This window comes from Tachyglossus aculeatus, chromosome 21 (genome assembly GCF_015852505.1).
Source record: "Tachyglossus aculeatus isolate mTacAcu1 chromosome 21, mTacAcu1.pri, whole genome shotgun sequence".
In the NCBI taxonomy this organism is placed as follows: domain Eukaryota; kingdom Metazoa; phylum Chordata; class Mammalia; order Monotremata; family Tachyglossidae; genus Tachyglossus; species Tachyglossus aculeatus.
In genome coordinates, this window is record NC_052086.1 from 10,697,623 (window position 1) to 10,766,936 (window position 69,314).

At 54.0% G+C, this 69,314-nt stretch overlaps 3 protein-coding genes across 9 annotated transcripts; 1 reads left to right on the plus strand and 2 right to left on the minus strand.

Moving 5' to 3' along the window:
* Positions 1-344: 344 nt before the first annotated feature.
* Positions 345-28,850, minus strand: LUC7L (LUC7 like). 6 transcript variants are annotated; one of them, XM_038762963.1, is made up of 11 exons: positions 28,733-28,850; positions 25,720-25,790; positions 24,506-24,600; positions 10,874-10,972; positions 8,770-8,880; positions 6,350-6,493; positions 4,665-4,841; positions 4,294-4,382; positions 3,070-3,099; positions 2,328-2,492; positions 345-1,536 (listed from the first exon to the last, which is right to left on the minus strand). In XM_038762963.1, the coding sequence occupies exons 4-11, from the start codon at positions 10,967-10,969 to the stop codon at positions 1,398-1,400; spliced, it is 951 nt and encodes a 316-aa protein (XP_038618891.1). In that variant the 5' UTR covers positions 10,970-10,972; positions 24,506-24,600; positions 25,720-25,790; positions 28,733-28,850; the 3' UTR covers positions 345-1,397. The 6 variants fall into 6 exon arrangements, with proteins under 6 accessions (XP_038618891.1, XP_038618888.1, XP_038618889.1 ...); XM_038762960.1 differs by having other exon boundaries at positions 25,332-25,790; positions 28,733-28,759; XM_038762961.1 differs by lacking the exon at positions 28,733-28,850 and adding an exon at positions 25,332-25,415 and having other exon boundaries at positions 25,720-26,320.
* A 2,973-nt stretch (positions 28,851-31,823) lies between these two features.
* Positions 31,824-60,722, plus strand: FAM234A (family with sequence similarity 234 member A). Of its 2 annotated transcripts, none has more exons than XM_038762916.1 (13): positions 31,824-31,908; positions 45,240-45,330; positions 50,124-50,421; positions 51,728-51,847; positions 52,430-52,618; positions 54,166-54,296; positions 55,169-55,301; positions 57,171-57,300; positions 58,092-58,232; positions 58,641-58,716; positions 59,042-59,197; positions 59,452-59,554; positions 60,057-60,722. In XM_038762916.1, exons 3-13 carry the CDS (start codon positions 50,154-50,156, stop codon positions 60,266-60,268), a joined length of 1,659 nt encoding a protein of 552 aa, XP_038618844.1. In that variant the 5' UTR covers positions 31,824-31,908; positions 45,240-45,330; positions 50,124-50,153; the 3' UTR covers positions 60,269-60,722. The 2 variants fall into 2 exon arrangements, with proteins under 2 accessions (XP_038618844.1, XP_038618845.1); XM_038762917.1 differs by having other exon boundaries at positions 31,849-31,908; positions 45,237-45,330.
* A 2,076-nt stretch (positions 60,723-62,798) lies between these two features.
* Positions 62,799-67,262, minus strand: RGS11 (regulator of G protein signaling 11). The gene is given in 9 exon segments (XM_038762702.1): positions 62,799-62,925; positions 63,306-63,388; positions 63,704-63,842; positions 65,612-65,699; positions 65,951-66,066; positions 66,170-66,283; positions 66,475-66,489; positions 67,162-67,171; positions 67,214-67,262. Coding segments are annotated over 9 exon segments (741 nt in total).
* Positions 67,263-69,314: the final 2,052 nt, after the last annotated feature.

The window sequence follows — 69,314 nt, forward strand, 5'->3', positions numbered from 1 at the left end:
GAGGACCCGGACCCAGACCTTCTCTGGGAAATCCTGAGGGCCGTGACTGATCGGGGTGTCACCCTCACCGATACCAATGTTCTAAAGACACTGCTGATGGATGGTCTGCTGTTATGGGGGCCTGAGGAGAATACTGTTCCTGCCGGACACAGTGAAAGGCCTCCCTCTGGCCTGAGCAACCCCTGACCCCGAGGAGCCCCACCCTCGGTCCGCTGTCTGTGCAGAGGAGGGCACGGACAGCTCTGCGCCCTGGCACTTGGGCTCTGGGAAAAAAATCAAACGACCCCTCCACCTTGCTCCATGCCCGCCCCCACCAGATCCCCTACCAGAACCAAACAGCAATGTTCCGCTCCAGGCCACGGAAACATAAAACTTTAATGCGAGTTAGACTGGCAGGAGCACAAGGTATTTTACGGACATGTTTATACTTAGACCAAAACTCCTTAGAAGCAGAGGAGTCACACAACAAATCCACTTTCAGCCACCAGGACTCTCGCGCGGGGTGTGTGTGTGTGTGTATGCACGGATGTTGGAACAGCGTGTCGGGGCGGGCCGGGGGGATGACGTTCCAATGGCCTCCGCCTTGGGGACAGCTCGTAAAAGCACCGGACACGGGGCCGAGGGGAGGAAGGTTTGCCCTTCGGGTCTCTGAAGGGCAGGGGAGAGGAGAGGAGGGGAGGGGAGAGGGCCGCGGCAGAAAACGAATCATCGGAAGGCGGTCTCTGAGGTACGGCCATGAAGAACGAGGTGGCTGACATCGGGAAATCAGGGAGAGCCAACGGGCTGGACTAGAAAGGGTGATGCCCCCTCCCCTGGCCCCTCTATAGGGGGTCGCCCACCTTCAGCCTGCCCCCCCATGGGGCCACGGGGCCACGATGACCGGCGGGGGGAGAATGGGGCCGACATCCAGCGTGGCAAGGACCTCCAACTGCAGCCCCCTCCCCAGAGCGCTCCAACCCGGAGTGGGATGCCCTGCGGGGGATGGCTGAATGCTCCCCGAGGCACCTGCCGGGGACCTGTTCCCAAGGATGTGGAGAAATCTAACGCAACTGGGAATGAGTGGAATGAGCACCCGGGCCAGTCTTGTTGGTGACTTCTGCTCGGGGAACCCATGTGAGTGAAAGGTCAGGGGTCAAGGGAGGCCAGAGGACAAGCTGGAGGCGACATCGTGACCCCGGGGGTGGTGCCGCCAACCTGTCCCGGGCCGGCCCGGGCATTCCAGGGAGCTAGAAAACCGGTGACGATCGTTGGAGACGATAAGCCACCCCCCCACCCCCAAGTTACAAAAGATGAGTTGTGCTCGGCAGGAAGGAACAGCCGAACGGGGTCCGGGAGAGAACGTGTCTCGGGGGTGTTTGTGCGGGTCGCTCCCCTGCCCCCCGCCTCCCGCCCCGAGGTCAGATCTCGCCTGCTTCCCCTTCCTCCGACCGCCTGGGCCGTGGTTTGTCATTGGTGCCCTCGTGCCGCTTCTCCAAACTCCTCTCCTTCCTCTCTCCGTCCCGGGACTTTTCTCTTGTAGACCGATCTCTGGGTGACCTGGGAGAAGGGTGGGCCCATGAAAACTTTTCTTTTTTACGGTATTTTCTTAGGCGCTTACTATGTGTCAAACACTGTTCTAAGGGCTGGAATAACACAAGTTAATTAGGTTGGACACAGTACCTGTCCTGCCTAGGGCTCACAGTCTTAGTAGGAGGGAGAACAGGTACTTAATCTCCATTTTACAGTTGAGGAAACTGAGGCACAGAAGCAAAGTGACTGGCCCAAATTAACTCATCAGGTAATTGGCGGAGTGGGGATCAGAACCCAGGTCCGGGCTCTTTCTACTAGGCTCCGTTGTTTCTCCTTCAGCGAGGGACAGTGACTCTAACCCTCCGCCCCCGCGGGAGCCAACCCACCCGGGATGAGAGGTACCCTACAAACCCTGAGCCCGGACTCTCCCCACTATCGGCTCCCAAGCCCCCTAAAGCCCCACCACTGGGACGTCTCCACCGGTCCAGGGGAGACTCCCCTTCCTGGAGGGGGTGGTGGGAGGTTCGCAGTCCTCTGCACCCAGTGGGCCCTCAACAAAGACCTCAACTCTACAGATCAGTAGAGTGGCAGAGCCAAACCCTTGCCGTCTGGCCCACAGCCCCGGCCTGCCAACCTCCGTGCGGGCTACAGGCCCGCAAGAGAGCCCGGGAAGAGCCCCCCTGCTGCCAAGCAGCCCAGGCCCCTGCCCTCCACGCCACCCTCGGGGCCCCCCTCCCGCCGCCCACCCCGGCTCCGTGAGACAAAGAGAAGGAGGCTCACTCCTGCTTGCCGCGGCGCCCAGGAGTCGGGGTAGTTACTTGTGTTTCGAACTGCGGTCTCTGGAGCCCCGGCGGTGGCCCCGGCTGGGACTGCGGGAGCGGGTCCGGTGGCGCCTGTGGCGCTCGCGGGAGCGGGAGCGGGACTTCCGCCGCTCGCGGGAGGCCGACCTCGACCGCCTCCGCCGCCTGTCCCGAGATCGCGACCTGGGGGCCGAAACAGACCATCGCCCGCTGGGTGCCGAGCCCCGGGCGGTTCGCCCGGACCCCGGACCCGCCGGCCGGGCGTGCTTCCTTCTCCAGGCAGACTGGGGCACCGCTATGCCCTGGACGGTTTGGTTTTTTTCAAAATGGTATTTGTTAAGCACTGTGTGCCCCGCACTGAACTAAGTATTTGGTTTGGACACAGTCCCCGTCCCACTTGGGGCTCACAGCTTTAATCCCCCCTTTACAGATGAGGAAACTCAGGCCCGGCAAAGGGAAGTGCCTTGCCCATGGTCCCACAGCGGACACGTGACCGAGCCGGGATCAGAACCCAGGTCCTCTAACCCCCAGGCCCGGGCTCTTTCCGTTAGGCAAAACTGCTTCTCATTAAGCGCTTACTATGGGTCAGGCACTGTACTAAGTGCTGGGGCAGATGCAAGGGAAGCTGGCTCCCCCGCCTAACCTCCCTGCGCGTCAGGCTGGTCACCCCACCCGGTGAGGGTGAGCAGGCTGGCCTTTTCCCGCTGGCACTTCCCTCCAGCCTAATGGTGGGCGGGGTCCACCGGGGCCCGGAACCCACCTTCTGCGGTCCCTGGTTCTGGATCCGGACCTGGAAGATAAGAGTCTGGATGAGGGGGAGGCCAGGGAGTTCCAGGGAGTCCCTGACAGAGCCACCCCATGCCGACAGGACGGATGACCTGCAGGGGAGGTCACCGTTGTGCCTGTGGACTGGGACCCTCAGAGGCCACTTTAGCTCATCTCCCATTCCCTTTGGCGTCCCCCTGACTTGCTCCTTTTGCTCTTCCGACCTCTCCGAGCCCCAAGGCACTGATGTATTTATTTGGATTGATATCCGTCTCCCCTTCTCTAGACTCTGAGCTCATTGTGGGCAGGGAATGTCATTGTTTACGGCTGTATTGTACTTTCCCAAGTGTTTAGTACAGTGCTCTGCACATAGTAAACCCTTAATAAATACGACTGAATGAATGAAGTGAATGAGAGGCCCGGTTTTGGGGTTTAGCCAGCCGAGCTTCCCCTAAAGAAAACAGCCCCAATTCCTTCACCACAGCACAGGTGTCTCGTGCTCTTTCGGCAAGTGCAGTGGGGGGGAAGTGTTTTTTTGTTGTTGTTTTTTTAAATCCCCGATCTTTCCCGTCACCGGTGGATCAACCGCTTCTCGGGAATAGGTTCTCCGGACAGACAGGCTCTCGAACACGAGGGTCCCGGGAGCTACCTCTCCATGGTCACTTGGCCAGACCCTGGCCTCCAAAAACCCAACGCACGATGCCTTTCCCAGACCCCAAAACTCTCCGCGGGGGCCTGAGGGCCGCCAGAGGCCTGGCGGGGAGATTCCGGGGCTGGGAGTCTCAAGGCCCGGGTTCTAGTCCCAGCTCTGCCCCTGGCCGGCTGTGTGACCTTGGGCAAGACACTTGATCTCTGTGGGCCTTCGTTTCCTTTTCTGATAAACGGGAAACAGACAGACAACCCACTCTCCTTCTACTATGTCAGCCCTGGGTGGGGCAGGGCCCAGGTCCTGCATCTACCCCAGCGCTTGGCACAGAATTCCCGCTTCAATAATCCCGAAACCATCGAGGGCCGTGAGGAAACTTTAATCCATCCTCTGAGCCGGTTCGTCCCGCCCCTGCCATTTCCGGGCCCCACCCAGGAGCAACAATCCCAGTCAGCCCCGTCGAGGGGCCAGTCTCCACCTGCCCCCAACCACGGCTTCAGAACCACTTCACAAACGTTCCTCCCGGGACCGCCCAGACCTCCTGCCTCCCCCTAGGATCACACCCCCACTCACCTCCTGCCCAGCCTTTCCTCGCGCTCGCGCTCTTCTCGCCGTCTCAGGCGATCCTGGTTTCTTTTCTCCTGTTTCTCCGCCACGGTTTTCTAAAAGGCGGAGAGAATCGGTGAGTGTGAACTGCACCCCGTGGACATCCGTCGGCCGGAGGGGTCCGGGCAGTGGCCGCCCTTCCCGATTTGGGGAAAAGACACAACCCCGCTTTTCCAGAGAAGTGAAGTGACTTGCCCAAAGTCACACAGCTGACGAGTAGAGGAGACGGGATTAGAACCCACAACCTCTGACTCCCAAGCCCGTGCTCTTTCCAGTAGGCCATGTTAGAACTAAACAGCGGGCGGGTGGGGCGGGGAAGGACACGGCCACGAACTCACCCGCAACTGGTCCAGCTTCTCCCGGATCTGGATGAAGCCCAAGTGTAATTTGCCTCCGAAGTGGTCGGCCAGTCGGCGATCGTTGTCATGGAGACCCAGGTACGCCGAACACACTTCACAGACCCGCAATTTCTGCTGCTGGAAGCTGGAGGCGGGCATGGAATTTCGATATTCTTCCTAGGGAGGAAAACACCGGGCAAGACACTTAGCTGGGGTCGGTGCCCAAAACACAGCCCCCGCTCTGTGCCCGGGGGCCTAGTGACCAATGACTAAGGGAGAACCCAGGGCCCGACTGGTCCAAGTTCTGCGTGAACTTGGCCGGGACCCAGGCAGCACTAGGAACCGGGAACTCCGGGGAATGGGGGGCCAGGCTTTGGGGGAGGGGCCCTGGAGTCTGAGTCGCTTGGACAGATTCACTCTGACGAGGGGAAACCGAGGCAACAAGACAGGCCTCTGCAGGGGCCGAATGGGCCCCTAATTTCTCTCCTTGGGCAACGGAATCCCTAGCTCCGCTTCCCACGCTTGGAACCAGGGGTGGGCTTGACACATGGAACATGACAGCCGAGGCGGAGCCGGGCCGGGGGCCCTTCACGGCCTGGGCCAAGAGCTGGCCGGCTGGTCGGTGCCTCCTGCAGGGGTCCAGAGGCCTGGGAGTGGACCCTCCGCACCTGATTCCGCCGCGGCTTCCCTCGTCCTGGCAGTTGGGGAGAGCCCCCTGCCCTTGGGAGGCCGGGGAAACGGTTATCGCAATTTACAAGTCCACCCCCTGCGAAGCCGGCAAACTCCGCCAGTCCTCCTCCAGTGTGAGGGAGGGCTCGGCCTGCCTCAGGCGTGCAGGGTGAGCACGAGGCTGTGGTTCACCATGTCCCAGGCTCCTGCCCACTGCAGCTACAGGGGGGATGGACAGGAGCCAGACGGGCACCTTCCCCCAGCAGGCGGTGAGCGTGTGGGAGCAGATTCCCATGGGATTGGATGGGCCGGCTACGGGCGCTAGACTTCCCGCCCTGAACCTCGCTGGGAGGGTGGGCCGGGCAGGGAGACGACCTGGATGGGCCCCTGAGGGGGTCCTCATTTGAGGCTACCACGTAATAATACTAATAATTATGGTATTTGGTAAGCACTGTGTGCCAGACACTGTACTAAGCGCTGAAGTTGATGCAAGCAAATCGGGTTGGACATAGTCCCTGTCCCACACGGGACATCCCCATTTTACAGACGAGGTAACTGAGGCCCAGAGAAGTGAAGTGGCTCACCCAAGGTTACATCTCCCACCAAATGTCTGAGGAAGGAGGGCCCTGGGGCAGCACCCCTGCCCAGCCCCCCATGCCGCCTGCAGCAGCAAGGTGATACCTAAGGCTGCCCGGGATGGCCACTTGGCTCCTCACCAGTTTCATTCTTCACCATTTTGGGGCTCCAGAAATGCAGGGTGGGCCCGCTCACCTTCCCAACTCCCCCGGCATCTGGAAGCTACCCCACCTGGGCCCTCGACTTGTCCATCTACCAGGGCCCCACCCTGTCCTCAACTCCCAGTCCGGCTCCCTCTCCGGACCACATCCGGCCTGGAGGAGGCCGCGAGGGGCTGCCGTCCGCTCCGGCTCCCCGCCGTCCCCGCACCGGACCACGCTCGGCCCCCTGAGCGGCTGTCCTGGGCTCCGGGGGAGGGAGAAGCTGCCAACTCGACCCACCTCGGCCTCTTTTTTCTTGGCCCGGACCTTCTCCACCTCCATGAGGACCTTCTGGGACTCGTCCACGTTGCCCTCGGCGCCCAGCTGCTCAGCCTTGGCCAGCAGCTTCCCGATTTCCTCGTTCAGCTCGTGCACTTTCTCCGCCTGCGAGGGGGAAGAGAGCTGTGAGGGCCCACCCGCCCCGCTAGGCCACGGGCGTCCTCCTCTCTGGGTCCGGGGGCCGGCAAGGACCCGGCACGTGTTTGGGCGCCTCACCGTAACCCCGACCCCCTGGACCCGTGGCAGTTGGGGCAGTGAGCCGGGGAGGGAAAGGGACCTTGCCCTCCAGGTCCCCGCCACCTAACTGGTTCATCCTCTTTGATGGCTGTGATTGAGCACTTACTATGTGCAGAGCGCTGTGCTAAGCACTTGAGAGAGTACGACACAGAGTTGGTAGAGATGTCCCATGCCCACAATAATAATAATGGCATTTGTTAAGTGCTTACTATGTGCTACGCACTGTTCAAAGCGCTGGGGAGGCTACAAGGTGATCGGGTAGTCTCATGGGGGGCTCACAGTCAATTCCCATTTTACAGATAAGGTAACGGAGGCACAGAGAAGTTAAGTGACTTGCCCAAAGTCACACAGCTGACAATTGGCGGAGCTGGGATTTGAACCCATGACCACTGACTCCCAGGAAAGAGCTCAGGGCTGAGAATCAGGGGACCTGGATTCTGATCCTGGCTCCGCCACTTACCTGCTGTGTGCTCTTGAGCAAGTCACTTCACTGCTCCGTGCCTCGGTTTCCACATCTGCAAAAAGCAGATTTGATACCTGTTCTCCCCCCTACTTATTCTGTGAGCCCCGTGTGGGGCCTGATGGCCCTGTATCTACCTTAGTACTTAGTACAGTGCTTGGCAGAGAGTAAGCACTTAGCAAGTACCACAGTTAGGACTTTCACTAGGGCACGCTGCTTCTCAACCTACTCCGGGCCTGGCAACATAAGCTGCAATACTGTGTTGGGGTGAGAAAAATGCCGTTTAGGAAGAATTCAACTATCTGAGAAATCTGAGTTTAACCGTTCACAACACAGAAGCCCCTGCAAAGAGCAGAAGGGGTATCTGAGATTCCCCTCTGAATGATGGGAGGAAAACATTCCCAGCAAAAACAACAGAGCTGGAAGGGGAAAATATACTTATGGAGATTAATCTTTCAATCCGCTTATCCACAATGAGGTCACAGGCAGCTCGTTTGGTGAGTCAACCAAGAACCTTGAAAGGAGACGGGTTTCAAAGAGACAGCGGCCGCCTCCCCCCGATCCTTGGGAGACGGAGCAGGCGCCAGTGGGGATTTGGGGATTTGGGAATCGTTGGGTTTCAGGTGGGGCTCGGGGCTGTCCGGAGGGGAATCGGCTCTGCCCCTGGGCCTCCGCCCGGAAACCAGCATCCATCTGCTTCTTTGAGCTGCAGTTTAGGGGCAGGGAGAATCCGGGGCATAAAAACAAAGCAAGCAAAGCATAAATAACGTTGGCTTTAGAAACGAGAGTTGGCTGCCCAGACCTAGAGAAAAGGGTAGTGGTATTTCTTAAGCACTTACTGTGTACCAGGCAGTGTACAGTGTACAGCCAAATCGGGCTGACCACCGTCCCTGTCCCAGATGGGACTCATAGCCTTAATCCCCATTTTACCAATGAGGCAACTGAGGTAAAGACAAGTGAAGCAACATGCCCAAGGTCACCCAGCAGACAAGAGGTGGAGCCGGGATTAGAATCATGACCTTCTGACTTCCAGGCTTGTGCTCTATCCAATCAATCAACCGTATTTATTGAGCGCTTACTGTGTGCAGAGCACTGTACACTAAGCGCTTGGGAAGTCCAAGTTGGCAACATATAGAGACAGTCCCTACCCAACAGTGGGCTCACAGTCTAAAAGGGGGAGACAGAAAACAAAACCAAACATACTAACAAAATAAAATAAATAGAAGATATGTACAAGTAAAATAAATAGAGTAATAAATACGTACAAACATATATACATATATATCCACTACGTCAAGCTGCTTCCCACTCCCTGTCCGACACCCTTTTAAGCCTGTCTCCCCGTTAAAGACTGTTAAGCTCTTTGTGGGCAGGGAGTATGTCTCGAGGGTCCGCTGACGGCGCTTATGTGCTCGGCCCAGGGGCTAGCCCCCGTTTAACAGAGTCACCTCCTTGTGGGTGTTGAACTTGTCTCCTTTCCCAAGTACTTAGCTCAGCGTATCGCACCGAGTTGGTGCTCAATCGTTACGACTCGAAACGAATAGGCTGCAGGCCAGGCCCAATGGGAGACAGACAGACAGACAGACAGACAGACAGACAGACAGTCAGACACACAGACACACAGACAGACACACTCTCTCTCTCTCTCTCTCACGCGCACGTGCGCACACTCAGGTTCTACTACCTTGGCAGACACTTCAGCGCTGATCTCCTCCTGGGTCTCAGCCAGCCTTTTCTTGGCCAGCTCCGTCCTCCGGTCGCACTCGGCAATGAAAGACTCCAGATGATCCATCGCCTGCGTGGGTTCGGAGAGAAACAGGTGGAATCACGGGATGGTTTGGTCTGCCTCCCCCTCTGAGACCGCCGGCTCCTTGCACGTAGGGATCGTGCTTGCTGACCCTACTGGACTCTCCCAGGGACCTAAAAACAGTGCTCAGCACCCAATAAGTGCTCACTGAAGTCTTCTGATTGAGAAAATATCTGCAGGTCATTTAAGCCTGCCTGACTCCCTCATCATAACTTGGGCTAGAGCCCAGGCGCGGGAGTCAGAAGGATCAGGGTTCTAATCCCAGCTCTGCCATGTGCCTGGTGTGTGACTTTGGACAAGTCACTTCACTTCTCTGTGCCTCAGCTACCTCATCTGTAAAATGGGGATTAAGATTGTGAGTCCCATGTAGGACAAGGGACTGTATCCAGTTTCATTTGCTTGTATCTACCCCAGCTCTTAGAACAGGGCCTGCACACGGTAAGCACTTAACAAGCATTGCAGTTCTTCTTATTATTACTACTACCATCATCATCATTATTATTATTATTGCTACCATGGAGGCAGTCAACAAGACTGTTGCCCCTAAGAAGTTTAAAGTTATAATGAGGGAAGTCAGGCAGACTTAAATTAGACTAGACTACGAGTTTGCTGTGGGCTGGGGACTTGTCTACCAACTGTGTTATATTGTACTCTCCCAAGCACTTAGTCGAGAGTTTTGCATGAACGAGGCGCTCAATAAATACACTCGACTAGTGACCCACTGACTGATCTGCAACCCCCACAGGGATAAGCCAGTTGAACCTGGAAATCACTTCCTGCTAGAGAACAAGTACCCTGAAGACTTGGATGGTGTCTCTCTTTAAAATGGTAATAAATAAGTGCTCGATTGATTGATTGACTGAATGATTTCCTAGCAGGCTCCACTGTTATTTCCTGCCCGCCGGCTAGGCCGACCTGGCTTTGGATCACCAGGCTTCGGGTAGTCTGTCTAGCCGTCAGTCACTGGCCGCCTGCGGCTGGGGAAAAGAGGGGGATTCCCCCACTGGGTACCCCCCATACTTCCCCTCCAGAACTGGGCCACAAGGCAATGAGCGGCGGCGGGATGTTCGGATGGGACTTTTCCTCTGGACACCTCATTCTGGCCCTGGGAGTCTAAGGGGGAAGAAGAACAACCCCCCTGAACCCATCCGCACCCTTTATTCATCCCCCCTTCCCAGCCCCACAACGCTTATGTCCGTATCTCTAATTTATTTATATTAATAAATATAAATATCTTTTAGACTGTGAGCCCACTGTTGGGTAGGGACTGTCTCTATGTGTTGCCAATTTGTACTCCCCAAGTGCTTAGTACAGTGCTCTGCACACAGTAAGCGTTCAATAAATACGATTGATGATGATGATGATAAGCAGCGGCATGGCTCAGTGGAAAGAGCACGGGCTTGGGAGTCAAAGTCCATGGGTTCTAATCCCGGCCCCGCCACTTGTCAGCTGTGTGACTTTGGTTAAGTCACTTCACTTCTCTGGGCATCACTTCCCTCATCTGTAAAATGGGGATTAAGACTGTGAGCCCCATGTGGGACAACCTGATTACCTGATGACCCCACGGTGCTTAGAACAGTGCTTGGCACATAGTAAGCGCTTAACAAATGCCATTATTATTACCTCACTTCTCTGGGCCTCAGTTCCCTCATCTGGAAAATGAGGATTTGAGACTGTGAGCCCCACATGAAACCGGGACTGCATGCAACCCCATCTGCTTGTACCCAGCCCAGTGCTTAGTACAGGGCCCGGCATATAGTAAGCGCTTAACAAATGCCCTAATAATTGTTATTATTATTACTGCTAACCCGGAGGGTTATGGCACCTCGCGCATTGGCACCAACTGCTTGTCCCCATCACACTCGGTGCCCAAGGGATTCACTAGAGGGCTCGGATGTTGAGTCAAGCTTGCGGTGGAAGCCAACCCTGGGATGCGTAGAAGGGACGCGGGGTCCGGGGCCGCCGCTGCCAGCCAACTTACATCCAGCTCGAAGAAGAGGTCTCTCTCTTTACTCGCGATCTCATAATCCGCCCGGAGAGCCAAGTCATGGATTTTGGTGCACTCTCCCAGGTCCATGCGCTGCAGAGAAGAAGGCAACAGGTCAACACTCTTAGCCAGAATCCCTGCTCCCGCCGCTGGCAGGGACACACAAGGGGGCAAGCGAACACGGGATGACTGTGAACAGGGGTGTTGATTAGCAGCCGGTAGGGTCAGGCAGGGACGCCCTCCGACGCTCAGTGGGTGGCCGGGCCGAGGATCGTGGTCAGCCAGCGGCTGGACCGACGGCGGTCGTCCCCTGGGACCCGACCCCCGGCGTCCAACCGGATGGGAAGGGTGCTGCCCACTCCCCTAGCCGCCGGGGAAAGGCTTTGCAGGAGGAAGGCGATCGTCTCGACTTTCAGCACGCCGGGGCGGGAACCGCCGTAGCCGCTGCCGATTCTGTGGCTCTGGTCCGAGCTGGGAGGGGCCCAAGATCCTTTCGTGTTTATCATCCTCCTCCTCTTTTGCATCTTTGCCTTTCCTTACGTGTCAGTCACCCCCCTCCCCAACACCAGCAACCCCCACGCCAAACATTCACAGACTGAGAACACCTTGGGGCCGGATCCAAATCCCATCTGTGTACTTCTTCCCCAGCGCTTAATATAGTGCTTTGCACATGGTAAATGCCACTATGGCTACAGTAGAATGCTACTGTCCATCTGACTTTGGCCCATGTCTTGGACATATGGTTACTAAATTACATTATTATTATTAGACATTGTGAAGAACCCCATTCCGTTTCCATTCCCCCCACCACCCAGCACTTAGTACAGTGCCTGGCATATAGTTAGCGCTTAACAAATACAATTACTATTATTATTATTACTTTCCCAAGCGGTTAGTACAGTGCTCTGCACACTGTAAACAAGCGCTCAACAAACACCACTGATTTTCTGATTGAGCCAAAGAGCATTTTAGATGACCCAGAGCCGTGTGAGCAGCAGTATAGCCTAGTGGAAAGAGCCCGGGCGTCAAGAGACCTGGGTTCTCATTCTGGTCTTACCACTTGCCTACTGGGCAAGTCACTTCACTTCTCTGTGCCTCAGGTACTTCATCTGTAAAATGGGGATTAAGACTGTGGGCCCCATGTGGGACAGGGACTGTTGATCTGATTAGCGTCTACTTACCCCAGTGCTTAGCACAGTGCCTGGCACATAGTAAGTGCTTAACGAATACCATCACAAAACAAGCAAAAAAAAAAAAAAAAGACTCAATTTTTCTGGGCCTCAGTTTCCTCACCTGAAAGTAAGTGTGACAGACCTGTTGCCCGTTTAGACTGTGACCCCCATGTGGGTAAGGGACTACTTCCGATCTGCTTCTGTTGTACCTGCCCCAGCGCTTAGTACAGTGCTTGGCACACAGTCGCTTCACTTCTCTGGGCCTCAGTTACCTCTTCTGTAAAATGGGGATTAAGACTACAAGTCCTACGTGGGACAGGGACTGTGTCCAACCTGTCATCTACCCCAGCAATTAGAACAGTGCTTGACAAATAGCATTCATTCACAGTCAGCTTGGCCCAAGAATAAATGCCAGCTGCTATCAGACTGAGGGCCAGGAGGTCTGGCTGCTGGAGCGGGGAGCGAGCCGGAGTCTCCCAGCCCCTGGGAAGTGTTGGGAATCCCTACCTGTAAAATGAGAACCCGCCTTCCCAGGGAGCTACGGGCCATCGCGGGTGAGGACTGGAGATTGATGGGATGTTGGGGGCTTGACGCCAGGCGGAGATGAGGTGGCGGGGGCCACTGAGGCAGCAGCCTGGAGGCTGCCAGCGCCCCGCTTGTGGGGAGAAGGCAGCGGGGGCCCCCATGGCCTCACCTCCCCGACCCGCCAACTGGCCACCACTCGCCCACCACCCCTCGTGCTCCCAGGTCCAGCAGGCGAGTGGTGGTCTGGAGAGGATCCCTGGCCCGGGCCATTTCCCCCACTGGAGCCTCTGCGAAGGAGAGAACCTAGTTTGCATCGTCTTACCTGGGCTGTAGGGGAAGGTGACATGGGGAATTAGAGGGGATTCCGGGTAGCAAAGAAGGCTTGCACCCCACCCACCCTGGCCACCTTCTGACGGCGAGGCGGACAGTCAAGGTCCCCTTGGAGGGGAAGGAGAATGAGGAAATGGGGGGAAAGTCCAATCAACCCATCAATCAGAAGCACTTAGTACGCTCTTAGTGTGTGAAGAGCACGGGACTAAGTACTTGAGAGAGTTTCATACAATAGGGTAATAACAATAATAATAATAATGATGATAACTGGTATTTAAGCACTAACTATGTACCAGGCACTGTACTAAGAGAAGCAGCGTGGCTGAGTGGAAAGAGCCCGGGCTTTGGAGTCCGAGGTCATGGGTTCAAAGCCCGGCTCCGCCAATTGTCAGCTGTGTGACTCTGGGCAAGTCACTTCACTTCTCTGGGCCTCAGTGACCTCATCTGGAAAATGGGGATTAAGACTGTGAGCCCCCTGTGGGACAACGTGATCACTCTGTAACCTCCCCAGTGCTTAGAACAGTGCTTTGAACGCAGTAAGCGCTTAATAAATGCCATCGTTATTATTATTACTAAGCACTGAGGTGCTTACAAGTAAACCGGGTTGAACACAGTGCCCGTCCCAAATGGGGCTCATGGTCTCAATCCCCGATGAGGTAACCGAAGCCCAGAAGTGAAGTGACTTGTCCAAGGTCACCCAGCAGACAAACTGTGGAGCGGGCGTTAGAACCCATGACCTTCTGACTCCTGGGCCCGGGCTCTATCCGCTATGCCACACTGCTCCTCTAAACCCTAGAATAGGTCTAGGTGATCCATGCCCACAAGACGCTTCCAATCTAGAGGGAAACTAGTCACGTAAACATAAAATAAGGTACAGAAAAGACCAGGAATGTGGCAGAGTATAAGGATGTGGACAAAAGTGTTGTGGGGCTGGGTTAGGGGACTGACTCAGTCTAGATTCAGAGGGTTAGCAGGGTGAGCACTGGCCAAGGAGCCACAGCTTTTTTAAAAAAAAAAAAAGGAAAAAAAGAAGGGTGTGACCGAGCGAAGTCCATCAGGCACACCCGTTCCCACCCTTGAACCCCAAGGAGGCTCCTCTGTCCAAAGGGAATGAAAGCAAACCAGCACCTCCCACGCTAGCCAACATCCTCAATGAACAAGCCATTTTCCTTCCTCCTTTCTCACAACTTGAGCCAAGTCTCTGCCAACGTTCTTGTGCACCCACTGGGTGCGTGTGAATACGGGTTCGGCCACAGGCCGGCTCTGGCAGTAATAATATACCTAATAAAAATGGTATTTGTTAAGCGCTTACTATGTGCCAGGCATCCTTCTAAGCGCTGGGGTAGATACGAGATAATCGGGTTGGACGTAGTCCCTGTCCCACCCGGGGTAACAGTCTTAATCCCCATTTTATAGATGAGGGAAATGAGGCCCAGAGAAGTGAAGGGGCTTGACTCAGGTTATACGGCAGACAAGTGGCGGAGCCGGGATGGGAACCCAGGGCCTTCTGACTCCCAAGCCTGGCATCTATTGAGCACCACTTGAATGCAAGGTGCAGGATTCACGGCCTTGGCAAGGAGTACAAGTTCCCTAATGGGATTAAGTGTTTACTATGCATCAAGGCTGTGCTAAATGCTGGGGGTACACCCAATCCCCGTCCCACGTGGGGCTCCCGGTTAAATCCCTTTTTACAGCTGAGCGACCCGAGGTCTGGAGAGGTCAAATGACTTGACCAAAATCCCCCAGCTGGCAAGTGGCAGGGTCGGAGGGACGGACATTAATGTACACAATTTATAATATATAATTTGAAACTATGTACATTGAGTGCCGGGCCCCCCGAATAATAATAATGGTACTAGTTAAGCGCTTACTATGTGCCACGCACCGTTCTAAGAACTGGGATAGACACAACCCCTGTCCCCCATGCGGCTCATACTCTTAATCCCTATTTTACAGATGAGGGAACTGAGGCCCAGAGAAGGGAAGTGACTTGCCCAAAGTCACACAGAGACATACGGTGGAGCCGGGATTAGAACCCAGGTCCTTCTGACTCCCGGGCCCGGGCTCTAGCCACTAGGCCCCACTGCTTCCCAGGCCCTGCAAAGCTGGTCCCTAGTGCCCAGTGAATTTGTTCTACCGACTCCTTTGAACCGTCCTCTCCCAAGCGCTTAGTACCCAGTTAAGTGCTCCCCAAATACCACTGATCGCCTGGCAATTCGGCCACAGCTCCAACCCAGAAGCGGGCCCCGTGTTTCTTAAAGCCCGCTGGCCCGAGTGATATAAACTGCGGAAGCGGGGGCTGAACAGAGGAATGCGGAGGGCCAAGGGGAAGCCCAAAAGGTTCAAAAAGGAACCGAAGCTGCGGCCTGGGGTTCGAGGGTGGCCAAACCCACAAGTTGGCCAAACTTCCTGCTCTTCAGGGTTGGCTTCCCCCGAGGCGGAGGGAGGTCGGACGTGAGCCTGAGGCCAGAAAAAGCACCTACGGGAAAACAGGAAATTGGGTGGAAACCCAACTAGGAGATCACCAGAGCTGGAGGGAGGGAAGGTACGAGCAGAGGGCAGGAGCCCTGGCCTGAGATGGAGACAATCATAATAATGATGGCATTTGTTATGCGCTCACTACGTGCCAAGCACTGTTCTAAGCACTGGGGGAGATACAAGGTATACAGGTTGTCCCAAGTGGGGCTCAGTCTTAGTCCCCACTTTGCAGATGAGGGAACTGAAGCACAGAGAAGTGAAATGATGACTTGCCCAATGTCACACAGCTGACAAGTGGCAGAGCCAGGATTAGAACCCACGTCCTCCGACTCTGAAGGCCGGGCTCTTGCCACTAGGCCGTGCCAGGCAGCAGATTTGAGGAGGGTGGGGAAGGAGCAAGTTTACTCCGTTTCTTTCGGCTCAGACCCTCTGCCTGACGTCTGTCAGTCCCGGGACAAACGCCAATGAGCACATATGCACACCCCCCAGCTCATGCTGAAGTACTGGGCCTCAGGCTTTGGCCAAATGGGCCATCTCATCAGCCAATGATATTTATTGAGCGCTTACTATGCGCGGAGAACTGGATTAAGTACTTGGGAGAGTTCAATACAACGGAGTTAGCAGACCTGTTCCCTGCCCATAACGAGCTTAGTCTAGAGGGGCAAACTAGAACTCTGAAATAAACCCGGGCCAGCCCTGGGAAGTGAAGGACCATTCCTGTCAAAGTTGCCTTCGCTGCCAGAGAAATACCAGTAAAATCAGCTTCACAGAAATACTACTACTACTAATAATGATGATGGCATTAGTTAAGCGCTTCCCATGTGCCAAGCCCTTTTCTGAGCACTGGGGTAGATACTGAGCCACATGCGGCTCAGTCTTCATTCCCATTTTACAGATGAGGTCACTGAGGGACTGAGAAGTTAAAGGACTTGCCCAAGGTCACATGGCTAAGCAGAGGAGCCGGGGTTAGAACTCATGACCTCTGACTCCCAAGCCCGGGGTCTTGCCACTAAGTCACGATGCTTCTTGAGGGACACCCACTAGACTGGCAGCTCTTTGAGGGTAAGGATGGAGGCTAACTCTGCTCAACTCCTCCAGATGAATACAGTGCTCCGCCCCAAATAGGTGCTCAAAAAATAGTACTGATTGGCTGATTTTTTACCAACCCAGTCTGCTTATGAAATAGAATTGTTCCTTTTCCCTCAGACATGAGTTATACTCATCCCTCTACAATGTAAGCTCTTTCAATTAAATAATATTTACCACGCACTTCCCACTTGCAGAGCACTGTACTAAGCACTTGGGAGAGTACAGTATCAGAGTTGGTAGACACCTTCCCTGCCCACATGGAGCAGTCCAGAGGGAGAGACAGACACCAGTATAAATAAATTACAGATGTGCACACAGTTGTGTGGGGTTGAATAAAGGATGCAAATCCCTTGATGAGCAGAGATAGTCTCTGCCAACTCTGGTGTATGCTACTCTCCCAAGCGCTTAGTACAGCGCTCTGTATACAGTAAACACTTAATACCACTGATGGATTGATTTGACAAGCAGTGTGGTTTAGTGGAAAGACCGCAGGCTTGGGAGTCAGAAGGCACGGGTTCTAATACCGGCTCTGCCACTCGTCATCTGTGTGACACTTCACAAGTCACTTCACTTCTCTGGGCCTCAGTTACCTCATCTGTAAAATGGGGATTACGACTGTGAGCCCCACGTGGGCCACCTGATGACCTTGTATCTATCCCAGTACCTAGAACAGTGCTCGGTACATAGGAAGCATGTAACAAATACCATCATTATTATTATTGTTACCAGGACGATAGTCAGAAGTTGGGACTTCTGGAGAGACTGTTTGGGGGGTGGAGGTAAAGAGGCCCAGACTGGGGCCGGAGAGGGTGCGGGGAGCTCAGGACATAATGCGCTTAGTTTCTGGATCCTCCAAGCCCAATCCCTTTCCAGTTGGTTTTTCTGTTTCCAAGAAAATGAACTGAAGGAACAGCTTTTGGGGAAACAAGAAGTGGTTTAGGAGACAGTGGGAAAAACCAGAATTGCTAACAACCAGCTGGCCGGGCTTCTCCCCTAGGTCAAGCCAGGGAAACTAGAGACGCTAGGGAAAATCGGGACAAGGACCCTAGGGCGAGAACCCACCGGAGAAAGGTTCGAGTTCCCTCTGAATGAACCTCAGCAGGCCCAAACTCTCTCTGCTCCCAAGGCCGTCCCACAAGCGGGGAGGGGAATAACTTTTCACTTCCGAGCTTTTCTCCAACCACACAGGCGAACCCCACAGGTTGACCGGGTTACGCTCCTTGAAAGGGAAGTTCTATTTTGAACAGCTGAATTGAGGGGTGCCGCTTCCCCACGAGGCCATGTTTTACATAGGCTCCATCTCAAAGCCTCAAGAAAATATGGCAGTCCTTAATCTGTCTTCAGGTCACCTAAGGGAAGAGTTCTTAAAAGATGAGGAGGCTCTGCAAGTGCAAGCTTGTTCTGCTGACTATAGCTGCCATTTCTCAATGTTAGGGAAGGTTTTTTGTCTTTTTTTTTTTTTTTACAGTATTTGTTAAGCGCTTACTTTTTTCCTAGGGATTGTTTTGAGCACTGGTGTAGATACAAGATAATCAGGTTGGATACAGTCCCTCGAGGGCTCACAGTCTCAGTACAAGGGAGGAGGATTTAATCCCCAGTACACAGATGAGGTGAGTGAAACACGGGGAAGTGAAATGACTTGCCCACGGTCACACAGTAGAGCCGGGATGAGAACCCAGGTCCTCTAACTCCCAAGCCCGGGCTCTTTCCACTAGGCCACACTGCCTCCTCACTAGAGGTTGAGCAGTAGCTTTTTTCTTGGCTTCTTCAGACCCCTGGAGCAGACGGGCATACCCTCTTCTACTACCACTTGTCAATCTTTCCTCTTTCCTGAGGATTCATGCCACTTTTCCTCATCTCCAGATTTTAGCCGGGCTGGGGGTGGAGGTGCCAGACCTACTCCTAACCTCTGCCCTGATGTCCAAGCTGTGGTAAGGGAGGGGAGGTGATCGTGGGCAGACGGTACCGATCCCTCTGAGCGAGGCCTCCTGGTGACCCACCCATCTTGGCATCGCCCGGCCCAAAATAAAGCTACCTCCTCAGATTGGTGGCTTCTTGGGTTCTCTGCTCAGGGGTGGTGGATGGGATTTGGGAGGAGAGGGGTCTTTTCTATGTCTTTGAAACTCAACAGCTGGCAGCGCGCCTTCAGAGAATGCTGATTTTGTTATCTCAGCGGGTCAGGGGAGGGCTGGGATTCACTCACCTGCGGCACCCGGCTTCAAGACTGTAAGCTCGTCTGGGCGCGGAATGGGTTTGTTTATTGTTTTATTGTCCTTTCCCAAGCATCCAGTACAGTGCTCTGCACAGTCAGGGCTCAATAAATATGACTGACTGCCTGACTGCAGAGGCCAGGCAGGTGCAGATGTGGGACTGGGTGTCAGACGATCGGGCCCAGATCCCGGCGAGATGCCCTGATCCTAAATTTGCATCAGGGCCAAGGGGGTGGAGGGGAGAGAAGGCATCTCCCAGGGCAGCCCTCATCTCATCACGGCTTCTCACCCTTGGCTCCCGGCGGGGCTCCTGCTCTTTCCTGTTCTGACAAGGCCAGCCCTGGGGCCACCGGCTGGGGCCTTCCACTCGGCTGACCTTTCTTTCCCCCGTTAGCCTCCTCCCTGACGCTCCCTCTCCATGCCAGCGAACTGCCCTTCCAGACTTCACGAACCCCTGGATCCCAAGAGAAGTTAGGTACTCCCTCTGCCCACACTAGGAGTCAGCCCACTGTGGGCAGCGGGAAACAACACGGGACCAGGGGATGGGAAATCCGGGTTCTAGTCCCGGCTCTGCCACTTGTCTGCTGGGTGACCTTGGGCACGTCACTTAACTTCTCTAGGCCTCCACTTTCTTACCTGTAAAATGGGAATTAAAACACCCGACCTTCCTCTCCCCCTTAGATCGTGTGCCTCGTGACAGTGGGACCGGATCCACCCTAATATCTGATAACTACCCCAGCACTTCCCCTCTGAGGATGGCACCTCCAGTACTCTATCAGTCTTGGCTATGGGAGGGACAGTCAAGCAGAGGCCTCTTCCATTCCTAGCTTGGCCAGTGGCTAGCGAGTGGAAGGCAATCTGCTACAAGTCAAAACTCACCTGTGCTAGAAAGCAGGGGCACGGGAGACAGTCGAGGACAGAGACTCAAACTGACTGCACGGAAGGAGATGGTAAACCACTTCCAGATTTTGACCTAGAAACCTCTACCGCTACCAGAACGACTGCAGATGGAAATGGGGCGTTCTGAGAGAGATGTGTCCATGGCGTTGCTGTGGGTTGGAGATGACTCAAAAGCATAACACCCCAGCACTTTGCTCGGTGTTTGGCACACAGCAAGCTTTGAATCCACAACACTGTTATTATTATTGACCCCTGCCCCAGAGGGTCTGACCCCGGAGAGAAGTGGGGATGAAAAGAGACTGCCAACCCACCCAACTCCTCCTTTGGCTTGTCACAGCCGGTGAAATAGGTGGCCCTTTCCTCTTCCTCATTCTCTCTGCTCCCCCGGCCCCAACTGTCATCAGTGAAAAACTGCCAGAGGGTAGGTCCGTATCTTGTTAGGCCACAGACCGGCCGTTACGTAGCGGCCTATATACTAAGTAACTAAATATTCACCAAAGTGTCCAGACTCCCGCCAGCCTCACGCCTAGGCTGTCCCTCGAGCCGGCAAGGTCCTCGACGGTATGGATCACGTCTCCGACCCCCACAGGACTCTCCCAAGTGCTCGGGACAGTGCTCCAAGCATGGGAGGGACTCGATTCGCCCGACTGTCGGGGCACTAGGAGACCGAGAAGGGAGCCCGTGAGGGAACAGGCCCGGAGGCCGGCTGACCTTGTCGGGCGACAAAGGGCCACGGTGAGCTTCCGCTCTGGTCCCGGGAGAGGCTTCACCCCCCACGAGATGATGCCCAGCTGTTTCGAGCCAAGGCATTTTCATCTGCAAATGGTCAAACTGCGGATGTTACGCGGCACGAGAGCTTTGGCTACTGAGGCAGCCAGAGGTCCCGGGCTGCCCTTGAGCCCCCGCGCCCCGATCTTAGCCCGTTCCACCTTCCTCCAGAGCCCTGGGAAAAAAACCACCCCTCTTCCTGACTCATATCAACATTCATCATTCACTCATTAATCATATTTATTAACTGCTTTCTGTGTGCAGAGTAACACCCCAAGTCAAAGGAACCTAAGAACCCAAGAGCCACCAGACTGTGAGGTCATTGTGGGCAGGGAGTGTGTGTGTTTGCTGTTGTACTGTACTCTCCCAAGCGCTTAATGTGGTGCTTTGAACACAGTGAGTGCTCAACAAATACAACTGAATGAATGTACCTAATTATACCTATCCTCAGCACTTGTTTTTATATGAATATCTGAGGGTCCCAATTTTTATTGATTCCACTGTCTGAAGCAGTGTGGGCTAGTGGGAAGGGCCTGGGCCTGAGAGTCACAGGACCTGGGTTCTAATCCCGGCTCCACCATTTGTCTGCAGTGTGACCTTGGTTAAGTCGTTTCATTTTTCTGGGCCTCAGTTTCCTCATATGTAGAATGGGGATTAAAATTGTGAGCCCATGGGGTACAGGGAACTTACCCACCCTGATTATCTTCTATCCACCCCAGTGCTTAGTGCAGTGCCTACCACAGTTACCGCTTAATACCAAAAACAAACAAAAAAACCTGTCTCCCCATAAGGATGGACGCTCCTTGTAGGCAAGGAATACGCCAAATGCTTCTATCACACTTTCCCAAGTTCCTAGTAAATGCAAAGCCCATGGGTTGGGGGGGTGTCTCAGTAAATATAAATATGCTCCCTACTGAAATCTTACAGAGGGAAAAAATTTCAGGTGCAAAATCAAATCAATCAATGGTATTTACTACCATTGATACGTATTTACTATTCTATTTATTTTGTTAATGATGTGCATCTAGCTTTGCTTCTATTTATTCTAACGACTTGACACCTGTCCACAGGTTTTGTTTTGTTCTCTGTCCCCCCCTTCTAGACTGTGAGCCCGTTGTTGGGTAGGGACCATCTCTATATGTTGCCAACTTGTACTTCCCAAGCGCTTAGTACACTGCTCTGCACACAGTAAGTGCTCAATAAATACGGCTGACTGAATGAATGAATGAACTAAACACTTACTATGGTCGTACCTGCAGAGTTTCCAGTCCTCTACCAGTCTCGACTACGGGAGGGAGAGTCAAGCAGAGGCATGCCCATTCCGTTCCTAGCCTGGGCAGTGGTTAGCGAGTGGAAGGCAATCTGCTTTGAGTCAAGACTCCCCTGTGCTGGGCAGCAGCGGCACAGGAGAAAGTCGAGGGGAGAGACTCAAGTTTACTGCATGGAAGGAGGCAATGGTAAACCGCTTCCGGATTTTTATCGAGAAAATTCTATGGATACGGTACCGGAACGATTGCAGATGGAGGTGGGGCGTTCTGGGACAGATGTGTCCGTGGCGTCGCTATTGGTCGGAGACGACCCGACGGCTTCAGACAAGACGCGCAGAGCGCTGTACTAAGCACTTGGGAGAGGATAATATAGCAAGATACATTCCCCGAGCTTGTCTGGGCTACGCCCCATTCCGCCCTGCTCCGCAGGAAAGCAATGATTCACCCCAAGAGAAAATTCAGGGGTGTAGGACCAGAGTGCTTAGTCCAGTGAACTGCACAGAGTAAGCACTTAATAAAGGCACTCTTGAAGGCCCATCTCCTCCAAGAAGCCTTCCCTAACTAATCCCTCCTCTCCTCTTCTCCCACTCCCTTCTGCGCCGCTCTTACTTGCCCCTTCATTCATCCTCCCTCCCATCCCCACAGAATAGAATACATCTGTAAATGTATTTATTTATATTAATGACTGTCACCCCCTCTAGACTGTGAGCTCACTGTGGGCAAGAATGCGTCTGTTCTTCTATGGTACTCTCCCAAGTGCTTAGTACAGTGCTTTGCACACAATAAGTGCTCAGTAAATGAATGAACGAATAAACGATAGACTGAATCTCCCCACTAGGAACAGGCACAAAGGACCATTGGGTAGAGGCCTCTTCTAAACCACACCTGCATTTGTTGAAAAATAGAGACATTTGGCAACCTTGGCAGAAATCTGTTTCCATAATAATAATGGTATTTCTTAAGCGCTTACTATGTGCCAGGCTCTGTTTTAAGCGCTGGGGTAGATACGAGATAATCAGGTTGGACATAGTCCCTGACCCACGTTGGGCTCACAGTCTTGATCCCCATTTTACAGATGAGGGAACTGAGGCCCAGAGAAATATTTGTAACACGTTTCCCTCTCCCAAAGCCCCTTTCAACCTAATGCTATTCCAGGGGCTTATTTCAAGCAGTTCCCAGTTTTCCTTTTATTTTAACTTCAGAAGGGAGGTTAGAACGCAGCTTAAATGGCTCTTGGGGAGGATAAGGAGGAGTTACTGGAAGGATTATTCTATGGAGAAATCTAAAGCATAGGTTGCCAACAACTGATCAAGTCACCTACCTTTCTGGGACTCAGTTACCACCTCTCTAAAATGGGGATTTCATGTGGGACATGGACTGTGTCCAACCTGATCCACTTGTACATATCCCAGCGCATAATAAAGTGCCTCAAACCCAGTAAGCGATTAACAAATACAATTAAAAAAAAATAAAATAAAGAGAGACCTGGATTCTAATCACCGGTCCCCAACTTGCTTGCTATGTGGCTTTGTGCAAGCCACTTCACTGCTCTATGCCTCGGTTCCTTCATCTGTAAAATGGGGATTAAGACTTTGAGCTCCAAGTGGGACACGGACTGCATGCAACCTGCTGGTCTTTCATCTACTCCAGCGCCTAGTAAAGTGCCTGGCACAGAGTAAGCGCTTAAATACCCCCAAAAAAAAATCAAAAAAAAAAAAATCACCCATTTGGGTTAGGAAGAGAAAGAAAAGAAAACGCTTTTTTCCAGATAGACAATCAGGGGTGCAATTTTCAGTAGAAAATTGGGAGCTGAGAATTCAGCTGGATCCCCCCAGCTTACCTAGAAGACCCCAAAATCCAATCTAGAGGAAGGAGGGCAAGAAGGCAGCACTCGAGCTGGCAAAACCCCAGGCCGCCTCACACATTAAGGTTTTGGAAGGGAAGGATAATTGAGTCTGTGAGCTCGTTTGTGGGCAGCGAATGCATCTGCTTATTGTTGCGCTGTACTCTCGCCAGTGTTTAGTAATGTGCTCTGTACCCAGGAGGGGTTAATAAATACGACTGAAAGAATGATGGCATATTTTCAACCCGGATGACCCCGCCTCATCTCCCCCCGAACATTTTCAAATGGATTCGAGGGCCAAACTGTGCCATCACAAAACCGGTTGTGCGTTCCAAGTGGAAACTCGTTGTGGGCGGCGGATGGTATTTTGGAGCCAGCTGACCTCCTCCCCCGACATTTTCTGGTTGCTCCAGGGGCCAAACTATGCAATAATAAAAATTATTAATAATAATAATAATAATAAATAATGTGCATTCGAGGGGAAGGGCCTCATGGGGAAGGAGCAAGTCTCATGCTTCTGCTGTGCTCCTCCAAACGCTCAGCACAGTGTAGCGGATGGCCTTCTGGATACAGCAGGGGTCTGAGAGCCAGAAGGTCATGGGTTCTAATCCCGGCTCTGCCACTTGTCTGGGGTGAGAGCTTGGGCAAGTCACTTCACTCCTCTGAGTCTCAGTTCCCTCATCTGGAAAATGCGGATTAAGAGTGTGAGCCCTATGTGGGACAGGGGCTGTGTCCAATCAGTTATCTTGTTGCTACCCCAGCTCTTAGCACGGTGCCTGGCACATAGTAAGGGCTTAACAAATACCATAATTACTATTACTAATGATTATTCCTACTCTTAGTTCTACTATCACTATTGCCGCCACCTCCATCAGCCAAATAAACCACCCATTCGCCTTCTTCTGGGAACCCCTCGAACTAGGGGAGCATAAAGGGAGAGGCTCCAGCTGGTTGGTGCTGCCAACCTCGCCGCCGTGCCCGCCCCGGACGGTCGCAGCGGGGTCGTTCCCCTTACCGCCCACCCCGGGAAAGAATCCACCTACCGTTCCGGCCAGGATGTCGTGAGGACAGCAGTCCAGGAGGTGACTCTTGCACACTCGATCGTCGGTGAACTTGACCCGCTGCCTGGTTTCGTCTCCTGAAATTCACGGGGGGAGTGTGAGCGGGGTGGCGGGAGGCCCCCCCCGCCCCACTGGCCACGCTTGAGCAGCGGGTGCACATCGGACCAGGCGCTGCCCCGTCCAAACAATCGAAAAACCAACCGAAAGAACCAAACCAAAACCAAACCAAAAAAAAAAAAAGAAAAAAAAGGGGGGGGAGGTCTAAGACAGCTCAACGCTCGGGCTTAGGTGGGAGGCACGTGACGCTACGGGGCTCGGGGACGCCCGTTGGGACCCGACCGGCTGCTTGTGGGATAGGAAACAGAAAAAAATATATATATAAGGCAGACGGGCGGCTCGAATAAAGAGGCCGCCAGCCACGTGACGTTCGTTTTGGCCCCGCGGGCGGCGGCGGAGATGAGGAAACGCACGCTGACCAGGGTGAAACAAAAGGCCCCAATGGCCGGGCCTCGGACGCTTATCCCTCTTTAGCTCTCAGCACGGATCCCGAAAGAGGCGGTGCTGGGGCCCAAGTTATCCGGGGAGTGAGGTTTCTTAAACCTCGGACTGTAACTGGTTGGGGCGGGGAGGTGGTTCCCTCTTTTTTCCCCCGGCTCTGCAACCACCCCACCCGTATGAAAAAAAGAAAAAGTCTCAATCCGGAAGTCACTTTTAACGAGACAATATGAGGGAGGGGGAGGAAAAAAAAAAAAGGCAGAAAGAAACTAGGTTAGTCAATACACACTGCGAACTCCAACACATACTGTACCCATCTGCATTCTTCAAGACCTCAGCTGCAGAATTTTATGCCCGCGGTTGAAAAGTTTTAAAGGGAAAGTTTTCTTGCCCACACCTGCAGTAAGGAAGTCAGGGGAATGATACATAGAAGTAAAGGCAAAGTGGCAATGGTATGTGACAATTTTAATGCTACTCCGTGTACACGACACCGATCCGTGAAATAACTACCGAAGGTCTATATTTTTAGGGTTTGCAAGCATCCGGGACTCATGGAGTGTCTTTTGTTTTTTCCTTTCTTTCTGGCTTGTATTGAAAATGTTTTCTGCTTTCTAAGCTACGCTTTTAAAAGTTACTTGTGAAAAAAGGCAAACACTTTTTTTTTTTTGTTATAACAGCTTGAAAAATTGGTTGTGACTCACGGCTCGATGAACATGAGGATTTTCTGCAACTCCCTTGCAGATTGATGTAGGCAGGCAAAGATACACTGAACCTTTATGAATAAAATAGAGGGGCCACAATTGTTCAGTTTGTAGGAAATAAAAATATGGGAAGCAATTCAAAAGCAACTCTAAACACAAAGAAAGCTCAAAGGCACTTATTCCTCTACGAAAGTACGTGCAAGGCATCGCTACAGCCCTTCAAACTGCCCTTCGTGACTTCGCGGGGGGGGAAGGGAAGAAAGAAACCACCGCGGGAATCGAGTTTGGACCAGGAGGCGACCTGTTCATCCCCCGGGACCACGGGCGCGGTTTTCCACACGCCGGACAAACCTTTTGCTTCTGGCGGACTCTCCCGAGCGCTTAGGACAGTGCTGGGCACTCTGTAGGCGCTCAGTAAATACCACTGATGGGTGGACCTAGGTCTGTCTGTAAACACAGAGGTTCTCCAGTGAGGCTGGGGGTTGGGGTGAGGGGGAGGAAGGGAAGGGGGGGAAAGGGTCCAAGAGTCACTTTGCATTAAACCCTAACAAACCCGCGTTCCTGGGCTGGCACCCGGGTCTCCTAGCTACTAGACTCTCCCGAGCACTTAGTACAGTGCCACTCAACCAAGCCTCTTGATGGATTTAAGAGAAGCAGCACGGTCTGGTGGAAAGAGCACAGGGCCGGGGGGCCGGGAGACCTGGGTTCTAATCCCGGTCCCGCCGCTTGCCTGTTGAGTGGACCCTGGGCAAGACACTGAACTTCTCTGGGCCTCAGTTTCCTCATCTGTAAAATGAGGATTTAATTCTCCCTTCCCGCTAAGACTGTGGGCCCCATGTGGGTCAGGGGTTGTACCTGATCTGATTACACTGCAGCTACCCTGGCGCTGGGCACCACGCTTGGCACGGGATAGGGACTATGTCAATACCACCGTGTCTGTTATTATTGACAGACGGTGTGGCAACTCCTTTGCTAGATGGAAGGATAGGACTGGACTACGATAGGCCTAGGCTTTGAGCTCCTTGTGGGCAGGGAACCCATCTACCGGCTCTGTTGTACTGGGAGAGGCCAAGCGCATAATACAGTGCTCTGCACATAGTAAACGCTCAAAAAACGCCATCGATCAGTCGGGGCTGGGCCTTTCCCTCCCTTCCCCCTGAAGCCCAGGGATGACTTTGCTTCACGGGTGGCCAGCCCCTGGCTTCTATAATCTTATTTATTTGTACTGACGTCTGTCTCCCCCACTCCAGCCTATACGCCCACAGTGGGCAGGGATTGTGCCCGTTTATAGTTGTATCATACTCTCCCAGACGCTTAGTTCAGTGCTCTGCACACGGCAAGCGCTCAACAAATACTACTGAAGTGAACGAATGAATTTCCCAGAGGGACAGGCAATCCGTGGCAGGGAGAAGTCGGTGTCGGTAGACACTGCTAGCCGTCTGAAGGCCCACCTCCTTCAGGAAGCCTTCCCCAATTAGGCCATTTCCTCTTGTCCCGCTCCCTTCTGCGTCGCCTTCGTGTCCCTCCCTCGGCCTCCCAGAGCTTACATCCACACGGGTCACTTATTTCTGTTAACGTCCGTCCCGCCATCTAGACTGTCAGCTCGTGGGCCGGGATCGTGTCTACCCCACTCCGCTGTACTGGACCCTCCCAAGCGATTAATACAGTGCTGGGCACCCGGGAAGCGCTCAAGGGATACGGCTGCCTGCCGGATTGGAACCAGAGAGGCAGCATAGCCTAGTGGCTGGCGCTCGGGCCTGGGAGTCGGAAGCAGAGTGGCTCGGTGCTAAGAGCCCGGGCTTGGGAGTCGGAGGTGGTGGGTTCTGATCCCGGCTCCGCCACGTATCAGCTGCGTGACTTTGGGCAAGTCACTTCACTGCTTTGGGCCTCGGTTGCCTCATCTGTAAAATGGGGGTTAAGACTGTGCACCCCAAGTGGGACCCACTGTTGGGTAGGGACTGTCTCTATATGTTGCCAACGTGTACTTCCCAAGCGCTTAGTACAGAGCTCTGCACACAGTAAGCGCTCAATAAATACGATTGATGATGATGACTACCCCAGTGCTTAGAACAGTGCTTGGCACGTAGTAAGCGCTTAACAAATACCACCGTTATTATTATTATTATAACCCCGGTTCAGCCCCTTGTCTGCTGTGTGACCTTGGGCGAGTCGCTTCACTTCTCTGGGCCTCCGTTCCCTCCCCTGCAAACTAGGGATTGAGCCTGTGAACCTTGCGACCGAATCCGGCCCGATTTGCTTGGATCCACCCCGGCGCTTAGCACATAGTTAGCGCCCCGTAAACACCCTCTTTATTCTTATTGAGCAGCGTGGCTTGGTGGAAAGAGTCCGGGCCCGGGCGTCGGAAGGTCATAGGTTCTAATCCAAATCCCCCAAAAGCCTGCTGTGTGACCTTGGGCGAGTCCCTTCCCTTCTCTAGGCCTCAGTTCCCTCCTCTGCAAAATGGGGATGAAGCCTGGGGGCCCCTCGCGGGGCAGCCTGATTCGTTCATTCAATCGTATGCATTGACTGCTGTGTGCAGAACACTGTGCTAAGCGCTTGGCAACATACAGAGACTATCCCTACCCAACAGCGGGTTCATGACTTTGGATCTCCCCAGCGCTTAGGACAGTGCTCTGCACACAGGAGGCGCTCAATAGATACAATTAAATGAATGAACAGTGCGTGGCACGTGGTAAGCGCTTAAATCCAGTTATTATTATTATTTTTATTAAGAGGCTGGGGGAGGGGAAGAGCCTTGCCTGGAGACAAAGGGGACCCCGGTGGGGGATGGGGGGAGGGGAGACGGCGGCACAAAGCCCCCCCCCCCCACCATTTCCCGCGCCCGGGGCGCATGCGCAGACCGGGCGGGGGCGCCTGCGCGGAGCGGGCAGCGGCGCATGCGCAGACCGGGCGAGGGCGCCGTTGCCCGGGCCACGCAGCACCCCCTCCCGCCCGCGCGCGCGCGCGCGCCCTCCCCTCAGCGGGGCCGAGGCGGCGGCCGCGCCGCACTCACCGTCCCGGGCCGTGCCCATGAGCTGGTCCAGCAGGGCCCGCATCTGCGCCTGGGCCGACATGGCGGGGACGCGTGGGGGGAAAAGACGGGGCTCCTCTCACGACGGCGGCGAGGTCGGCTGGCGACGGCCGCGAGCTGCCGAGCGCCTGCCCTGGCGCGGGGGATGCCGGGAGGAAGTGCGTCTGCGCGGGGCGCGCGCGCGCGCGCGCGATTCTGGGGCTTGTAGTCCGGGCATTACCCCACACACACTCCCTCCCCGCGCGCGCGCGGGGGATTCTGGGGCTTGTAGTCCGGGCATCACCACACACACTCCCTCCCCGCACGCGCGGGGGATTCTGGGGCTTGTAGTCCGGGCACTACCACACACACTCCCCCCTCGGGGGCCGGGGCCCAACTTTATTTATCTCATTCATTCAGCCACATTTAATAATAATGATGGCATTGAGTAAGCGCCTGCTATGTGCCAAGCACCGTTCTAAGCGCTGGGGAGGTTACAAGGTGATCAGGTTGTCTCACCTGGGGCTCACAGTCTTCATGTCCGTTTTACAGATCAAGTAGCTGAGGCCCAGTGGAGTGAAGTGACTTGCCCAAAGTCACACAGCTGACAAGTGGCGGGGCCGGGATTAGAACCCACGACCTCCGACTCCTAAACCCGTGCTCTTTCCACTGAGCCACGCTGCATCTCTAGGTAATGATACGCTTTACCATGGGCTCTAAAGCACTTAAATACCTTGACCCATCCTATCTTAGGTGATTTCCTATTACAACTCAGCTTCTAAAGCTTCACTCCTCCAACTCCAGTGTACTCACTGGACTTTGATCTCACTGCCGATCCCTTTCCCACACCTTCCCTTTGGCACGGAACGCCCTCCCACCTCATCTGTGACAGGCCACGACGCTCTCCTCCTTCAAGGTCTTAATAAAAGCACATCTTCCAAAAGGCCTTCCTTGACTAAAACTTAAAGTTTATCTTTCTTCTTCTTCATCTCTCTTCAGTTTCTCTTTCTTCTTCATCACCTGTGCACTTTGCTTTGCACATAGTAAGCGCTTAATAAATGCCATCATTATTATTATCTGAACCCTTTAGGGACTTTATGTCCTTAAAAGAGAAGCAGTGTGGCTTAGCGAAAGAGCCCGGGCTTGGGAGTCAGAGGACATGGGTTCTAATCCCAGATCTGCCACTTGTCTGCTGTGTGACCTTGGGCAAGTCACTTCACTGGGCCTCAGTTCCCTCATCTGTAAAATGGGGATGAAGACTGTGAGCCCCGCGTGGGACAATCTTGATTACCTTGTATCCCCCCCAGCACTTAGAACAGTGCTTGGCACATAGTAAGCACTTAACAAATACCAACATTAGTATTATTTACGTTCACCCCACTCTCAGCCACATAGCACTTATGCTCATATCAGCGTGACTGAGTGGAAAGAGTATGTCCTTGGGAGTCAGAGGTCGTGGGTTCTAATCTCCGCTCTGCCACTGGTCAGCTGTGTGACTTTTTGGGCAAGTCACTTAACTTCTCTGTGCCTGTTACCTCATCTGTAAAATGGGGATCAAGACTGTGAGCCCCAAATGGGACAACCTAATAACCTGGATCTCCCCCAGCGCTTAGAAGAGTGCCTGGCACAAAGTAAGGGCTTAACAAATACCAAGCAGCGTGGCTCAGTGGAAAGAGCCCGGGCTTTGGAGTCAGAGGTAATGGGTTCAAATCCCCGCTCCACCCATTGTCAGCTGTGCGACTTTGGGCAAGTCACTTCGCTTCTCTGTGCCTCAGTCCCCTCATCTGTAGAAGGGGGATGAAGACCGTGAGTCCCCTGTGGGACAACCTGATCACCTTGTAACCTCCCCAGAGTTTAGAACAGTGCTTTGCACATAGTAGGCATTTAATAAATTCCATCATTCACTTAACTTCTCTGTGCCTCAGTCACCTCATCTGGAAAATGGAGATGAAGACCGTGAGCCCCATGTGGGCCAACCTGATTACCTTGTACCTTCCCCAGCGCTGAGAACAGTGCTTGACACATAGTAAGCGCTTGACAAACGTGAGCCCCATGTGGGACAACCTGATTACCTTGTATCTCCCCCGGCGCTTAGAACAAGGGACCGTCTCTATATGTTGCCAACTTGTACTTCCCAAGCGCTTAGTACAGTGCTCTGCACACAGTAAGCACTCAATAAATACGACTGAATGAATGAACAGTGAACACATAGTAAGCGCTTAACAAACGTGAGCCCCATGTGGGACAACTTGATTACCCTGTATCCCCCCCAGCGCTTAGAACAGTGCTTGGCACATAGTAAGCGCTTAACAAACACGAAAATTATTAAATTATTATCCCCCTTTTGGACTGTGAGTCCAATGTTGGATAGGGACTGTCTCTATATGTTGCCAATTTGTACTTCCCAAGCGCTTAGTACAGTGCTCTGCACACAGTAAGCGCTCAAGAAATATGATTGATTGATTGATTGATTAATATTATAGCAGGGCGAGGGGCGGGTACCTGAAGGGACGTCAAGACTGTGAGCCCACTGTTGGGTAGGGACCGTCTCTACATGTTGCCAACTTGTACTTCCCAGGCGCTTAGTACAGTGCCCTGCACACAGTAAGCGCTCAATAAATATGATTGATTGATTGATTGAATGAATGATTGATTGATTGTGGGGCCTGACGGACGGCCTCCCCGTTAGTGACGTCATCGAGGGGCGGGGACAGTCGCCCGGGTGATTGATTGGGGGCCTGACGGACGGCCTCCCCGTTAGTGACGTCATTGAGGGGCGGGGACAGTCGCCCGGGGGACGGTGGCCCCAGAGGTGACGTCATTGAGGGGCTTGACGGACAGCCGCCCGAGGGGAGGGGGCGCGGCAGCCCCGGAAGTGACGTCATTGAGAGGCGGGGGCAGCGCCCCTGACGGACAGTTGCCAGGGGGGACGGCAGCCCCGGGCGTGACGTCATTGAGGGGGGCGGTCGGTCGGTTTGACGGACAGTCGCCCGAGGGACGGCGCTCCCCGAAAGTGACGTCATTCTGAGGGCGGGACGGTCCGGCTGACGGACAGTCGCCGGGGGAGTCCCGGAAGTGACGTCATTGAGGGGCGGGATGGTTCGCCTGACGGACAGCCGCCTGAGGGCCGGCGGCCACGGGCCCCGGCCAGTCCTGTGGCGGAGCGGAGGCGGTGGCAGGTGAGCGGATCCCGGCCCTTCAGGACGACGACGACGACCACCACCCTTCCTCCTTTCATCCTCCTCCTCCGAGGAATCCTGGGCCCCCGCTCCCTTGCCCACACCTGAGGGGACAGGGGGAGGAACCTCACCTGCCTCCCGGCTGGGGTCATAATAATCATGGTGTTAAGCGCTTACAATGTGCCAAGCACTGTTCTAAGCGCTGGGAGGGAGGCAAGGTCATCGGGTGGTCCCACGTGGGGCTCACAGTCTTCATCCCCGTTTGACAGATGAGGGAACTGAGGCCCAGAAACGTTGATAATAATAGTAATGATGGTACTTCTTAAGCGCTTACTATGTGCCAAGCTCTGTTATAAGCGCTGGGAGGGATACAGGGTCATCGGGTGGCCCCACGTGGGGCTGACAGTCTTCATCCCCGTTTGACAGATGAGGAAATGAGACCCAGAAACGTTAATAATAATAGTAATGATGGTACTTCTTAAGCGTTTACTATGTGCCAAGTACTGTTTTAAGCGCTGGGGGGGAGGCAAGGTCATCGGGTGGTCCCACGTGGGGCTCACAGTCTTCATCCCCGTTTGACAGATGAGGGAACTGAGGCCCAGAAACGTTGATAATAATAGTAATGATGGTACTTGTTAAGCGCTTACTATGTGCCAAGCTCTGTTATAAGTGCTGGGAGGGATATAAGGTCATCGGGTGGTCCCACGTGGGGCTGACAGTCTTCATCCCCGTTTGACAGATGAGGAAATGAGACCCAGAAACGTTAATAATAATAGTAATGATGGTACTTCTTAAGCGCTTACTATGTGCCAAGCTCTGTTATAAGCGCTGGGAGGGATTCAGGGTCATCGGGTGCCCCCACGTGGGGCTGACAGTCTTCATCCCCGTTTGACAGATGAGGAAATGAGACCCAGAAACGTTAATAATAATAGTAATGATGGTACTTCTTAAGCGCTTACTATGTGCCAAGCACCGTTTTAAGCGCTGGGAGGGATACAAGGTCATCGGGTGGTCCCACGTGGGGTTGACAGTCTTCATCCCCGTTTGACAGATGGGGGAACTGAGGCCCAGAAACGTTGATAATAATAGTAATGATGGTACTTGTTAAGCGCTTACTATGTGCCAAGCTCTGTTATAAGCTCTGGGAGGGATACAGGGTCATCGGGTGGTCCCACGTGGGGCTCACAGTCTTCATCCCCGTTTGACAGATGAGGGAACTGAAATCCGGAAACGTTAATAATAATTGTAATGATGGTACTTCTTAGGTGCTTACTATGTACCAAGCACCATTCTAAGTGCTGGGAGGGATACAAGGTCATTGGGTGGTCCCACGTGGGGCTCGCAGTCTTCATCCCCGTTTGACAGATGAGAGAACTCAGGCCCAGAGAAATGAAGTGACTTGCCTAAAGTCACACAGCTGACAAGTGGTGGGGCCGGGATTAGGACCCACAACCTCTGACTCCCAAGCCCGGGCTCCTTCCCGGGGGAGGGTCCTCAGTGCCCAGATGCCCCCTCCGAGGACCCTCGAGACTCAGCTCCATACCTGAAGGTGGGGGGGGGGGGGGGGCGTCACATGTCCCAGGAACCTTCTTCCCACTGGGACCCCCAAGCCTGGGAATCTGCCCTCCTCCCTGCCCTGCAGCGTCCAGCCCCGGGGGAGCCTTTCAGGGAGGGTCCTCAGGGCCCAGATGCCCCCCTCTGAGGACCCTCGGGATCCAGCCCCACACTGAAGGGGGGTGTTACGTGTCTCAGGAACCTTCTCCCCCAGGTTTGGGGATCTGGCCCTCCTCTTCTGCTCCGGGGGACCCCTCAGGTCCCACACTGAGGGGAGGTGGGGGGTGAGGGCACATCACATTGTTCCAGGAAAACTGTATCTTCTGGAACCCCTATTCCCACTTTTTTTTTTACCCAATCTCACCCCCAGCCATCGCCGCCGGCCCCGGGTTAGTCACAGGCCAGGTTCGCAGTGGGGAGAGGAGGGTCTCTGAGCCACCAGGGTATAAGGGGTACAGCATTCACGTTCACTGGACAGCAGAGGGTTTCCCGAATCCGGGCCTTTCTCATGATGATGATGATGCTTGTTAAGCGTTCACTATGTGCCAAGCGCTGGGGGAAGTGCAGGGTTATCAGGTTGTCCCAGGTGGGGCTCACAGTCTTAATCCCCATTTACAGATGAGGTAACTGAGGCACAGAGAAGTTAAGTGACCTGCCCAAAGTCACACAGCTGAGATTTTAGGAACTCCACCAGATTCTGTCCTTCTATCGAGCCGGGGCTTGCGCAGATCGGTTGGGGACCCGTAAGGTCCAAAAAGTCAAGTTGTTGGAGAGTAAAGGGAGCAAACGGGAGGCTCTTAGTGGCATTTGCTTTGTTTGCTGAAGTTCCAAAGCTTAGGGGATACTGAATGTTACTCGATTCCTTTGCGGTTGAAGACCCAAAGTGTGACTCATATTAAAAAACAAACAAAAACCAACTCAAGGCATAATAATAATAATAATGGTATTTGTTAAGCGCTTACTATGTGCAAAGCACTGTTCTAAGCGCTGGGGTGGGTTACAAGGTAATTAGGTTGTCCCACGGGGGGCTCACAGTTTTAATTCACCATTTTACAAATGAGGTAACTGAGGCACAGAGAAGTTAAGTGACTTGCCCAAAGTTGGCGGATTTGAACCCATGACCACTGACTCCAAAGCCCGGGCTGTTTCCACTGAGCCACGCTGCTTCTCATAATACACAGTCTATTTGTCCTGATCTCTGTCTCCCCTCTTCTACAAAGACCATGAGCTCGTTGTGGGCAGGGATTGTCACTCTGTATTGTTGTATTGTACTTTACCAAGCACTTAGTACAGTACAGTAAACCTTCAATAAATACAACTGAATGATTGAAAGCTAGGGATTCTCTACAGGTTAGAGAGAGGTTGTGAAGTGTATCCATTCCACTTGAAATAGTAAGGGGGAGTGGGGTGGTTAGGGAGCACAGTTAAATTGAAAATGTCTCCAGAGCAGGGATTGTCGATTAATTCTACTGTCAGTCGGTTGTTATTTATTGACTGCTTATTGTGTGCAGAGCACTGTACTAAGCACTTGGAAGAATATAATATAATAATAAGCAGACACATTCCCTGCCCACAGTGAGCTTACAGTCTAGAGGGGGAGAGAGACATTAATAGAAATAAATAAATTACAGATATCTACATAAGTGATGTCGGGCAGGGAGGGAGGATGTTTGAAGGGAGCAAGTCAGGGTGATACAGAAGGGAGTGAGAGAAGAGGAAAGGAGGGCTTAGTCAGGGAATGCTTCTTGGAGGAGATGGGCCTTCAATATGACTTTGAAGGTGGGGAGAGTAATGAGGAAGGAGAGCATTCTAGGCCTGGGGCAGGATTTGGGCCAGAGGTCCGTGTCGAGATAGACGAGATTGAGGTCTAGTGAGAAGATTAGCATTAGAGGAGGGACATGTGAGGGCTGGGTTGTAATAGGAGAGTAGCCAATCAGTCAATCGTATTAACTGAGCGCTTACTGTGTACAGAGGACTGTACTAAGTACAATACAACAATAAACAGACACATTCCCTGCTCATGATGAGTTTACAGTCAAGAGGGGTGAGGTAGGAGGGGGCAAAGTGATGGAGTGCTTTAAAGCCAATGGTGAGTAGTTTCTGTCTGATATAAAGGAGAATGGGCAACCGCTGGAGTTTCTTGAGGAGTGGGGAAACATGACTTGAACGTTTTTGTAGAAAAATGATCCGGGCAGCAGAGTGAATTATGGACTGGCGTGGGGAGAGACAGGAGGCTGGGAGGTCAGCATAGAGGCTCAATATAGTAATCGAGGCAGGATAGGATAAGTGATTGGATTAACGTGGTAGCAGTTTGGATAAGGAATGGGTGTTAGCGATGTTGTAAATGTGGACCCAACAGGATTTAGTGATGGACTAAATATGTGGTCGAATGAGAGAGAGGGGTCAAGAATAACGCCAAGGTTATAGGCTTGTGAGGCAGGAAGGATGGGGGTTCCATCTGCAGTGATGGGAAAGTCAGGGGGAGGACAGGGTTTGGGTGGGAAGATAAGGAGCTCTGTTTTAGGCATGTTAAGTTTGAGGTGACGGCAGGATATCCAGCATAGAGATGTCTTGAAGACAGGAGGAAAAGCGAGACTGCAGAGAGGGAGAGCGATCAGGGCTGGCATTGTAGATTTGGGTATCATTTGCATAGAGGTGGTAGTTGAAACCATGGGAGTGAATGAGTTCTCCGAGGGAGTGGGTGTTTATGGAGAATAAAAGGGGACCCAGAACTGAACCTTGAGGGATCCCCACAGTTAGCGGGTAGGAGGCAAATGAGGAGCCTGCAAAAGAGATTGAGAATGAGCGGCCAGAGAGATAGGAGGAGAACCAGGAGAGGACAGGGTCAGTGAAGCCACGGTTGGATGATGTTTCCAGGAACAGGGGGTGTCGGTGTCTTCCACGGTGTCGAAGGCAGCCGAGAGGTCGAGGAGGATTAGGATGGAGTAGAGGCCGTTGGATTTGGCAAGAAGGAGGTCATCGGTGACCTTTGAGAGGGCGGTTTCTGTGGAGTGAAGGGGACGGAAGCCAGATTGGAGGGGGTCCAGGAGAGAATTGGAGGAGAAGAACTTGAGACGGCAGATGTAGACATCTTGCTCAGAGGAGTTTGGAGAGGAATGGTTTGGAGGGAGATGAGGCGATAACTGGAGGGAGCCTTGGGGTTGATGTTTCTAAGTGTTTCGGGCAGTGTTCTGCACACAGAGGGCACCCAGTGCAGTGCTCTGCACTCCGGATGTATCAGGCTCTGTACACAGACAGCACTCAGGGCAGTGCCTTGCCACAAAGTGTTGTGTGCAGTGCTCTGCACACAGAAAGCATGATGATGAGGAGGACCGTTTTTGAACGAATCCAGGTTCCGCTCTAGAACAATCCTGTCTCCTGCTTTGGCCATAACTATTTCATTGGAAACACGGAAAAGGCAATCCTCCAACATCCAGAAAAGTCTTGTGATTTCTTTCACCAACGCTCATAGGGAGCTTTGAAATCATCCCCACGGAAGGCCCAGAGGAAGAATTAGGGGTTGGTATCACCACTGCGGCTTTAGCTCCTGGGGCCCTGGGACCGCTGATGTCAGAGGGGGTAAGGCCACAGGATTGTGGTCATCTGGAAGGGAACTCGCCGTGTCCCCAATTGGTCATTTGTTTGGTGGTGGGAGGAAGGCAGCGTTGTGCTGGTTATGGCCGAGTGCTCCATTTAACACCGCAGAGTTTCGTTCGTGGCCTGCTAAACCTGGCTCACGAGTGTGGTTCGAGCACTATCATTTCGTGGTTCAGGCTGTAATAATAATAAAAACAACTGTGGCATTTAATTGCTTACTGTGTGTTAAGCACCATTCTGAGTGCAGGGGATGATACAGAATGATTTTGTGAGAAACAGTTCCTATCCCACACAGGGCACACAGTCTAAGTTGAAGAACGGGTATTGAATCCCCATTTTACAGATGAGGGAAGTGAAGTGAAGTGACTTACCCAAGGTCACAGAGCAGGCAAGTGGCAGTGTCAGAATTAGAACCCAGGGCCTCTGACTGCCCAGCCTGGGCTATTTCCACCAGCCCACGCTGCTCAGCAGCTTCTCCAATCACTGGTATATATTTAGCACTCATTGCGGGCAGAGCATTGGACAGAGCACTTGGGAAAGAACAGTATACTACAGTTGGTAGATGCAATCCCTGCTTATAATAATAATAATCATTATGGTATTTGTTAAGCGCTTACTATGTGCCAAGCACTGTTAGGAGTTTCAGTCTCCACTGCACAAATCAGCAGGTTTTAAGAACCAAGTGTTGCAAGGGATTTGCTTTCTGGCCAGATAGGAGCCCTAAAGCCAGTGGCCCGGAAAAGTTGATCCTTGATAGTTTTTCCAAGAAGGCCCGAAAGCCAGGACAGAAAACTGGGAGGGGACTAGCAGAGTTTTTGGGGATCTTTTTTATTTTTAATGGTATTTAAAGTGCTTATTATTTGTCAAGCACTGTTCTAAACTCTGGGATAAATACAAGTTAATCAGGCCAGATACAGTCCCTGTCCCACGTGGGGCTCACCGTCTAAGTTAGGAGGGAGAAGAGGTACTGAATCCCCATTTTGCAGTTGAGGAAACTGAGGCACAGAGAATTGAAGTGATTTGGAAACGTGTCTATCAACTGTTTACTCTCCCAAGAGTTCAGCAGTGCTGTGCACACAGTAAGCACACAATAGCCCATTGTTGCGTAGGGACCATCTCTATATGTTGCCAACTTGTACTTCCCAAGCGCTTAGTACAGTGCTCTGCACACAGTAAGCACTCAATAAATACGATTGAATGAATGAATACTGTTGATGATTTGCCCAAGGTCACACAGAAGGCAAGTGGCAGATCGGGGATTAGAACCCAGGTCTTCTGCCTCACTAGCCCATGCTTTATCCGCAAGGCCATACTGCTTCATCTGTCAGTCTATTCTGAATTCCCCCCCACCTCTTTTCTTCTCCTAATTCTTTAGGGATTACTCTCCCGCTGCCAGGAAGCAAGGGGATACTGATATGTTCTCTCACTACTAGTAGAACTTACCTTACCAGGGCCGAGTAAAACTGAACCTTCTGTTATTGGTTTTTATTTTAAATATTTAAGTGCTTAGTATAATAGTAGTGGTATTTATTAAGCACTTACTGTGTGCTTAGCACTGTTCTAAGCTCTGGAGTAGATACATGGTGATCAGGTTGTCCCACGTGGGACACTTACTATGCACTAAGCTCTGGGGTAGATACAAGAAAATTGAGTTGGACACAGTCCCTGTCCCACATAGAGCTCATAGTCTTAATCCCCATTTTACAGATGAGGGAACTGAGGCCCAGAGAAATGAAGGGGCTTGCCCGAGGTCACACAGCAGGAAGTGGCAGAGCCGGAACTGGAGACTGTGAGTCCTTTCTGGGCAGGGATGGTCTCTATTTGTTGCTGAATTGTACTTTCCAAGTGCTTAGTACAGTGCTCTGCACACAGTAAGTGTTCAATAAACACGATTGAATGAATGATTTAATGAACCTAGAGTCCTCCAACTCCCAGGCCACGCTGCTTTTCCATCTTTTTCCATCCCCCTTTTCCAGCTGGGTGAGTACCCTCCCTGCTTCATTGCCCTCCACCCCCCACCCACATCCACATTTCATCTCCTCATAAAGCAATTTTATCCCATTTTTTGATTCGTTTGGGTGGGACTAGGAGAACCCCGTTGACCTTTTTAGCCACTAACAAGGTTCCAGTTCCCTCTGAGAGCAGATGAAAGGGGATATTAAAGGAAGTTAATGTATAACACAAGACTCTTCCAAAGACTTTCTCTAGGAAAAAAAAAACACTCAGGGCCATTTTGACACCCCAACTCTGCCCTTTGATATACTTATATCCTTTACTAGTTTTCAGGGAGAAAAGTTGGTTTTCCCTGAAAGTTCCTTCCATTTTCCACTTGAAACCTGTTTGAGTTATCCTTTATAAATCAGGACTTCCTATGTGAAAACTTTGGGTTTTTTGGAGCTTCACTGAATCCCTTCTAAAATGTAAGTCCCTATACTTTTCCAAGTGCTTAGAACAGTGCACTGGATCAACTGGAGTAGATGCTTTTTGCTTATAAAGTTGACCCAATAGCTCTTAATTTGCAGTGGTGCATGTAGGATAATAACAGTAATAATAGTTACGGTACTTATTAATTGCTTACAGTGTGCCAAGAACTGGTGTAGATAAGTTTTTATTAGGTTGGACACAGTCTGAGTCCTGCATGGGGCTCTCGCTCTTAATCCCTGTTTTACAGATGAAGTAATTGAGGCCCAGAGAAGTGAAGTGACTTGCCCAAGGTCACACAGCAGACGTGGTGGAGCCAGGATTAGAACCCATGACCTTCTGACTTCCAGGCACTACGCCATACTGCTTCCCTCTTCTTCAGTCCTTTATGGACAGTAGTCTTTATTGAGCACTTATTCTGTGCAGAGTACTGTACTTGGGGCTTGGGAGAGTATAGTAGACTTCGTAGCTTAGGGAGCTTAGACTCTGGTGGAGAAGAATAAAAGTCATTACCAATAGGAGGAAGCATTAGAGTGTAAATATATATGAATCAGTGCAGTGCTTGTGAGGGTGGGAGGAGGGGGTGAAATAGCCTCTTGCTTTCATTTAATCGTATTTGAACGCTTACCGTTTGTAGAGCACTATACTGAGCGCTAGGGAGAGGACAATATCACAATAAACAGACATGATGCTGAAGTGGCATTGAGAGATTAATCGGGGAAGGTGATTTTTTTCGAGGAGTGGGGTGGGATGTGGAGCACAGCGATTTAGGAAGATGATCTGGAGGGCAGACTGAAAAAACGGCCTGGAGAGGACTGAAGGCAGGGAGGTCAATCAAGAGGCCGGTGCCGTCTTGGAGCTGTGAGGTTGTAAGTGCCGGGACGGGCGTGGGATGGGGAGGAAGAAACAGATCCTGGAGATGTGGTGGATGAAGAGCTGCTAGGATTCAGTGATGGACTCAATGCGGGGGTTGAAAAACTGTAAGCTTGTTGTGGGCAAGGATGAGGAAGATGGTATTTGTTAAGCACTTACTATGTGCCAAGCACCGTTCTAAGTGCTGGGATAGATACAAGATCATCAGATTGTCCCACGTGGGGCTCACAGTCTTCATCCCTGTTTTACAGATGAGGAAACTGAGGCCCAGAGAAGTGAAGTCACTTGCCCAAAGTCACGCAGCTGACAAGTGACAGAGGAGGGATAAGAACCTACTTCCTCTGCCTCCCAAGCCCGGGCTCTTTCCACTAAGCCACGTTGCTTCACGGCAAGGGAACATGTCTAGTGACTCTGCTGTATTGTCCTCCCACAAGCGCTTAGTACAGTGCTCTGCACACAGGAAGGGCTTAATAAATACCGCTGATCGAAAGAGAGGGAGGAGTCAAGGAAGGCGACAAGGTTTGGGGCTTGAGAGATGGAGGGTGGTGGCGGGAAGATGAGTTCAGTTTTGGATGTTTGAATAGCTGCTGGCAAGGTGGCCTGATGGACGGAGGAAATGTGGGACTGTAATGAAGAGAGAACTTGGGGACATTGAGGTCTTTCTTTATCATTATCATTATTATTACTATTGTAGTCGATGTGTACTATGTGCCAACCACCGTACTAAGTGCTGGGGTAGATATAGGTTTATCAGATCCAACCCAGTCCCACATGGGGCTCACAGTCCGGACTGGATCTCACTCAAAACAAACGAAAAAAAGCCACAAGTCCACTCTGAGGGTGAATTGTGGCCAAACGGAGCCAGTTCCAACTGGGTAGGATTGAAATGGCTGAAATACCTTAATGTGGAAAATCAAGCCCTTTAGTAGGGAGGGAACCACAGCCACCCCTGAATGAGAGATTAAAAATCGCGAATTCAGGTGCACTTGAGGGGGAGATGAGCGAACCACAGCCGCTCCCAAAATCCCCTTTCATCCAAGCCACTGTTGGCCGGGGGCACTTAAAGTTCTCTAGACTTGAAGCTCCTTGTGGGTGGGTATTGTGCTCTCCCAAGTACAAAGCTCTGCACACAGTAAGTGCTCAATAAATACCACCGGTTGATATATCTGCTATAGGCTGGAGGAGGTCCTTGAGGGCAGGGATCATATCTGCTAACTCTGTTGTACTTTGCCAAGTACTTGGAGCAGTGCTCTGCCCATGGGAGATGTTCGATAAATACCATCGACGACCGATCATTTTTATTTGTGTATTTTTCCTGCTTCACCCAAACCGGTCAGCTGGTGGGCCTGTCTTTTGCAGAGCAAAAACCAGCAGGAAGCCACAGAACAGGACACCAAACTCCCAGAGATGGGAGGCACCTAGTAATAATGATGATAATAATAATAATAATAATGGTTATGGTATTTGTGAAGCATGTACTGTGTTCCAACACTGGATTAAGCACTGGGTCAATAATAATAATAATAATTGTGGTATTTCTTAAGCACTCACTAAGTACCAGGCACTGTATTAAATGCTGGGGTAGATAAGGTGATTGGGTTGGACACACTCCCTGTCCCATATGGGGCTCACAGTCATAATCCCCATTTTACAGATTAGTTAACTAAGGCACAGAGAAGTGAAGTTGGCTTGCCCAAGGTCACGCAGCAGACAAGTGGTAGGGCCAGGATTGGAATCCAAGTCCTCTGACTCCCAGGGCTGGGCTCTATCTATCCACTAGGCCACACTGAGATAATCACGTCGCTCACAGTCCCTGTTCCACGTGGGGCTCAGAGTCCAGAAGGGAGGGAGAACAGGAATTGAAACCCCATTTTACAACTGAGGAAACTGAGGCCTGGAGAAACGAAGTGACTTGCCCAAGAGGAGGAGCCAGGGTGAGGACCCGGGTCTCTGCAGACTCCTCTGTAAGCCACGCTGTTTCCCAGAAGCGAGAGAGCAACAGAACCTTACTGTCAAAGTGAGAGACCTGGGTGTGTCCGATGGATGCCCTTCCCACTCTGCCCCACCGAGAGCGGGTACCATGCCAGCTGTTTTTGCCAGAATGCCACCCCCGCAATCTGGGAAAGCGAGGTGTGTGTCTGCCATCTTGCCGGCCCCGTGGCCACCCCGGGGTGGGGCCCAGTTTGCCAGCACCGGCCCCGGGACCGGTCGGACCAGAGGACTCAGACAGTGACGCCACACCCACGGCCCCTTGAGGTCCTGCCAAGCATCTAGGGCAAAGTGAGGGACCTGTGGGGCCCCTGAGCGCCGCCCAACAGATTCAAGACATCGGGTAACAAGGGACAAGTAAGCACTCCAATCATTCCGTCCGCTGATTGACAAGTTGTAAGGTTAACAAATGCCATAGTAATTAAGCTCTTCACGATCAGGGAACATCAATCAACCAATGGGATTTACTGAGCGCTTACTGCGTGCAGGGCACTGTACAACGTGCTTGGGAGAGAGCCGGTAGACACGTTCCCTGCCCACAACAAACTTCCAGTCTAGAAACATGTTGTCGTCATATAATGTTGTTGTCATTTTAATCCCTGTTCTCTCTCCTCATGTCGGGCAGGGACTGTGTCCAACCAGATCATCTTGCATCTATCCCAGTGCTTGACATGTAGCAAGTGCTTAACAAATGCCAGTTGTTATTACTATGGCTACTATTATCATCATTATTACCGAATACCAGAATAATAGTATGTCTGATCTGATCATCATCTGCACCAGGGTTTTGAACAGTGGCCCAGACTGCGTGCTTTAATAAATGGCATGTTCATCCTTATTCAATAAGGAGGGCAGAAGAAATAAAAGCAAAGCCTCAAATGGCATAGGCGGCTGGTGGACAAGAAAAGAAGGCAGGTGGGAATATGGTGCTCTCGGAGCTGACGTGTCAGTCACTCAGTGGTACTTCTTGAGTGCTTACTCTGTGCAGAGCACTGTACTAACCTTTTGGAAGGGTACAGTATGATAGATTTGATAGACATGATCCCTGCCCACAAGGAGCTTACAATCTACAGGGGAAGACAGATATTAAAATAAATCAGAAAGGGAAAGGGCGTATAAGGATATGATGGTATTCGTTAAGCACTTAGTATGTGTCAAGCACTGTGCTAAACCGTGGGGTAAGATGCAAGAAATCAGGTTGGACTCAGTCCCTGTCCTAAATGGGTCTCCCAATCCAAAAAGTATTTTTTTATTGATGTCTGTCTCCCCATTTAGACCGTAAGCTCTTTGTGAGCAGGGACCGTGTCTGCCAACTCCGTTGTAGCGTACTCTCCCCAACTGCCTAGTACAGTGCTCCGCTCTGTAGTAAGCACCCATTAAACACCATTGATTGGGGGAGAACAGGTATCAAATTCACATTTTACAGTGAGGAAACAGATCCAGAGGAGTTAAATGACTTGTCTGAGGTCATCTAGCAAGTAGGTGACAGAGCAGAGATGAGAGCCTAGGTCCTCTGAATCCCAGACCCGGGCTCTTCCCATTAGGTCACACTGCTGCCCACCTATGCATAGGTACGCATGTTGTTTATGGTTGTTGTTTATGGTGTTTTTAAAGCGCTTACTATGTGCCAGGCCCTCTACTAAACGCTGGAGTACGTACAAGCTAATGGGGTTGGACACGGTCCCTATCCCACATAATGCTCACAGTCCTAATCCCCATTTTACAGATGAGGTAACTGAGGCCCAGAGAAGTGAAGGGACTTGTCCAAGATCACACAGCAGACAAGCGGAGGAGCTGGGATCAGAACCCAGGTCACAGCCAGCCTAGCCTCTTCCCTCATGCTTGTCGTGTTTTCACAGCAGCAGCAGTTTTCACAGGTGTCTCTCTATCCGAGCCCACAAACATCAATATTTGCTTTGGTGATTTTCTGAAATTTGGTGGATTCTGCAGTTTGCTCTGATGATCTTATACCTTGTTAACGATGCTCCTTATTATCTTTAGGATCGCTTCTCTGGCCAACTATTTTTTTTTCCCCTTTCAGGCAGGGCCCAACTGAACAAGTCAGTGACAATCTGTGTTCCCAGCCATTTGTTTTAACGTTGGGCTTGATTCTCCTCCACTGATTATGCACTCCTGGGTTTTAAACTGCAAGCGCCTTGTGGGCAGGGAACATGTCTACCAACTCTGTAATATTATAATAATAATTAATAATTATGGTATTTGTTAAGCTCTCACTGTGTGCCAAACATTGTTCTAAGCCCTGGGGTAGATACGAGGTACCAGGTAATCAGGTTGACTGGACACAGTCCCTGTCCCACGTGGGGCTCACAGTCTTAATCCCCATTTTACAGATGAGGTAACTGAGGCATGAGAAGTGAAGTGACTTGCCCACAGTCCTTCTGATTCCCCGGCCCTGGCTGTAACCACTAGGCCGTGCTGCTTCTCATTGTACATTGTACTTTGTCTCATTGTACTTTCCCAAGTGCTCTGCACACAGTAAGCACTCAATAAATACCACTGATTGACTTCATTCTTATTATTCTGAAGTTTATCGAGAGTTTACTTTGGGCAAATCCCAGGACTCGGCCCCCAGAACCTGGGCATTTCCATAGCCCCAGGAATTGTTTTCCCGGGTTTCGTTTAGCTTCTGGCCCAGCCGCCGTCCCCATCAAAATGCCTCCTTCCTCTTCGGGTTGTAGTCCAGGGTGAAATATTCCGTGGGTGCCCCGGCTTGGCCAGTTGGCACCTCCAGAGCACTAGGAACCTTTCCCCTCCCCCTCCACTTCATTCGCTGCTCTCTCGGGGCAAACCAGTTGACAGGGCCGTCCCTTGCAGACGTCCCCGTCCATTTTGGTACCACTAACTTACCCCCTTCTGTGTTCCTTGGTATCAAGCAGGGCTGAGGATCTCCACAGCGCGAGGGCCACCGCTCGACGGGACTGATGTAAGGAGACGTCCCGTGGTCAGTTGGGACCTGGCTGGAAGCACGTGAGTCAAATCCCGCCATCCCCTTCGAGGCCAAAGACACCGAGGCCCGAAGGGGTTCTCTCCCCCGGAGGCGGGCGTTGGGTGGGACGGAGCCCCCCGTCGAGAGCAGCGCTCCCACGACGAGGAAATGACGGTAGCTTTGGCGGTTGGTACGGTGTCCCTTGAGCCCTCGCTTCTTCCCGTCAGTGAATACCCCCAGAGCCCGACTGTAAGCTCGTCTTCTAGACTGTAAACTCCCTGTGGGGGCAGGAAATATGTCTGTTTATTGTTGTATCGGACTCTCCCAAGCGCGTGTTCCGCACACCATAAGCGCTCAATAAATACGATTGACAGCGAGCGGATTAGGGGGGCGACACCCAAGTGAATCATCTTCAAGGGTGGTTTTTTTAGGAGCTGGTAGTGTTCTGGAACCCAGCTCTTCCGATTCCTAGACCGGCCCCACCTTAGGGGGCGAACAAAGACAATCCTGCTTAGAGGAGAACAAATCTTTCTGATGGTTGAAAGCGTCTGAGGGCTAATAGGCCGGACTGGCATAAACGGCTCTGAGCCTTAGATATGGAAGGGGTAGAAAGTAAACTGTGGGATAAGGAAGGGCAGATACTTCTAAGCCCTGGGAGAGTCTGTTTATTTTTCCACCTAATTGGAGCCAGAGCGCCTGTCATTTTGAGGGCTGATGAAAATAGGCTCCCACCAGCTCAGAAGCCAGAAGGGGAACCCAGGGAGCCTGGATTGGACGAGTTAGGTTTTGGGGGTCCTTCCCACTGGGCGATTGCACATCATTCTGGCCCACGTGGCAGAGAAACAGCACGGCCTAGGGGATAAAGCCCGGACCTGGGCGTCAGAAGGACCCGAGTTCTAACCCCTGCTCTGCCACTATGTGACTTGGGGCAAGTCTCTGGGCCTCCCCTAGAAAGTGGAATTAAGACCGTGAGCCCCATGTGGGACAGGGACTGTGTCCAACCTGATGCACTTGTTTTTACCCCAGCACTTAGTACATTCCCTGACCTAGTATGGGCTTTACAAATACCATTAACAATTAACAAATGTGCCTGGATGTGGACACCTAGGAGTCCCAGCCCTTACTAGCAGCCACAACTTTGTCTGGAATTGCTGCTCTGGAGACTCCCCCTCTCCCTCCTGCCAGCCTCTCTGTAAGAGATGGGGACGCCCAGGATAGCATGGCAGATTTGCAGTATGGAAGCTTTCCCAGGGCTCCCCCCACAACACCCCCAGTGTGGCAGACACCCCTGCCCTCATTCCCCCACTCAGGGGACCCCTGCAGCTCAGTTTAACAAGGCCCACCCAGTCCAAACTGGTTGTCTTGGAGTCATAAGGAGACAAATTCCGGTCAGGTCATTTCTAAATCCTGAAGCTGGGAGTGGCTGCTTCTATCAGGGTGTTTTAAAAAGCAGGACTTGTTTTTGCCAGAGTGAGGGCCACCTGTGGCTCCTGGCTATTGTTTTAGACTGTTTGTAAGTGACCTCAAGCTGGGTAACAAAGAGTCTTTAACCCTCTGCTTCAAAGAGCTGGTGGCTGAGAAGCAAGGCCAGAGCCTGGCAGTCAGAGGACCTGGGTTCTAGTCCCAGCTCTGCTGCTTGGGTGCTGTGGGTCACTGGGCAAGTCACTTCATTTCTTGTTTCATCTGTAAAATGGGGTTTAAGACTGTGAGCCTCATGCTTAAGCAGCCTAAGACTGCTTAGAGAAGCAGCGTGGCTCAGGGGAAAGAGCCCGGGCTTTGGAGTCAGAGGTCATGGGTTCAAATCCTGGCCCTGCCGCTTGTCAGCTGTGTGACTTTGGGCAAGTCACTTCACTTCTCTGGTCCTCAGTTACCTCATCTGTATAATGGGGATTAAGACTGTGAGCCCCAAGTGGGACAACCTGATCACCTTGTAACCTTAGAACAGTGCTTCATGCATGGTAAGCACTTAACAAATACCATCATTATTATTATTTGGCACATGGCCCGAGTGTAACCTGATTAGTACAGTGACTGGCACTTATTATTATTATTATCGTATTTGTTAAGCACTTAGTATGTGCCAGGCACTGTATTAGTCGGGTTGCACTCAGGCACATAGTATTATCGTTATTATTATTATCATATTTGTTAAGCACTTACTAAGTTCCGGAGTGGATACAAGCAAAACAGGTTGTACACAGTCCCTGTGCCACAGAGGGCTCACAGTCTCAATCCCCATTTTACAGATGAGGTGACTGAGGCACGGAGAAGAGACGTGACTTGCCCAAGGTCACATAGCAGATGAGCGGTGGAGTCAGGATTAGAACCCATGTTCTATCCACTATGCCATGCTGCTTCTCTACCGGTGCTTAACAGATATCATTTAAAAAAAAAAAAATAGTTGTGAATTTTTAGGTGCTTACCCAGTTCCCAATGTTCCTGGGCTAACGTTGGGTTTCCCTGGACTGGGTTTCTCCCAATTCCTTGAGCCCTAACACTTTTCCTTTTCAGGACAGCCTGGTCCTTGTTAGTTTTCCAGTTTGCTCCTCCCCAACCACCGACTTCACCTCCCACCCGCTTCCCAGCCAATCCCCCAGGAGAAAAGAGCTCTGGAATGCGACTTCTGCCATTTTCCCTGACCGGCTCCTCCGGCTCTCCCAGCTCTCCCGGCTCTCCCGGAGGCAGGCGTGGACAGAGCCGTCCAGCTCAGGCACCAGTCCCTCCATCCCTGAGCAGTGCTGCTTTTGCCCGGCACCGTCTCTGGTGCCCGGCCTCAGAGGACAGAGAGCAAGGGGCACGGAGTCTTGGGTTCTCATCCCGGCTGCATCCCTTGACTTGGGCAAGTCACTTCACTTCTCTGTCCCTCGCTTTCCTCATCGGTAAAATGGAGCTGCAATACCTGCTCTCCTGCCGCGATCAGATTGTGTTGTATCGACAGCAGCGCTTAGCACAATGCGTAGCCCACAGTAAGTGCTTAATAAACGCCAGAATTACCATTATCGTAATCATCCTTAATAAGAGTAAGCGCCTTCAACGTGCAGATCACATCCCAGTGGCTGTGTGGCTCATGGGGTTGGGGAGAGGGGTAGTCGAGAAGGTCTTACCATCTGCTCATGTTGCCAGGCAAGGTGCCCATAGGCCAGCTTGAACCCTTATTTGGCTCGGTTGCGTTTGCTGAACCCAAGCGGCTGTCATCTTTATCTTTATGCCTCCCCCGGTGCTAATCGCCGCTATGCCACGTGCCGCCCCCTCGTTCCTCACACCTCCTGTTCCAGTGGGAACGGGATGGGCAGAGGCTAGAGAGCACAGGGGGCCAACCTCCGACACTGGCACCAATCCCTCCGAGTGGGCTCCGTCCCGAGACCTCCGGCTCCCCCATCATCACCGTTGCCACGGTCACCGTTGCTGTCCTGGGACATGCCGAAGTAGGATGGGTGGCAGATCTCGACAGGGCTGGGTGGCGCAGATTTAATACTATAAATTATGGTACCTGTTAAGCGCTTACTATGTGCCAAGCACTGTTCTAAGCACTGGGATAGATACTAGTTAATCAGGTTGGACATAGTCCCTGTCCCACATAGAGCTTACTGTCTTAATCCCCATTTTATAGATGAGGTAACCTAGGCCCAGAGAAGTTGAAGTGACTAATGATAATCATGGTATTTGTTAAGCACTTACTGTGTGCCAGGCACCGTTCTAAGCGCTCGGGTGGATACGAGGTGATCAGGTTGTCCCACGCGGGGCTCACCAGTCTTAATCCCCATTTTAAAGATGAGGTAACTGAGGCACCGAAAAGTTAAGTGACTTGCCCAAAACCACACAGCTGACAAGTGGCAGAGCCGGGATTAGAACCCACGACCTCTGATTCCCAAGCCCGGGCTCTTTCCAATAAGCCTTCCTGCTTCTCAGACTTCCAACTGGCACGACACGGGCTTTCCCGGCAGGAAATCCAAGTTCAAGGGCAACGCAGAGGAAGTGGGAGAAGAGGAAAGGAGGGCCTAGTCAGGGAAGGCCTCTTGGAGGAGATGAGCCTTTAATAAAACTCTGAAGCTCAGGGGAGGGCGTTCCAGGCCAGGGGCAGGATGTGGGCGAGAGGTTGGCGGTGAGATAGACGAGATCAAGGGACCGTGAGAAGGCTGGCGGTAAAGGAAGGAAGTGTGCGGGTTGCATTGTAGAAGGAGAGCAGCAAGGTGAGGTAGGAGGGGACAAGGGGATTGACTCCTTTAAAGTCTATGGTAAGGCTCTTTGTTCCTCCTATCTTTTCATTATTTCAGGCCCTTCTCCCTCGCTAAACTGTACGCTACTTGAAGGCAGGGATCACATATTTGGCATCTTGGCAGTGTGGCCTAGTGGAAAGAGCACAGGACTGGAAATCAGGAGACCCAGGTTCTAGTTCCAGTTGCAACACTGGCCTGCTGGGTTGGAGGAGGTGGAAGGGAAATGGTATTCAGTGGGGGTCTCTGACCTTTGAGGGACTAACAATTTGAGAAAAAGAGGGGAGACAGAGGTCACTTAACCTCTCCAGGCCTCTGGGTTCCTGAGCCCTTAGGCTAGAAAGGACCAGAGGACTGACTTTGTTGTACCGTACTCTCGCAGGCACGTAATACAGTGCTCTGCACACAGTAAATGTTCAATAAATACCACTGATTCACTGGATCCGGGGTTAGCGATCCGGGGTTAGTTCCAAAGACGGCTCCTTGGGTGTCCAATGGAGCAGACAGATAGGGCCCCCTTCCCAACCTAGCATCGCGTCAGTCGAGCCGGGCCAGGAGGAAGTCCCGGCCCCATGCCCCCGTCGTGGGGCTTCACGGTCTCTCTCCATCCCGCCCCCCAGGCAGACCTCGGCGCGAGCGATGTGCAGAGGATGATGGAAAACAAGGACCTGGAGGCCGAGATCCACCCGCTGAAGGGCGAGGAGGGGAAAGCCCAGCCGAACCAGGAGGCCGGCGCGGAGAAGAAACAGGCTGCCAAGAAGGTAGCCAACTCCAGCCGGGTCTCCCCGTGGCGCACCGCCGCCTTCTTCCTGTCGCTCTTCTTCTGCCTGCTCGTCGTGCTGCTCCTCTCCTTCATCCTCCCCTGCCCGATACGGCAGCGCTCCGAGAAAACGTGGCGGCGAGACTACAACGCGGCCGGTAGGTCGGGCGGGACATAGATAATACCTGTTAAGCGCTTACTATATGCCAGGCACTGGGGTAGCTACAAGTTAATCAGGTTGGACACAGTCCCTCTCCCACCTGGGGCTCCCAGTCTTCATCCCCATTTTACAGACGAGGGACCTGAGGCACTGAGAAGTGAAGTGACCTGCGCAAGGACACACGGCAGACATATGGCAGAGCCAGGATTAGAACCCGGGTCCTTCTGACTCCCGGGCCCGGGCTCTATCCACCAAATCACGCCGGATCAGGCGGCGTGTGGCTAGCCGCTGGCCTCGGGGAAGCAAAACAGAAGCACGAGATAACATTTCCCGCCTTCGTGCGACTTATACTCCGATGGGCTCTAGGGACTGTACTGAGCATCGTGGCAGGGGCCTGGCAAAGTGGGATTTTTCTGGAGCGGAAAGAACCAAGAGCTGTAAAACAGCCTTGCAAATGGAGAAGCGGCGTGGCCTAGTGGATAGAGCCCGGGCCTGGGAATCAGAGGGTCCTGAGTCCTAATCCTGGCTCCGCCACTTGCCTGCTGTGACTCTGGGCAAGTCACTTCACTTCTGTGGGCCTCAGTTCCCTCATCTGTAAAATGGGGATTAAGACTGTGAGCCTCATAGAGGAGAGGGATTACGTCCAACCTGATTATAGTTACCCCAGCACTTAGAACAGTGTTTGAAACGTAGTAAGTACTTAACAACTATAATTAAAGGAAAAATAAAAGGTAAGGATGAGGAAGGGGTCGACGAGAGGGTGGCATCCTTTCACACGCTTCTTTTAAACATTGTCCACGCTGTCTTTGGAGAGAATCTTAGTCTGGGAGTACCGACCGGGCCACCTCTCCTAGTTTGGGAGGCGATCCCACGGCCACGTCCGAGGCTGCAGCTGAGGAGAGGGTAGCTACCGGTCAGGGTTGCAGCCTTCCAGCCGGCAGAGAAGTCTGGGCTCATCTACCTGGTGCTTAGGATCGGGGTTGGATCCAAAGCAGGATGGGAGACTTGCCGTCCCGAGCGTTGAGTGACTATGATGGGGTTTATTAAGCACCCAGGGTGAACAGCACACGGTGGGCTTGGTGCCAGGATGCTCACATCGAACCCGATCCACCTCAGAAGGGAGAACAGCTGTGCGGGCTCTTGGTGGTCCTAGATTGCTGCAGTTCTTCTCCCCCGTCTTGTCTCCCAGAACCCTTAGTGCGTCGTCAGCGAGGGCTCCTCCAGACCACCTGCCTCGCCTGCCCCCGTCCCCACCCCGCCGGAGCTGCTAGCTCTCCCGTCCAACCTGTCGCTTCTTTTTCCAGTCACCTATGACTTCCTGGCGCTGGAGGACGTGAACATGGACAAGGTCCAAGACGTCCTGTTTCTTTACAAAGGCGCCAACAGCGACGGAGACACTTCCAACCGCTCTTGTGCAGACGACGGTAACTAGGACCCTCGGCTTGCTTCGTGGTGGTGGTGGTGGTGGCTGTCACCAGTGGGGTCGGGGACCCCTGGGGGAATGTCTGCCACTTCATCGTCTCATTTCAGCTAGAGCTGGCTGGACTCCTGATTGTTTCTGTGTGTGTGTGTGTGTGTGTGTGTGTGTCTGCACACACCTGCCCCAGGGGTTGTGCACGGGAGTTTTGTGAGAGGGCAGGAGAAGCAGGCCAGACCCTCAGAAGTCTGGTATATCGTGGGAGCTTCACCCGTCTTTGTGGGAGACGTGGCCAAAGGGAGGAAGACGTGGGCACAGAGAACAGCATGGGCTAGAGAGACGGGGAGCAGTGGTGCTGCCCGCCTGCCTCGTGTCCCGGATGCCAAGGTGCCTCCAAGACACGGGGGCAACCCAGGAGGAAAACGGGGGCCGGGACCCCTCCATGAATGGGGATGGAGTCCACTATGGGCTACATGGGGGTGCTTAGAGGGGTGCAGAGGCGGGATGATCTCCCCGTCCCTCCCAAGTGTGGGCCAAACAGTGCAGGGGCGAGACGGAGAAGGTGTGAGTCCAATCTTCTCTCTCACAGGCCTGGACACCCCATGCGCCTTCGCCGTGGCCGCGTCGGGTACCAACGGGGCCTTGCTCTGGCAGAGGCCCATTGCCCAGGACGTCACCGTCACCCAGTGTGCCATCCCCCAGCTGGGGGGCACGGCCTCACCCGGCTGCCTCGTGGCGGGGGAGCCCCGGACCCTCACCGCCTTTGACCCTCGGACAGGTAGGACGGACAGACGGGCCAGGCTGGGGGAAGGAAGGGGGAGTTGCGTGGTCACGCTGTGGAAACAGAGAGCGGGGTGTCCGCGGAGGGGGCCTCAGGACCAGCCCCCAGGTTCCCGGTGGGAAGCAAGATCAGCCAGTGACCTCTTGCAGTCTGAGCCTCCGGCCAGTGAAGAAGTTAGGGCCTGCTGGGAAACCAAAAGAAAAATCTCAGTAGTATTAACCAGGGACCACACTCACCATAATCCCACTGTTTTGGAGGAAAATTTAGGCTCCTTTAGGGGTCTTCCTCCATGGGTGGTGGTCTTCAAGTGTCCAAATCGGCCTAGGTCATCCCCGGGCCCGGGTCTGCCCCATCCTGGGGACCCTGGGGAGAGAGGAAGGAATTGGAGGAAGCCAGGGAGGGCACAAAGGCGGCAGGAAGGATCCGATTGCCACGATGCCAGGCTACCTCTCTGGTGGGAGGCAGGGCTCCCATGACCACTGGCCGATTGGAGAAGTTACCTGTGCTACCAGGGCCCAACGGGGCCGATTGACCAATCAGCAGTATTTAGGGAGCTCTTATCGTTTGCAGAGCACTGTATTAAGTGGACCAAATGCCTAGAAACCCTTGTTCTTCCCCCACCTCTGCCTCGCCTGGCCCAGCTGCAAAAAACCCCAGACAGTCCAACAGACGCTGGTATTAATTGAGCCCCTATAGTGTGCCCAAGCGCTTGGGAGGGTCTGTCAGTAGAAGACACAGCCTCTGCCCTCAAGGAGCTTACAGTCTAGCAGACAGCAGGTCCGGCAGGGAAGGGCACCGTGGGAAGAAGGTGGGGCACAGGGAATGCTTCCTTCCCCAAGGGCCGTCAAGCACTAGCTCATTCCTCCAGCCGGTGCTGTCTGAACACTTAGCTGGGGAAGCTTAAGTCTTTCCGGCTCTTGGCTGGCAAGCCCAAAGCCGGGCTATGAGACGTGGGCCACCGCAGCTGATTGCCACGCTTTCCAAGCGGCCAGGAGACAGCTTGGCCCGCTGAGAAGGGCAGGGAGCTGGTCGTCATGAAGACCTGGGTTCTAGCCCTCCCGTGGGTTGGCCCCTTACCTGCTGTGTGGCCTGGGGCCAGCCACGTGACCACTCAGGGCCTTGGCTTCCTCATCTATGAAACAGGGATCTAAATGCCCGCCTCTCTCTGCCTCAAAGGCATGTTGGGAGGATAGAATGAAATAAGGGATTTGGAACCGCTTGGAGAAAATATGAAGGGGCGGGCAGGTTCTTTCCTTCTGAGAGGAAAGGGCCTGGTGAGTGAGGTGGAGGCCCAGAAGCGATGGAGTCATAACAAAGGCTGTGGGTGGCCGGAGTTTGGGGGGAAAGGTGGGGAAGGAAGAAAATTCTCAGAATGCATTTGGAAACGGAACTATCAGTGGCCACCACCTTACCCCCAACCAAGGGACTTACCACACAAGAGGGACTCATGCCTACCACACAACAAGCTCTGAATAGAGGCCCCAATCCCCCCACCCCGACCCCCATCCCATCCTCCCAGCTCACAGAAGGGCCTTCATTGCCAGGGGAGACACGGTGGACGGGGCCCATAAGCTTCGGCGCTAACGCTTCCATGCTGCGCCCCTTCCTCGAGACGCCAGATGCCGACGGAGACGGGGCCCAGGACCTGCTGTTCTTCGCCAGGGAGGATGATGAGGTACAGAGGGAGCCGGGCTCGGGCTGGAGGTTAGAAGATCCAGAGAGGGCGAGTAAGACAAATCCTCTTTAGCGACGGCGAGTTGGGGCAGTAGCTCTAAAAGGGTAAAAGCTCCCCTGCTGTTCCCCGAGACTTTTTATCTCTCTCTGGAGAGCGCTCCATGCTTCCTCCACTTGCTGGCCAAGTCTCTGCTCACTATACCAGGAGCCTGGGAGTCGGTTGATTGACTGCTCCAGTCAGTTAACCAATCAAAGGTATTCATTGAGCGCTTACTGTATGCAGAACACTGTACTAACAGCTCTTGGGAGAGTCCAGTACAATAGAATCGGCAGACATGGTTCCTGCCCCCCTGGAGCTTACAGTGTAGTGAAAGACAGCTGGCTACTCTACCCACTGAAGCTGCTGCTCTCCCCGGGGTTGGGTTTCCACACAACCCATGACCACTTGGGCCTGGAGATGGAGGGTGGAGGTGGTGACAAGGGGTTATGAGTACTGAGGTTTCTGCCCCTCGGGGAGACCTTGTCAGAGCGGGCCTCTCTCCAGAGAGCAACATCATGGCCTAGTGGAAAGAGCCCAGCCCTGGGAGTCTGAAGCTCTGGGTTCTACAGCGCTCGTCTGCTGCGTGACTTTGGGCAAGCACTTGACTTCTCTATGCCTCAGTTACCTCATCAGCAAAATGGGGATCAAAGCTATGAGCTCCACGTGGGACAGGGACTGTGTCCAACCTGACTGTCTTGTATCCGCCCCAGTGCTTTGAACAGTGCCTGGCACCTAGTAACAGATACTAAAATCCATCTACCCGTCTCTCCTTGGGAGGTTGCAGCTCAGCCTGGCTCTCTCGGCAGTTTGTGTGTGTCTCTCTCTCCCTCCAGATTAAAAGTTCCATCCACTCCAGCAAAACCGGGCAGCAGATTGGCTCCAAAGGCAGCCTCGGCCTGAGAGGAGACGTCGGTTACGTGCTGCACACCACCAAGTCAGGCGCCTACTATGTTGTCTTTCACTCTGGTACGGCCTTGCTCCACTTTCTTCCAAGTCCTCCTGAGATCTCCTCTCCCCCCAGGAAGCCTTTCCCATTTCATTTTCCCCATATCACATCTGGTGGAGTGGGTAGAGCGCAGGCCTGGGAAGGCATAAGGTTGTGGGCTCTAATCCTTCCTCCACCGCTTGTCCGCTGGGTGATCTCGGGCAAGGCACTTCACCTCTCTGTGCCTCAGTTATCTTGTCTGTAAAATAGGGATTGAGACTGTGAGCCCCACGTGGTACAGGGACTATGTCTAACCCGATTTACTTATATCTGTCCTGGTGCTTAATACAGTGCCTGGCACATAGTAAGCACTTAACAAATATCATCATTATATCATCATAGAGAAGCAGCGTGGCTCAGTGGAAAAGAGCACGGGCTTTAGAGTCAGAGGTCATGGGTTAAAATCCCAGCTCTGCCAATTGTCAGCTGTGTGACTCTGGGCAAGTCACTTAACTTCTCTGGGCCTCAGTTACCAGATTAAGCCTGCGAGCCCCCCTGTGGGATAACCTGATCACCTTGTAACTGCCCCAGTACTTAGAACAGTGCTTTGCACATAGTAAGCGCTTAATAAATGCCATCATCATTATTATTATTATTATTATCATCAATATCATTATTATCTACTGTGTCAACACTCATGCTCACAGGCTCCCAGGACATTTCATTTCCCCATCTAGACTGTAAATTCCTTGCGCACAGGGAATGTGTATGATTATTGATGTATTATATTCTCCCGAGCGCTTAGTACCCAGTAAGTGCTCAGTAAATATGATCAAATTGAAGGAACGAAAGTACAGATCGACTTCACGTTCTACTGTTTAAACACTGACTCATTCACATCCCCCACTTACCATTTCCCGTATTCCTCCGCTCAGTAGATTACTCCATGCCTGTCTTCTCGGCTAGAATAAGCCCCTGGAGGGCAGGAATCGTGCCTTTTATCTCTTCTGAGCCTTCGAGTACTCAATCCAGTGCTCTGGTTGAGCCATGTGGCCTTGTAGGAAGAGCATGGGCCTGGGAACCAGAGGACCTGGGGTCTGATCCCGGCTCCAGCCCTTGTCTGCTGTGTGACCTTGGACAAGTCACTTAGCTTCTCTGGGCTTCAGTTTCCTCATCTGTAAAATGGGGATTTAATGCCTGTCCACCCTTCTGCTTAAAGTGAACCCCATGTGGGACAGGGACTATGTCCAACCTGATTAACTTGTATCTACCCCAGGGCTTCGAGCAGCGCTTGACGCACAGTAAAAGCTTAACAAATTCCATAACAGTAATAATACCCCTGCACTTACGGCACACAATAAGCACTTAACAAGTATAAATAATCATCATCATCAATGCTATTTATTGAGCACCTGTATTAAGCACTCAGGAGAGTACAATACAACAGAGTTGGTAGAATTGTTCCCAGCCCACAGTGAGCTTTCAGTCTTGAGGGGAAGACAGACATTAATATAAATAAATAATTTATAAGTATAATGTAATAATGGTGATCCTAATAATTATTATTATTGCTCCCCTGCCCAGCAGCCCTACTAAAAGGTCTCTTGAGTGAGAGCCCTAGTGACGTTCAGAAAGCCACGATCCAGGTTGGCTATCTCCCCCAGATGCTGTGATCCCGGGATCCTCATTGTCAGTCCCATCATTATTAATCGCTTACTCTATGAGGAGCATTATGGTAAGCTCTTTGGAGAGTACAAAACCACAGAGAGGAAAGCAGCCTGGCCTAGTGGCTAGAGCCCGGGCCTGGGTGTCAGAAGGACCCGGATTGTAATCCCGGCTCCACCACTCATCTGCTGTGTGACCTTGGACAAGTCGGGATGACTGGAACTCTCCGGTATTTTTTTCCCCAGGGAGCTCCCTCTATGGCTACTCCCTGAAGGATCTCTATGACTCGATGACTGGGACCATTAGCGAAGTGAAGAAGGATCCCAGCTGGGAGAGGATGATTCACAACGTCACCCACCGCCTTCCTGTGCTCAGGTGGGCCCCCTGCTTGGCTGGTGTTTGGGGGGCTCCGGGGCTACCACTGGACCCCGTGGGACAAGATGGTGCCCGGCCTGGGCGGGCGTCCCTGAGGTGTAGAGCACCTCCCGTTGGCACAGGGTAGGGTAGAGGATGCTGGGTGGTAGCTAGGCTGGAGAGGCAAGACATGGGTGGCCTGGACATAAGGGAAGAGACAGCGGCTTGGGAGGAGTTGGGGAGAGCCAGGGAGGAGCAGCGTGCTCAGTGATAGAGCCCCGGCCTGAGTCAGAAGGACCTGGATTCTAATCCTGACTCCACCACTCGTCTGCTGTGTGACCTTGGACAAGTCACTTCACTTCTCTGGGCCTCAAGTTACCTCAGCTGTAAAATGGGGACTAAATCTGTGAGCCCCACATGGGACAATGGACGTTTAGTGCAGTGACGGGCACATAGTAAGCTCTTAACACCATAAAAAGAAAAGGCATGGTTCTGATTGGAGCCAGAAAAGATGCGGAGGGGAAGTCGAGGAAGGGCACCAGCCACGAAAGGAAGCGGGGCTGGGGGAAGCATCTCAAGGGGTGAGGGGTACACAGGGGGTCTGGGAGAGGAGGGAGTGAGATAGACCATTTTAGAGGGCAAAGAGCTGGCAGGGGTAGGACCGTTGGGACCCAGGGTTGGGGGTGTCCGGCGGACCCTGTGTGGCCTGCCATATCCCAGAGGGAGGAGGGGTCACCACGCCTTACCAGGTGGTCTTACAGGGTCATCTATGTGTTGTGTGTGTATATGTGTTTGCATGGGCGGGCGTATAGCTCCAGAGCCATTCAGTTCCTGGTGAAGTTGCCTGCTGAAGCGGGCGAGAACCTGCTAGTGGTCAAGACTGATGGCTGCGACCTGCTCGATGGAGAGAAGCTCGTGCCCCTGTGGACCCTGAACGCCTCCCGAATCATGAGGTATCACTGGCCCGTGCTGGGGGTGGGTGTGGCCTAGAGGGACTGCGTGTCGGAGGACACTCTCCTCGTGGACGGGGCCGTCCCGTGGCCCAAGGCTGGCTGACCCAGAAGTCGGGCCTTTCCACGTGGGATTGTGGGAAGCTATTTAGGTCTGGGCTGGTCACTCAGTCAATCAGTCGGTTGTCTGTCCCGATTGCCCACCGTGTGCAGAGCCCTGAAATAAACCTGGGAGAGGGCGACAGGGTTAAAAGACACAATTCCTGTCCGCAAGGAGCTTACAGTCTAGTGGGGAGATGTGCGTTAGCATTTACTGGTAGAAGAAGAGCGAGGACGTAAATGGTGGGTGGAAGGGTCATTGGTGCTTGGTGCCAGAGAATTCAGTTTCAACTGGCCCCTTTACCCTTCCAGAGAGCCCATCCTCGGCTACTACAAACCGGACATGCCTGCAATCCTACTGGAAGATGGAGCCGGTGATCGCAGACAGGTCTGTTGGCACGGGCATCCTCAGGGCCCTCTCCGCCTCCTTCAGCCTCCACCAGTTAGGGGTGGGTCCTTCGGGATAGGAGCAAGGGGCAGGCTGATGGACGGATGGATGGATGGATAGGTTTCCCGAGGGCAGGAGAAAAGGAAGAGTTCGGGGCCGGGGGATTGGGTCTGAGAGTCTCAGCGCCCTGGCATTGCCACGCGTGAATGCCCCGACGCACTGCCAACCTTGGTGGTCAACTCCGCGGGCCAGAGGCTCCAGGTTAGTTGCTCAGGATGGCTGTCCCTCCCCTTTCCTCTCCTCTCTCCCCCCCGGCCATTTTCAGATCCTGATCGTGGACAGCAGCTCTGGCTCCCTGCTGTGGAGCTGCCCCCTGAGGTCAGCCTCACGTACCCCCAGGCCAGCCACCTTGCAGACCGTGGACCACCGTTCGGCCTTCTTCTTCTGGGGCAGCGAGCAGCTGGCCGGCGCCAACGAGACGGTAGGAAAGGGGGATAGTGGGACAGGGCATTCTCTGGTCAAACACAGGAGTCAGGGACCCTGGCGGGGATACGGGAGAGGGAGAGAGGACCGGAGTAGGAGGAGCCAGGGCCTCAGGCCGGGCTCACGCCCAGACCCTTAGCCAGGGCATCTCTCTCTCTCCCCAGGACTCTGGGGTACCCCGAACTTCCCCCTCGTCCTTAGAACCTCCGCCAAGCCCCCCAAATCACCTCTAGCGCATTTCCCTTTCTGCAGGAACCCAGTGGCCTTCAGCAGAGCCTTTATATGTTCCATCCCACCTTCCCCACCACGCTTCTGGAGCTGGCTAACGTGACCGACAACATCGTGGCCTTTGAGGGTAAGTGGGCCTCCGCCAGGGGCCGGCTGGGAGATGTTCCGGCCGGCTTTCCCGAGGGCAGTTGTGACGTGGGTGCCTGGGCTGTGCGGGCAGCCCGGGACATGGAAGGCTGGGCCGCCCCGCGCCCTACCCCCGGGGCCTACTGTGGGTAGAAGCAGAAGGGAGCAGTTGGGTCTTTGAGGCGGCCTGTCCCAGCAGTCCTCTGGACCAGTCAGTTGGCTCTGGGCTCCTCCTGCCTGCGGGCTCAGAGGTGGCTTCGATCCCTGACACCCAGGCCCGCTGGGGACAGAAGGTGCCCCGCTGGGCCCCGAGGAGCTCCAGGAGGACAGACCAGGCCCAGATGCCATTTGGCCCCCACCTAGGCCATGGCACGGGCCTCGCCCCTCTCACCACTCACCCATCCCCATGCCCTTCGGCATCCTGGGGGGTGCCTTGGCAGGGCTGGGCAAGCGGGGTCCCTGGACGCTGACTCCCGTCTGCCCCGTCCCCTCGCCCCCCGCAGCGGTGCTGTTCGAACGGAGCCGCCACGCCTGTTATGTCCTGCTGACCGGACCTCCCAACGGGGCGAGGCCGGGCCCGGTGACCCTCCTGAAGCGGAAGGTGAAGGAGGACATCCTGACTAGCAGAGTGGTACAGCTGGGCCAGGAGGAGGCCGACGGAGACAAGGCCATCAGAGACCGCTTTTACCGGATGCGCTACAGGAGCCCAGCCTGAGCCGGGCTCGGGGCGCGCTGGGGGTCCGGTCCGGGGCCTGTCCCCCAAAGCCGCCGACGCTGAAATTAAAAACCCCCGAGAGACCCATGTTCCCATGTTCTCTGGGTTGCCTGGCTGAGGCCTGTGTGAAGTTCAGGCTGGGGCGGAAGCGACGATCCCGGTGGAGGATCCTGGGATCCCATTCCCGGGCCACGCAGACTCACGGTAAGTCACCCCTCCTTCCGATGGGGCCTAGGCCGATAGCAGAGCCTGAGACGCCCGGCCTCACACGGCCGGTCGGAGGCCATCGTTCTCTGCCTTTGCCTGAGGGGCCTGCCCGCCCACTCGCCTCCGTCTGCCCTTCTGCTGTCCGCCTCTGCCCTTCTGCCTCTCACTGAAGCATTCCGATGGCAAAGATGAGCAAGGCAGAGGCATCTGAGCTACGCATCTGGGGCTGGGCCCGGGGAGGTGGATGTAGGGGAACTGATCCACTTTTTCCCTCCTGGAAGAGGGAGGTGCTGGGCTGGGCCTCAGTAATAATAATAATGATAACATTTATAAAGGACCTGGGTTCTAATCCTGGCTCTGCTGCTTGTCTGCTATGGGATCTTTGGCAAGTCACTCAACTTCTATGGGCCTCATTTATGTCATCCGTAAATTAGAGAATAATAATAATAATAATAATAATAATAATAATAATAATAATGATGGCATTTGTTAAGTGCTTACTATGTGCAAAGCACTGTTCTAAGCACTGACTCAGTTGTGGGGGGAGACAATGTCCCATTTGAATCAAATGTAATAATAAGCCTATGAGCCCCATGTGGAACATGGACAGTATCCATCCTAATTAGCTTGAATCTACCCCGGTGCTTAGTGCAATGCCTAGCACATAGTAAGCGCTTAAATACCATTTTTGTTTTAAAAAGTGCTTACCGTGGGTTAAGTGTTGGATAAAAACAAGATAATCAAGTCCGACAGTCTCCGACCCTCTCAGGTTTCAGGCTCACAGTGTTAAGGGGCGGGAGGACAGGTCTTGAGACCCCATTTTGCAGGTGAGGAAACTGAGGCCCGGAGCAGTGAAGTGAGTCACCCAAGGTCTCACGGCAGGCGAGTGGCAGAGCCAGGATGTGAACTGAAGTCCTCCGGCTCACAGGGCTGACCCCTTTCCACTGACCCCCACTTTTTTCCGTGTGGTGGGGAGGGTCGGCCTGACCCCCTGCTTGCCCCGGCCTGGGCTCAGGGTGACTTTCTCCATACGTCTTTTCTGCGCAGTCAGCTGTGACTCCACCACGCCCCTGGGATGGTTCGGGGCCCCATCCCCACCCCATGTGATAGCCACCAGGAGAAGGGACCCCGTGAGAGCCCCTGACCCATTCCTGCCCGGCAGGAGCCTCAGGCACAGTCCACACCCAGACCTGGACTCTGGCCCTGGCTCCGCCCTTGTATTGCTGTGTGACCCGAGGAAAGGCATGTAACCTCTCTGGGCCTGTTTCTCTACCCATGGCTGCCCGAATGAACACTCAAGGCAAGAGCTGGAGGTTGCTGTCTTTAATCTCACAGTCTGCCGGGGAGAGGGAAGAGGAGAGGCCTAGGAATTAAAGCAACTTGCAGAGGGGGCTGCCACGGGGGCGGGCTCAGCTCACCATCTCCCTTACCGTCGCCCGAGACCCCATCCCCTCCAGAGGGATCTGAAGAAAGGAAGCTGGGTTTAGTGTACCCTGGCCCCCTTCCCTCTTTGTGCCCACAGGACCACTGGATGCTCTCTGGCCTTTTCGGGGCAGGAGCGAGGTTGTACCCACCCCACCCGGACACCTGCCCCGGGGGTACCAAGTGAGGAACCAGCTCACTAGCCCAGCTGCCTCTCAGGATGGCGGGAGGCCGAGGGAGGCGGAGGCGGGGGCATCAGTGGGCTCAGCGGACAGCCCAGGGGCAAGAAGAGTCCTCTCCCGCCCTCCCCCACATCAGGGGTGGTCAGAGAAATGGCTTCCATCCTTTTCAGTGCAAGGAGAGGGGTTCTCTCCCACGAGGGTGTGTGGCATCCTCTTAGCCAGGGTGACGGTTGCTGATCGAGAGAGAGAGAGAGAGGGAGAGAGTTTGTATGTGTGTGTGTTCACAGGCAAGTGCTCATGAGTGTTCGTGTGTGTGGGTCCGGGCATCTGCTAAGGGGGAGGAGGCAGTCTGGAATGGGGAGAGAATGCAGTCAGGGATAGGAAAGAGAGCAGAGGGTTCCCACTTCACTGTGCCCAGGAGAGGGGTTGGCCCATGCCAGGCTGTAGCGTCAGGACCCTCAGCGGTGCCTGGCCCTGGGGCCGCAGGCTTGGGCAGCGAGGAGAACGGCGGGTGACTCCAAATGCCCGTGAACCCCCTGCCAGCCCAGGCCAGCCACTGCAGCCTAGGGGATTGAAGGCCATCCTGGGGGGCAGTTGCCCTCTTCGAGGACCCTGAGGGTGGTGGGAAGGAGTATGATGGTGCCCCCAGGCCGCCCCCTCCTCCACTTGCTCCTCCACCCAGTTCCATCTTTTGGGGGTCAAGGGAAGGCCCAAGAGCCTTAACTCTCCTTCTGTGCATTGAGTGGAGCGGCAGGGCCCTCGCTCCTGCTGTCCTGCTCCCCCGTGGGCAGGAATGGAGCCGGGCTGGGGCTGGAATGACATGGTTTCCTCATAAATGGGAATACTCTACGGGCAAGAGGAGGGGTGCCAGGGGTGGGGCAGATTGGCAGGAGGGCCCAGCTCCCCGACATCCCGTGTGTGCATGATCCAGGGCTGGGTGCAGAGTGGGCAGAGGGCAGAGCTCCCCAACGTGGTCCCACCTCCCCTCCGTGGCGAGGACGGGTCAGTGATCTCGAGTGGCCGGAGTCCCCAGCTGGGGGAGACCCGTTTCCCAGTAGACCTCGGCGGGAACTAAGATGGTGGCCAAGGAAAATGGCAGAGACCGATGGTGAGAGCCGCCTGACGGAGCTCGCCGTGGGTGCCCAGACGCCCAGCCGTTGGGCGCTGCCCTCACCCCACCTCAGAGCAGAAACGGGCCGAGTGGGTCCCTCCAGCGCAGCCCTCACCATTTCTTTGCCTCCGGGGGGATGATGGCATCGGCCAGGAGGGTCTTGTACATCTCAGACTTGAGGAACCTGGGGTACGAGTCCTGGAAGAGAGCGCGGGCACGGACGGGCGACGGGAGTCCGGGTTGGGCAGAGGGGAGGGGCAGCGGGGTGGGATGGGACTCTGCGGTTCCTACCTCGTGGGGTGAGCTTGGAGGCATCGCCCTGAGAGCCGGGTTCTAGTCCAGGCTCTTCCACTTGGCCTGCTGTGGGGCCTGCAGCCAGTCACCTACCCTCCCTGAGACTCAGTTTCCTCCCCTGCGATTCGGGGTTGCGGCAGGGGAGGGAGTCCTTCCCGAGGAGGTCGGGAAGGAGAACTCGTGTGAGGGTGCGTGCCGGCCTCGGAGGGCAGCGCCCACCTTTTTCATGAGCATGTAAATGTGCATCTGAGCATCATCCATGACGTAGCGATGCGGGCGCTGGATTCCTTCTAGGGTTCTCTCCATCGTGCGACTGTCGATATTCACCCAGCGCGTGGCCCCGGGGGCAAGGAACTGCCTGGACCCCAGAAGGGGAGGGGGAGAAGGGAGCGGACCTTCCCCACCCCTCAGAGGGATTGGCCTGAGCCCCTTCGCAGGACCCCGGGAGAGGACGGGGATGACCTGTTGACGTGGCCTGACCCCAAATTGCCTCTGCCCTGGACGTGGTGTTTTAGTTCTGGGCCAGGGGGCACGTCCTCCTTGTGGGCACAAGGCCAACGGGAAAATTGGGGGCGGGTGTTGGAGAGGCAGGGTGTTATCTGAGGGCCCTTGGAAACCTTGCTGGAAATTTGGGTGTATGTCCCTCCTGCCTGTGCCTCTCCCGTCCCCCTCTCTGCTAACAGCTCTGCCCTTACTTTGCCTCCAGGACCCCTGAGAGGTCAACAAGTCCATGCTCCTGCCTTGGTGCCGGGAATTTCAGCGGTTCATTGCCCCTTGCTCAGCCTGGACCGAGGCTGGGCCGTAAGAGGAGACGGAGGGGAATTTGGACAGGGTGACAGAGGACACGGTCCAGGCAGTGGGGCATAGAGGAAAGAGTCAGAGTCAGGGGGCCTGGGTTCTAATGCCGACTCCGCGACTTGCCTGTTCTGTGACCAAGGGCAACTCGCTTCACTTGTCTGAGCCGGTTTCCTCATCTGAAGAATGGGTATTAGATACCTGCTCTCCCTCCCCTTTAAACTGTGAGCCCCGTTTTGTAAAGGGACAGTGGCTAATCTGATTATTTTTCATTCATTGATAATGATGGCATTTGTTAAGTGCTTACCATGTGCCAAGCACTGCTCTAAGTTCTGTGTGTTATTGAGCACTTACTGTTTGCAGAGCACTGTACTAAGCGCCTGGAAAGTACAATTCAGCACTTGTATCCTAACCTAGTGTTTACCCTAGGGTCTCTGGCATATGGTTTAGTGGAAAGAGCACGGGTTTGGGAGTCGGAGGTCATAGGTTCTAATTCCGGCTCCGCCACTTGTCAGCTGTGTGACTTTGGGCAAGTCACTTAACTTCTCTGGGCTTGAGTCACCTCATCTGTAAAATGGGCATTAAGACTGGGAGCCCCACCTGGGACAACCTGATAATCTTGTATCTCCCCCAGTGTGTAGAACAGTACTTGGCACATAGTAAGCACTTAACAAATCATACCATCATCATCATTAGTATATAGTAAGTGCTTAACCTGTGCCACTATTATTATTCTAAACCCAGAGAAAAAGCCTCCCTCAGGGCATGGCACAGGCTGGAACCTAGGCAACCGGATGGTTCCCCAAGATTGGCCCTTCCTCGGCAGCGCTGGGTGCCTTGTCCAGGACTGGCAGAGCCCCCAGGAGGGGTGATGCCCAGGGGGCTGGGGCCAGGCTGCTCTCTGGAGTGAGGAACAGGTGGAGTTTAGAGAAGGTTGGGGCCCCAGCCCTTTACCTTGTGTAGGGATGCCAACTGTTCATTGTGAGTGCAGGGGTGAAAAGAGGGCAGGGATCATAGGGGACAGAGGACCGGGAAAGGATGGGCTTCGAAGAACAGACAGGCTGCAGAGTTGTCATTTGGAGCGTATTCAGCCCTGATGGGAAACTCAGATCCTCTCAGAGGCCTTGGGGTGAGCGGAATTCCGGCCCAGAGAGCTGTGGGAGCCATTGCCCGTCTTTGCCCACATCATCCGTGCCACTGCCCACGGTTAAAGGGAGGTGCAGCTGGGAGGGGTAGGGCAGCCGAGTTGCGGCAGTGGGATAGACGTATCAGCCTGATGTGTCCCTTCGCCCCCAGCCCTGGCCCCCAGGGGTGCAAGTCCGGGCAGCTCACCGGTACACCGAGTCCACGGTCTCGGCCATCCTGGCCTGCTCGCCATAGCGCAGTTCCTCGCAGGCCTCCCAGAAGATCAGGTTCTCGGCTAGCTGCCACGGGAGAAAGACAGGGGGTTACCGGGCGGCCAGGTCCCTGCCCCCCCGACCAGGACTGCCCCATAGTTGGCCAACGGCCTGACCTGGTGGGGCAGACGAGCCCTGTCACCCACCGACGTGCGACCCTGGGTCTTGGCGGGGTGGGGGGTGACCGACCCTCCCCTCGTGCCCCCCGCCCTCCCCCTCCAAGGTCTCCTGGGCCGAGTGGGGGGGACGTGGTGGGGAGAGCAGGGCTCCTCACCGCTGAACTCCTTCTTGAGAAACTCCATGAGCTGGCAACGGCCCAGCGGGTCGCCCAGGAGCTCCCTGAAGCCGAAAGCCCAGCCTACCACCCCCAGCTTGGTTGGCTTGGGCACCCTGGGGGCAGAGGAGAGGTGGGGGGGAGGGAGCCAATACCCCCCGCCAACCCTGCCCACACTCCAGGCACCCACCTCCTGCGCCCAGCCCGGCCTCAGCTTACGTGGGCGCATTCATGGCCCAGTGGGTGGCATCATCGGTGATCCAGGAGTTGCTGGGAAGGCAGCCAGACATGATGGGGTCGTGGGGCACGTACTGCTCGTTGAACTTGAGGTACCTGGGCCGGTGAGGGGGGCGGGGAGGAGGACGGAGGGGCCAGTTTCCCAATGTTACATTTATCGAGCATTTACTGGGTGAAGAGCACTCGACTAAGCGCCTGGGAGAGGGAAGTGTCGGTAGAAGCCCGCAAGGAGCTTACTGTCTAGAGTGAGAGACAGACATGAGTGGAAATAAATAAAGGATACTTACATCAGTGGTGTGGGGCTGAGGGAGGGGTGAATAAAGGGTGAAAATCCAAGCCCGGGTGACACAGAAGGGAACGGGAGAAGAGGAAATGAGGACTTGGGAAAAGCCTTTTGGAGGAGATGGGCCTTTGAAAGCTGGGAGAGTGACCGTCTGTGGGATAGGAAGGGGGAAGGATTTCCAGGCCAGAGACAGGATGCATTGTAGGGAAGGGACAGAACGGCAGCTGCTGCTGGGAAGGGAACCAGGGGAGCCCCCTTTTCCTGCCCGACTTTCCACCTGCTTATCCAGGGCAGAGATGGAGTCTTCTTCCTCTACCGGGCTCTCCCAAGCACTAAGAATGGGGCTCCGCACACAGCAGATGTTTGATGGGTTCCAGACCTGGGCTCAGATCTGAGACCCAAGTCTCTCTCTCTCCTCCTGCCCGACCTCAGTCAGACAATCGTGGCCCCAGAGACAGATGTCTCTCCCTGCCCACTGGCCCCCCCATCGACCCTGAGGGAATGGAGGCAGAGAAGTGAAGTGATTTGCCCAAAGTCACACGGCAGAAAAGTGGCGGAGCTGGAATTAGAACCCATGACTTTCTGATTCCCAGGCCCGTGTTCTCTGTACTACACCAGGCTGCTACTTGTGTTGAACAACTATTACTTTAACGTCTACTGGACGCCGTGTGCCTATGCCCCCCAGCCTCACCCCCAGACTCCTTAAGCCGAAGAGCGGACGCTGTGGGAGTGGGACATGCTACCTGCTGAAGGGGCCGAGGTAGCTTTGGCCTGTCCTGCCTCGGGCACCATATGGGCACCACCCCCACAACCGTGTTGGCCCAGCCCCCAGGCCAGGGTAGCCCCAAGCCTCAGCAGCTGGCCGGCCCCTCCAAGCCGGCAGGGCCGAGTCCGCAGGAGGCCGGCTACCAGGTCGGGGGTGAGGGGGCTTCTACGCTGGCGTGGTGGGGATGGAGGAGAGGAGAAGTCAGGGAGGGGGCTTCTGTGGGCAGGGCTTCTCTCACCCTCGCCCCACTCACGGTCTTCGAGGGCCATTTTCCCCATTTCGTCCACGGCCTTCCTGCCGGGGTTCTGCGCCTGGTGGGCGGAAGGTCAGCGGGCATGGCTGCCCGTCGGTGGACAGCCCACAGGTCCTCCCCGGGGTAGTCCAGCCATGACCGAATTGTCAGTCCTGGCCAGGGAACTGCTAGAGGGGAGGGGCAGGGGCAGGGGACCCGCCGGAAGGGTTGGGGAGGGGTGTCCGAGATGGGGGACCCCCCGGGGAAGGGGGGAGAAGTCCCAGGCCTGGGACCAGCTGGAGGGGCGGGGGGAGGAGGACAGAGGGTCCAGGGCAGCCAAGTGGGTGGGCCGGGAACTGTGATGAGCGTGAAACTTGGGCAAAGTCTGGGCTGGCACCCTCTATCCAGGATAAACCCAGACCTGAGACCCCCTATAGGGCCCAGGCCTGCGTATCTTGCCCAATCCCACCCAGAGACCGTTCTGTGGCGGGACTCGGGTGAGGGCTAACCCCAGTCATGGATTGTCGCACACAAACACACACACAACAGCCCTCATTCACAAGCATTCCCCTTACCCGCCCCCCCCCACAGGAGATATGTACATGAACCCCCCCACCCCGCAATGAGCACACAAACACTCATTTGTGAGGAAGCAGCAAAGCACACTGAATAGAAACCGGGCCTGGGAGTCAGAAGGTCATGGGTTCTAATCCCGATCTGCCACTTGTCTGCTGTGTGACCTTGGACAAGTCACTTTACTTCTCTGTGCCTCAGCGGCCTCATCTCTAAAATGAGGATTGAGACCGTAAGCCCCACGTGGGGTGGGGACCATGTCCAACCCAACTTGCTTGTATCCACCCCAGCACTTACTACAGTGTCTGGCACATAGTAAGCTCTTAACAAGTACCGGAATTATTATTATTCTTATTCCATGAGCACACACAAAAACTTGCAAGATGTGCTGTGATTTTGTGAATACTCTCTCTCTCTCTCTCTCACACACACACACACACACCGCCACCATCACCTGAGGGGCCCTTTCTCCCCAAGCTCCCCAAATACCAAGTGCAAATGTGCCCGCTCACCCCCCGGGACCCTCAGCCATCCCCGCCCGCCTGCCTGCTGCTGCCCACCCTCTTTCAAGAGGTGGGTAGACATACTGGCAGACAGGGAGCGGGTGGACAGCGGATGAGGACAAGGCAGGGCCTCCTTCCGGCCTCCGCTCCCCCAAACACCCCATCACTGCAGACGGATCCGGGGCAGAGGGTCAGGGTGGCACCCCCCTTGCCCCAAACTGATTACGTGGGTGAAGAAGGGGCACCTCCCTCCCTCCCAGCCCCCTGGGGAGCCCCTCCAGGATCAGCCTGGTGACCTGCTGAGTCCCACGGGTGCTGAATGGGATGAAACTGGGGTGGTGGGATGGGGCACCAAGGGAGACAGGCAAAAAATGCAAATAACATGCAAAGGAACCTCTTTTCCCAGAGATATGAAGGGGGGGCACCCCAGTAAGCTGCCAAGGAAGGGCCCACCCCGCCCAGCCAACGTCCAGCACAGAGTTGTCAATTTGGCTGGCCCCCACTCAGGGCAGCAGGACACGCTGGCCCTGAGCTCAGCCCAGCCACGATCCCAGCCCAGCCCCAGCCTCCCTTCTCTAGCCCAGGCCCTGCGGGCAGAGGCTGGTCACACAGCAGATATGTGGGGATTCGAACCCATGACCTCTGACTCCCAAGCCCGGGCTCTTTCCACTGAGCCACGCTGCTTGCAGCATGGCTTAGTGGAGAGAGGATGAGCCTGGGAGTTAGAAGGTCATGGGTTTTAATTCCAACCCCGCCACTTGTCTGCTGTG

Excerpts from the sequence above, each read along its gene's own strand:
- LUC7L (XM_038762958.1), bottom strand. The coding sequence starts at position 28,793 with ATGTCGGCCCAGGCGCAGATGCGGGCCCTGCTGGACCAGCTCATGGGC. Across the intron at positions 8,881-10,873 it reads ACCTCTTCTTCGAGCTGGAT|GCGATGGATCATCTGGAGTC; the intron begins GTAAGTTGGCTG and ends GAACCCACGCAG. Across the intron at positions 4,842-6,349 it reads CCAAGAAAAAAGAGGCCGAG|GAAGAATATCGAAATTCCAT; the intron begins GTGGGTCGAGTT and ends TTTCCTCCCTAG.
- FAM234A (XM_038762916.1), top strand. The coding sequence starts at position 50,154 with ATGATGGAAAACAAGGACCTGGAGGCCGAGATCCACCCGCTGAAGGGC. Across the intron at positions 52,619-54,165 it reads CGCCTTTGACCCTCGGACAG|GGGAGACACGGTGGACGGGG; the intron begins GTAGGACGGACA and ends CTTCATTGCCAG. Across the intron at positions 59,555-60,056 it reads CAACATCGTGGCCTTTGAGG|CGGTGCTGTTCGAACGGAGC; the intron begins GTAAGTGGGCCT and ends CGCCCCCCGCAG.